A 72,089-nucleotide genomic window follows, 5' to 3' on the forward strand; every position below is an offset into this window, starting at 1 on the left:
CAAGACTTAGTTGTGAGGTGTACTTGTTACATATGGAAGTAAAGAGGGACATAGACTATTATGTTGGTTGAGATGATTGTATGATTCATTTCATGGTTGAGTTGATCCAAGTCTTGATATGACTTATGGCTTTGTAACTTGTACCTTCACTGTTGCTTTATTGGCTTGTATTGATTTACCACGTTTACACTCATTTATGCATTCATACACTTATGCATGATGGAAATGGGTTGGAAGACTTATGGCATGATGCCTTGTGTTTGACATTGATATTGCTGGTTGTTCATAGTCCATACATACTAATGAACTGAAATACATTGAGACATACATTGTGATGTGAAATTGTGCAGAAGTTAATATAATCTTCTTAATGAACTTGTGATACAAATTGATGATAATTGTGGTGAGATGCTAATATGATCTTCTCGATGAAAATAATATACTATTTGATAATTGCTCATTAAGAGGGATGTAACAGTGTTTCTTGTATAATCGAGTGGCTCCGGGTCTGAGACTCTTTCCGGAATTGAGGGTGTATAAGCTCGAGTTCGAGGTAAATTTCGGGCGGAGGGCAATAAATAACTCGAGTCCGAGGAATGTTCCGGAACGAGTGATACATGATGTGGATCCTTGACCGAGGTTCTTTCCAGGGAGGAAGATTTATGGCTTGGGTCCGAGGAGTGTTCCGGAACGAGTGGTACATGGACACCATGGGTCCATTGCAGGTCATGACTACTGAGCTATGACATCAGTAGCATGTGTGTACAGTGTGTAATTGGCCAGGGCATTGCATTGCACATCATCATATTTTGCTTTGCACATCATTATATTTTATTCTTGCATTATTATATGGCTCGTTTAGTTCTGATTTTGGTGTGTTTGCTGAAACGGCTGTTGTAGTATTGATATGATCATTGACTGAGTTAAATTGTGGATTAGTGACTCTATTTACGGAAGGAACTTGGGCTTGTGCTTATCAGGTGAGATTATTGAGACTAGACAGACTTGTGGTTTAGAAGCTTCATCTTAGGTTGTAACTCTGTTATGAGATATTCTGTAACTCGGATTTGAGTATTAAGTGCCTATCTGTTTATCTTATTCATTTTATATTTATATGCGTGAACTAATCTTAGTCGGCCTATGATGCTTACTGGTACATAGTGTTTGTACTGATACTACCTTGTTGTATCCTTTTTTGAGTGCAGATTGTGTTCCAGAGATTTCATCCAGATTACATTTCTAGCTTGAAGCTAGTTTGCTCGATCAGATCCGAGGGTGAGCTTCTATCCATCCATGCCACCTGAAGATCTCTCTTTCCAGATGTCTACTTTCATTTCAGACATTATCTATTATATTTGAGATACATTTCATTCTTTAGACATTGTTAGTTAGAGTCCTTGTACGATAACTTTCAGATCTTGGGGATGTAAGTTAAGACTTCCGCACTTATATTATCTATTAGTTATGAATTATTTTATTTATTTATTCATTCACATGATCATTGATTGTTTAAGCATAAATGATTAAAGAAGTTAAAATTGGCTAATGATTAATGGGTTAACGAGTAAGGGTTCGCCTACTAGTGATAATAAGGTAGGTGCCCGCACGATCGGTAATTAGGGTCGTGACACCTTGTCCATTTTTTGCTAAAAATCAATGGGATTTAGCCCCAAGTTTTGCCAAGTTTGTTGTGAAAGCACTTATTTATCGTTAGTTTTAGAAAATGAAACTTGATTTTGGCTTTGAAAATCCATCCATTTTTCTTAACACACTTGCAATACTCATGACTTTTTGAAATACTTTTTCCGTTTCTGCTTAAAATTTATAACCGTATCAAATAGTTTAATTAGCCCTCTTTTAAGTAATCAAAAATCGTTACGCTAAATCCGGGTTTTTGAAAGGAGTTGTTTGGGGACTTAGAGTCAATCTAGATGGAATAAGTACCGTTGTCCTAAGACTACTAGTTCGCACAATAAGGATTCCACTATGACATGAGTTTGCACAAGTTTTACAAATACATAAAAAAAATTAAAAAAAAAAACTCAAAACAAACGAAGGAGAGGCAATGAGCAAATGATGTAAAGACTAGGGGCGTACTAAGCCCCTAGCCGGCCATTTTCACCCATGGTTGGGCCTTCTGCACGCCAAGCTTTTTACTTCGTCTTTCCGGACTCAATATTTTCGAGGAAAAAATTTTTCTTATTGGGCCTCAGGCTGACCCGACCCAAGTGGCCATGTGGTAAGGGAGGGAAGAAAAGGGGAAACCAGTTAGTTTATAATTTTTGAACTTATCACGACTATACTAAAAAAAAAAAAAAAAAAAAAAAAAAAAAAAAAAAGCAATACAAATCAAACATATACATATTTGTCAAAAACAGACTCAACTATCACGATTATACTAAGAAAAAGAAAAAGAAAAGAAGCCATATACATCAAACATATACATTTATAACATCACAGATTCTACAGGTCGAGGAAGCAAGGCAGCTGTGCCAAGGCTTATGTGTGAATATCACCAGGCCTGTTGGCTGGTCCTTGGCAATGAGGAGGGAGGGTAAGTCGTTGCCCCCGTATTTTTGATGCCACACAAGTTTCAAGGGGTTTCACGAACCCCAGGCATGGCTGGTCACCGGGGAAGGCTAAGACTAGACCTCACCCCAAATTACCTTATCCCATACCAACTCAGCCACAAAAAAACAGGAGCAGATCCCAGAATAAGACACTGCACAACTGCCTAGATCCACTATACAATGTAATTTAAGAAAACAAAGCATATAAATTCATGGACTTGCAGTAGCAAAATATGACCATGCACACACTTATGAGAGAGGCCAAAAACAAACTAAATGAATCAAAGAAATAAAAATAAAAAATAAAACGAAGCCCACCGACATAGGGTGACACAACTGCAGCCTATAAATTTATAAATGGGACAAGGCAAAACAACATAGTCATAGATAAAAATAACACAGTTGTAATATCAAATATGGAAGGATTTGGGAAGATAAATGAAAGTCACACAATCATGAAAAGGGCACACAAGCTGTGACACTCAAAGGGGCAAATCAGTACCAAACATACCACCATGAAGTGAACTAGAGCATCTTTGCCTCTTACCAATGAGAAGAGCATATAGAACCAAACAAGGATATGGCCATGGCAGGGAAGGTGGGCAACTAATGTACTCTCAAGGACAAGTAAACAAAACCAGATAAAGGAAAATGAGCAAGCGAAAATGCACTTCTGCCTAACCTTCCATCTTTTTCTCTATTTTAAACTCATGTGCACAATTATTCTTCATTTGGGTCAAAGCTAAAATCGACCTTACTAGGTCAATGCTAACTCTAAGCTGGGGAGGGGGGTTTCACTAAGCACTACAAAAAAAGGGCCTAATTGCGGGGGTTTAATAGCGGGGGTCAACTCTAACCCCCGCAAATTTCATTAAATAACGGGGGTTTACATAACCGACATTAATAAAAGAAACTAGCGGGGGTTTAAAACCTCCACCATCTGGGAAAAAAAAACTAGCGCGAATTTTTCCCACACTTTTTTCTTTCATTTGGCTCCTTTTCTCTGAAATTAAAGAACATAACCCTCAAACAAAACCCTCAACGCTCCTTTCACTATTTTCCCCCACCCCTCAAGGTACTTTAATTTTCTCAAACTTCAGGCTTCCTTGTACTTTAATTTTCTCAGAATTGAATATTTTGTGTGAACTTTGCCCTCATTTTCTTCGTTTCCCTCATTTAATTTTCTCAGAATTGAATATTTTGTGTCAAAGGCATCGAAATCGACAGGTATCTCTTCGATTACAGTTATCTCTACAAATGGGTTTTTCATCTTCCCTAATTTTGTGTATTTTCATCTTCCCTAATTTTGTGTATTTTCATCTTCCCTGGAGTAATTCTGTTTTCGATGGTTTTTTGGTTACTATATGTTGGATTTGGGTTTTCTTTGTTTTTTTCTAGATTTATTTGAGAATTATGTTGAATCTGGAAATTTGGATAGATTTTCAAAATACTCCAGATGCTAGCTTTGTAGCTTGATGATAGAGCTAGATTGTGTTAAAAACTTGCAAAAATACATTCTGATAAAACTGGCAGAATAAGTTGTTATTCATTGTTCCTCTTTATAAATCTATTCAAAAGCTGTGAGAAAACATTGATCTTTTAGGCTAAAGTTTCTCCTCCTCTAGGTACTTTTTTCAACGGAAAGCAAAGGGCATAAGGGTTTTTTTTTTTGGGTACTAACATAACCTAGAACTATAGTCCTAGAAGACTTTCATTTACAAATAAAAACTAAACATATGGTCAGTGAAATTGCTAAAATCACAAAAAATATCTGAAAGAGCAGTGATTCGATAAATACTGAATTCATGTAATTCTCTCATTTTCTTTGTTTTGCAACATCACTTGAGTAATCAGCTGTTTATTCTGCTTGAGAATTGTAATTCATAAATTTGATGTGATTGTGAATAATGATAACAGAGTTTGTGTTAATTGTTATGACGATTTTTTTGTTTTTTTCCGAAGTTTAAAGGATTAATCTGTGATTTACTTAGTTTTGTTAATTCTGATTTAAACGTACTCGAAGTAGAATTAAGTAACTCTATTTTCATGTTGTAGTTTTGTTTGATAAAAACATAAAATGCATTTCAACTTGTATGTGATTGTTCTACTTCCTGTTATAGATGATGAAAAGTGGCATATTATTCCCACGTATATCTCATAAATATGATCAATATTGGCATGGAAAAAGGGAAAAAGATTGCTCCATGCTAACTTTCCTGCCTGCAACATTGATGTTGCTTATTTTCTTCTGGCACCAGAGTAAATAATCCCTCCTTAATCTTGGTAAACTTAGTACTCTTGAGATCAATTTTAGTTCCACAAGCGACGCGAATATTGAATGACTCAATTGACCTTGTTGCTGTTTTTGGAACTTTTTCACTATGCAGTTGCCACTTCTTTGTACATCTTTCAGCTTCTTCTCCTTCTGCATAGAGAATCAAGTGATTCACATAGTTAAAAAACTAAAGCACTACAAAAGAACCGGATTTAATAAGCCCGGTCAGTAAGAAAATTGAATTATTGAACTTTTTAGGAGAGTTATGGTAGATCAAAGTATTATTAGCATGGACTTTAAAATGCATACAACAAACGTCTTAGTCATATATTAGTCTACAGAGCCATTATTTCTCAAGTCATCATTCTTTGCACCTTCAAGTTGTGTAGAAATCATTATTTGGTTACGTATGTTCTCTGTTACAATTCATTATTATTTTTATTTTTCTATTATGTTCACTTATGCTAATAGACAACTCATTTTCTTTCTCATGAATTCTTATAGGTTATATTATTGCACACTAATTTAATTTTTTTAATGGATAAATCTTGGATTGGAATGCCAAGGAACACACGTAGAGTGTGATTGGTTTGGATCGATTTCGAATTTTGCATTTAACAATGGAGCTATAAGAGATAAAATAAAATGTCCATGTCCTATATGTGGTTCTCGAAAGTGGCAGACCAGAAAAATAGTGTTTAATCATTTGATTGACAAGCCGTTTCCTCAAAATTATGTCACTTGGTTTATGCACGGGGAAACGAATGTATTGCATAATTCTAGAAACAGAGAGGTTGCTCAAGATGAACCACCCATTGAAAATCCTGTAGAATTGTTGATTAATGAAGCATTCGGGGGCTCAAGGCATGAGGATGTTGACATAGGTCCGTCACAAGTGGTGGGAGAAGAAGAAATGTTACATGATATGCCTGCTTCAAATAATAAAGATTTTTTTGAGTTGCTTAGTGATGGACGCCAAGAATTGTATGAAGGGTCGAAGTACTCAAAGTTGGAATTTTTATTAAAGCTTTATCACATAAAGTGTTTGTCTGGGTTAAGCGAAAAGGGAATGACTATGATACTAGATCTACTCAGAGATGCATTTAAATTTGCAAAGATTCCTGATTCTTTTTATGAGGCCAAGAAAACCATCAAGAAGTTGTGTCTTGATTATATCAAGATAGATGCTTGTCCAAATGATTGCATGTTGTACTGGGAAGATGACGTTAATGCAGAAACATGCAAGTATTGTCACGCTTCTAGATGGAAGCCCGAGAAGGAGAGCAATAAAGATCATGCACCTACTACAAGTAAGAAACAAAAGAAGAAAAGGAAGAAGCCTGCAAAAATCTTGCGCTACTTTCCATTAAAACCAAGACTACAAAGATTGTTCATGTGCTCTAAGATTGCGAGCATATGGTGGCATGCGGAGGATGGTAACAAAGATGGAACCATAAGACATCCTAGAGATGGTGAGGCATGGAAGAGGTTTGATACAACTTTTCTGAATTTGCTTCGATCCTCGAAATGTTCGACTAGGCCTAGCTAGTGATGGTTTCAATCCTTTTGGGACAATGAGTACTAATTATAGCATTTGGCACCGTGGTTTTGGTTCCATATAACCTTCCTCCTTGTGCATGAAGCAACCAAATTTCATCCTCTCAATGATCATTCCGGGTCCACGTACGGCGGGGAATAACATAGATGTATACCTACAACCCCTTATTAAGGAGTTAAATGAGTTGTGGAGTGAAGGTGGACACTTTTGATTCATCAAAGGATGAAATGTTTAGAATACGAGCAGCTCTTATGTGGACGATTAGCGATTTTCCACGGACTTGATATCTTATCTGGTTGGAACACACATCTTTGGTCTTGCATGCCCCTCTTGTAATTTTGACACGAACCTTGTCGACTTCGTCATAGTAGAAAGTGGTGTTTTATTGGCCATCGTCGGTTTTTGGGAAGAAATCATAAATTTAGAATGATGAGGCATCGTTTTTAAACAAGTCCAGGAAGGGTGAGGTGCTTGGGATTAGGACCTGTCCCCAGTAAAGTTTTTAAACAAGTAAGACCTCGTTTTGGTGGTACAAGTACTTCAAGCAGTGAAGGTTCGTGTTCGTCCCAATGTCAACAGAACCATAAGCAAATGATGAATGCTCAAGAAAAAATGATGAATGCTTTCAAGGCATATATGATAATGAAAGAAGGGACGATACCAGAACAGTTTACGAGGTTCTTTGCTTCTCCTTCGGTGGTTTCTCCTACAACAGTAAGTAAAGTTCTTCATTTCTTTTTCATTTAATTGGTCTGAAAAGAATTCTGAAATTTTTTGGATTTGATTTCTCTTTGAAAAATGACGAGACTGTTGTTGTTGTTACTGTATGCTGGTTTATTTTGTGTCCGGGAAAATAGTATCGGCATTCAGATGATCCAATTGTAATATGATGTTCCTTTCCTATCCACTGTTGGGATATACCTAAAGCTTCAACTGTGTACAATCCTCAATGCCTAAAGAAATAAATTGAAGCTGGATAAGAAACAAGCAAACAAAGAGTAAAAACAGAGTAGTACATTCTGGTTTGTTGTGTATTAAGATAACAGATAAGTGTTCCTAGTCCTGAGATCACTCACTAGAAGTTAGATGTTAGCAATTTTTTTGACAACTTTGTGTAGACATTTCTTGTAATTATCCAGGGACTAGAAGTGTTTTTTAGGAAGTTCAAAATTTTATTTTTTGGGACTGATTAAAAAGGAAAGAGTGTCGTATAAATTTGGACAGAGGGAGTAGTATTTATATGAAACTGATTGCAGCTAGTGTGTGAGATGAAAAAGAGGTTTAGTTATTTTTTAATGTGATTGATGCTTAATTTTCTACTATGTTTTATTTTCTACTGTATGAGCAGTTGGATAGGAAGTTTAAAACTTTATTTTTTTGGAACTGACTAAAAAGGAAAGAGTGTCGTATAAATTTGGACGGAGGGAGTAGTATATATATGAAACTGATTGTAGCTATTATGTGAGATGAAAAAGAGGTTTAGTTACTTTTGAATGTGATTGATGCTTAATTTTCTACCATGTTTTATTTTCTACTGTATGAGCAGTTGCATTTCCTAATCAAACTTGGACATGATTTGGCCTTTTGTTGTTTGATAGAGTTTTCAGGCTTTACTACACTTACCTCTTGGTAGCCTAGTAGTTAAGATGCAGAAGACTTACCTTCTGGTAGCCTAGTAGTTAAGATGCAGAAGAGTTATACAACAAGGAGGTAAAATAGTTGGATTACTAGTGAACACTAGCTAATTACCACTAAGAATGATGATAAGGTACTTGAAGTGAAGAATGAGGAAGCTAGTATGGTCTCTGTATCCTCAGAGGATTCACCATGACTTGGATATTTATGCTGGCTGTTAACCCTCCGCGTCCCTCCTCCTTTTGAGACCGGCATTGCTATTCACATAGGCACAGTTACTATTTGTCAATAAACAACTCACAATAAAATTAGAAAATCAGCACATGTATCTTGCATATTTGGTTGGATAGGTATGCCAACTATATTTTATGGAGAGTTTTGTGAGACTCAATCAGAAGTGGATGCCAGCAGTAACGAAATTTCTTGCGAGAATGTATGTTTTGCATTTGGATAACAAATTAGTTGCGCGAGAGTCTTTAAACTTGTGGATACTAGAACCGGTCATAAAGATTCTAAGTTTAGGCGGTAAATGATTGCATGGCCACTGTTGATGTTCTCAGTGCATTAGATAATTTGTACTGGCTCTCTGTTGGGCGTAACTTCTCCAGCAATTACTTTTGCTGGTATTTCAATAAAGTTACTTTTTACCCAACCAAAGGGAAAAAAAGAAGATTCTAAATATTTTGGTGGTCTGTGTTGCTATGGTCAACAAACCCCTAGCAACTGGAATACTTACTTTGGGTGGAAATTCCATTTCCACATCTATCTTATGTCTATGTTTAAATTGATATTTTTTTATTCATTTTCTTATGCAGCTTCAATTTTTGTACAATTTTGGTGTTGTAGTATTATTTGATTTGCATTGAGTTCGTTATCTCTATGTTTTGGTTTGCTTCTTTATAGTGCGCTTTATACAAAGCTAGGTTTGGATCTAGTTGTATTTAGAGCTGAAGTTTTAGAACGTGATAAGCTATTTGTTCAATCCTACTCTATTTTTGTGTTTTTATGCACTTTCAAATTATGTACGATTTTGTGTAGCTGTATTATTTTAGTTGCATTGAGTTTGTTATCGCTATTTTTTGGTTTTCTGTGTGGTTAATTGTGCGCTTTGAACAAAGCTAGATGTTCTCCTTAGTTCGAAGTTCGAACTGAGGATCTAGTGAGATTTAGATGAATTAGTGGATTAGAGTTTCTACTTCGAACTAAGGATCTAGTGAGATTTAGATGAATTAGTGGATTAGAGTTTCAGAATTTAATCATATGGATTTTGATCAGCTAATTAAATTTAATTCTAGTAGCTAACACTCTGTTTCTATGTTTTTCATTATGCAGCCAAGTGATGCGGCTAGTGGATCCCTTTCGCCCATGGACGCAAGAAGATCATGCGGTGATAGTAATCCTAGTGACAACCGTTGATTTCATTGTATTGTGTGGTAGGAATGGATGTTAGAATGTTGGAGTGAATGTATTGTGTTTAAATTTAGTTTTTGAGTCTGATGATGCTACTTAAATTTTTAGTTTACCAAACTTATGGTACTTTATGATAACATTTTGTGATTTGACGCTATGTTATCGATATCTCTTAAAGTTGTAAAATATTTTTTTTGCTTTGATTATGATTTACAGCTTAATTAGTGATTTTGTGATCAATAATATATAAATTAAAAAATTCAATGAAATGCAGGGGGTTATGTGACTGCCAGGACCTTTAAATATAAGCTAATTTGGAAAAAAAAAAAAAGTAAAAATTATATTGCGGAGGTTCTAAACCGCCGCAATTCGTAATTAAGAATTATTTCTAAAAGATTAAATTTTAGAATTACGGGGGTCAACTGCCGTAAAATAACCGCCGCTACTTAGTTGTGGCGGTCAACAAAAAACCGCCGCTAATTGATTGCGACAACTGTTATTGTGGGGGTTTTGGGAACCGACACAACAACACATTGCGGGGGTTTCAAACCGCCGCAAACCTTAAAAATAACCCCCGCAATTAGGCCCTTTTTTTGTAGTGAAGCCTAGGGGGGCAGAATCTAGGTTGTTTCCAGAATTCTTGGCAATGAACATCAGCCCCACAAACCACAGAAGTGCCATGGAACCTCTTATCTGAAGGAGAATGTTATGAACCAGGCTGGGCCTGGCTTTCTTCTTCTCCTTTCCCTAAGGCCCCCTTAAAAGGTCTTTCTTAGGTAATGTGGCTTTGGTTCATTTCCAGCCTTCTCCATGATCATATGGAGGTTGTATCTTTCAAGGTTACCTAGCCTAGGACTTAATATAAAAGGGTTCCAAATGCACATGCACCAAATAGACCTATCCATTTATACTAAGTCAAAGCCATTTCTTAGAAAAAAACAGGGCATGTTAAACTAATTCAAGTGATGGCAAGATCAGGTTCAATCAATACAGACTATTCAGGCTCCGTTGGCTTCCCAACCTCATCCTAGATGGGTCTACATTCTTCGTATCAAGTTATGACATAAGTCTCATCCTTGAGAGAAAGGGAATGACCCCTTAGGGGTCGTTTGATATGAGGCAGGGAGTATTATTTACTCCGCCTTGGGCCAGGCCTGGGCGATTGGGACGGGGCTCGGTCCCCTTTTCTAAAAAAAAAAAACAATGGGCCATTGTGTAAGTATACATACATATATATATATATATATATATATATATATATATATATACATGATGTATATTTGTATATACATGGTGTGTATATATATATATATATATATGTATTTTGGGTTGGGGATAAATAATAAAAAATAAAAACCCAATCATTAGCCTATTAAGACTTAATCAATTTTAAAACATGACTTGTTAAAAAATCATTTTGCAGATAATGGTCCTAATAATTTACCAAATTAATTAACCAGATAATTTATCAATTAAACAACTACACAAACACACAGAATCAAGGTTTGAGGGGTAAAATGGTCAATTCTTTTAATTATTTGAATTACCTTGGACAATAAATAGAATAAATCGCCCATTACTCTAATTTTCCTTGATTTAATCAATTAAGTAAATAATTATTCAAAATGGTTTTCGCCCTTGATTAATTCCAAAAACATCCCCTAAATGTCATAAAACCTCAATTAATTTCCACAAAATTTAACATATCCTAAAAATTCTCTTTATCAATTTAAAGGGGTGAAATATTATCCCAAATAATTTTCATAAAAATCATCTAGACTTTTTAGGGTGCACAGCTGATTTTACTTATTGTCCAAGGACTCCAAGTACTTAAAAAAAATTACGGGAGGTCAAAAATTAGGTGTCAACACTGTCTACAACCCTTCATAGTCATTATCGAGGTTAGGTTCCCTACATGGCAAGAAATTTCCCTTTTTCCTCTTGACTCAACCTATTCCACCACATGTGCAATAAATCTGGTGTGTTAATGACCATGTCAAATTGTAAATCTATCGACATCTACAAAATAAGAACAAAGTTAACATCCACCCCCCCCCCCCCCATAAGCAATGGTTCAGCACATAAGTATATTACATGTTTCCATTAAGCACATAAATGAGATGCGGTATTTTTCGGGTCGTAGACCGTCTTTGACACTGGGTAATCTCCTTATCGGGTTTAGATACGTCTCAAATATCCAAACCATTCTAGTTCTCTTTTGGATTTGTTTTAGCTCTACCCTAGACATATGCAAGAGTGGTTTTTTGAAGTGATCTTGGACCCGAGCGGACTACTCGGGGTGAACCGTTGTCGGCTGTTGGGTGACCGCACACCAACTCCGCGTTCAACGTGTTCCAAAGAAGAGGTGTTTCGGGTTTTTTAGTGAAGGCTAGACCACAAGCCCGCGTGTCCCCCTTGAAACCATGCATTTTGCCAGGAGTAGCGGAATTTGTGATATAAATGTATGACAGCATATAAATTGCAAGAAAGTAAACAAATAAGTGAATATTCACAATTAATATCACATTATATTGAAACCCTTATGGTTAGAACCTAGAAAAATCCCGAGCAGAGTCGCCATCTGTTACGGTTCACTTTTACGCGGGTGCATAAAAGCTACTACGAGGTTGTTGGTGCTCTAATTGGATTTTAGTGTTTTAGAGTCGCCACCTAATTTATTAAGAAAAATTAGGAAAACTGGGTAAAAGGGTTTATTCAACAAGAGAAAAAAAAATCTTTTTGTACCAGAGTTCGAGGTAAGTGTTCTGGTGATCCCCTGGGAAGATTTTAAGCACCCTAGTATTAAGGATCCGTAGAATACGGTTGACCTACGAGCTTCAATGTGTGATTTATAGTGATTATTTGCTAAAATGTTTACTTCATTGCTAAACTGTCATGCTAGTCATAAATTCAAAATTTTGGCAGAAAAAAGTCCCCTCCAAAGAAGGGGTTTTGGTTTCAAAAAATTCGTATAAGTGTTCAACCAACTTTATTGCCGGACCAAGACACACTTAGGATTTCTCCCAAGTAGAGTCACTACTATTTTGGTCCTGATAAGATGAGTTTAGTAGGTTTTATCATATATAAGAAAATATGGAGTATATCTCCTTTTTTATAAGTATATATATATATAGGAATTTGAAGGTTTTTACTAAACCCATTTTATTCAATTGAAGCTCAATAAGTCAACTTGTATTCCTACCAAAGCCATCTTATCTCAAAGTGGTCCAAGTATAATTCCTCTTATTTTTGTCCCTCAAGTTTTGGGCTTTAGGCCCAAGAAATATTCCAAGTTCTTTTTGAACAAAATAAAGTCCAACTTTAGTTTTATATAAAGAAAGGGTTCATTTAAGTTGAAGGTAAATCTGAACTTTCTCCAAGTTTGCACAAAATAGTCTAAGTTACAAGATATATCCAGTTATTCAAGCCCAGAATTCTGTCCAAATTTAAAGGAAAATAGTCTGTTTGGTTTTTAAGAAAAAAAAAAGGCTTTACACGGGCTTAGGCCCAAAATTAAATTTATATTTTCTCTTGTCCGTTTTATTTCCAGTTTTCTCTAAAGGGGCGGCAGGCCCAAAAGATTTATTTCAATATTTTCTAGAGAAAATTTCACTTAAAGACTGTTTAAATTATGCAAACAATTTGTACCTAGACCGTTTTGTAGTAAATTCAGGTATACCGGTTTCATGCTTGTGTTAAAGATTAAGTGAGTTTGAAAATTATTTTCTTTGGGGCGTCTTCCTAAATATACTACATGTTTTTTTTCTTAGTTCTAACTCCTATAGGGTTCCAATATACCATTCAGCTGTTTATACAATATATATACATACTATGATAGACATAAATGAAAAGGAAGAAGAGAATGAGATTTTGACTGGTGGACCTACCCAAGCCCACTAGTGACCATTTTCACCCATGGTTGTGTTATGACCCTAATTACCGATCGTGCGGGCACCTACCTTATTATCACTAGTAGGCGAACCCTTACCCGTTAACCCATTAATCATTAGCCAATTTCAACTTCTTTAATCATTAATTAACAATCAATAGATAAGTGAATGAATAAATAAATAAAAAGAAGTCATAATTAATAGATAATATAAGTGCGGAAGTCTAACTATTACACCTCCAAAATCTGTAAGTCATCGTAAAAAGACTCTAACCAACAATGTCTAAAGAATGAAGTATATCTCAAATATAATAACAAATAATGTCTGGAATGGAAGTAGACATCTAGAAAGAGAGATCTTCAGGTGGCATGGCATGGATAGAAGCTCACCTTCGGATCCGATCAAGCTAACTAGCTCAAGCTAGAAATGTGGTCTGTATGGAATCTCTGGAACACAATCTGCACTCAAAAAGAGTGTAGCAAAGTAGTATCAGTACAAACACTATGTACTGGTAAGCATCATAGGCCGACTAAGATTAGTTCACGCATATAAGTATAAAATCAACAGAATAAACAGATAAGCACCTAATACTCAAGTCCAAGTCACAGAACATCCCATAACTGAGTCTCAGCCTAAGATGAAGCTTCTAAACCACAAGTCTGTCAAGTCTCAATAATCTCACCTCATAATCACAAATCCAAGTTCGGACCCTAGGAAGAATCACTAACCCACAATTTCACTCAACCAATGGTCATATCTATATCAGAATAGCCATTCAACAAATCATACCAAAATCAGACCTAAACGAGCATATATTAATGAAGAATAGAATGTAATGATGTGCAATGCAAAATATGATGAAGTGCATGCAATGCACTGGCCAAGTACCTCACTCCTCAGTTACTCATCACTCTTGTACACATATGCTTTGCTCAATAGCCATGACTTGCAGGGGACCCAGGTGTCCATGTACCCCTTGCGGCGTGCAACCCGATCCACTCGTTTCGGAATCACTCCTCGGACCCGAGCCACACTTAAGGCCACATCGTCACCCCTGTCAAATGTGCTTTTTTCATATATAGGTCACATCCTGACCCCCTCAATGATCACTGTCACATCACTCTCAATGATCAATTTATCAAGTACCATGTATCAAATAGTATCACAAGTTCAACAAGAATATTATATTAACTTCTTCACTAATTTCACATCACAATGTATGTCTCAACGTATTCCAGTTCATTAGTATGTATGGACTATGAACAATAGCAATATCAATGTCAAACTCAAGGCATCATGCCACAAGTCTTTCATGAATCGTTTTCGAACCATTTCCATCATGTATGAGTGTATGAGTGTCACTAAAAAAAAAACAGCGAATAGCGACGGATTCTAGCGATGAAATGATTTCCGTCGCTAAATAAACCGAATTAGCTTATGAAACTACAATTTTGTCGCCAAAAAAGGCAAAAACAAAATAGCATCATAGCGACGGATTAACGACGGGATAACAGATCCATTGCTAAATATTAGCGCTAAATTTACGCGCCATAAAGTTAGCTACGGAATTAGGGACAAAATACGTGCTACAAAAATAATTATACATTAGCGACAGAACTAGCGACAAACAATCCGTCTCTGGAGTTATTTTACTACTATATAGAAACATCAGTTTCTATACAGTGGATCGTCGTCGTTCCAAATTAAAAAAAAAAAAAAAAAAAAAAAGGTAGGCCCCATACTAAACACCAAGCAATTAAAAAAAAAAAAGTGGACCCCATATTATTGCTTTTCTTCAAAAGGTTAAGTAGCCAAACCATACAATTTTCTTTCTTTTTTTATATTAGCCTGAGATCTAAACTAGATATTGAACTGTTGTATTTGCTATTTCGCCATGTCATTTATTTGTTATGTTTACTAAAATAAATATATTTCGCCATGTCATTTATTTGTTATGTTTACTAAAAATAAATATACTTAAAATATTTATATTTTAAAATAAGATAGAATTTAATTACTTTTTTTATATTTTAAAATAAAATAGAATTTAATTACTTTTTCATTTTTATTCTTACTCTAATAAATGTGAAAAGAGATTAATGTCGTAAAAGAAAAAATAATATCAAATGGAGATCAAATAATGAATAAGGTAAATTAGTCAAATTATAATTCTAATTGACGTTTCCTTAAAAAATCATGTCTTTTAAAAAGTATTAATAAATTTTTGCAAACTTTGTATTCGTAGCAAACACTAATATAATAAAGTTTTGGATACGGATCACAAACTACAATGTTATATTAATCGTGTTTTGAACATAGTATATATATATATATATATATATATATATATATATATATATATATATATATATATATATATATATATATATATAAAGGTACAAACTAATAATGTCAAAAAAAAAAAGTGCACCCTATATTAAAAGATCAAACAATATTCATGTAATTTTCAAAGTATCCCATTAAGTCAATAGTGATGGATTCATTGTCATACATGCATATCAACCCATTAGTAGGAGCAAATGAAATTATTATGCAGACAAAAAACATGGATCACCATATTGTTGTTTTTCTTCAAAGGTTAAGTAGCCAAACCATACAATTTTCTTTCTTTTTTTATATTAGCCTTGAGATCTAATCTAGATATTAATCATTGTGTTTACTATTCCGCCATGTCATTTATTTTTTATGTTTACTAAAATAAATATACTTAAAATATTTATATTTTAAAATAAGATAGAATTTAATTATTTTTCATTTTTATTCTTACTCTAATAAATGTGAAAAGAGATTAATGTCGTAAAAAAAAATCAAATGGAGATCAAATAATGAATAAGGTAAATTAGTCAAATTATAATTCGAATTGACGTTTCCTTAAAAAATCATGCAAAAGACAACATGACAAGTAAAATGAGCTAAACCGAGAATATTTACTAAAAATTAAAAAATAGTATTTCTTCCTTTAAATAGAAAATCAATTTCTACTTTATTTCGTTTTAAACATGTAAAATTAATTTAATAATTTGAATTAGAATTATCCAAATCAAAATTTGATAAAAAATAATAAGTATTTTACACCTTTAAATTAATCGAATTAAAATTGAAAGCATCAACTGATGCTTAAATATTGCTATTGTTTTATCTCAAAGAGAGGAAAATAGTATCCTTTTAAACAAGTCTTCTCTTTAAAAAAAAAAGTATTAATAAATTTTTGCCGACTTTGTATTCGTAGTAAACACTAATATAATAAAGTTTTAGATACGGAGCATAAACTAGAATGTTATATTAATCGGGTTTATCAAATTTCTACTTTGTTTCGTTTTAAACATGTAAAAATAATTTAACAATTTGAATTAGAATTATCCAAATCAAAATTTGATAAAAAATAATAAGTATTTTACACCTTTAAATTAATCGAATTAAAATTGAAAGTATCGACTGATGCTTAAATATTGCTATTGTTTTATCTCAAAGAGAGGAAAATAGTTTCCTTTTAAACAAGTCTTCTCTTTTAAAAAGTATTAATAAATTTTTGCAGACTTTGTATTCGTAGCAAACACTAATATAATAAAGTTTTAGATACGGAGCACAAACTACAATGTTGTATTAATCGTGTTTTGAACATAGTATATATATATATACACACATATGCATAAAAATAGTGCAAACTAATAATGTCAAAAAAAAAAGTGCACCCCATATTAAAAAATCAAACATTATTCGTGTATTTTCTAAAGTATCCCATTAAGTCAATAATGATGGATTCGTTTGCCACATGCGTATCAACCCATTAGTGGGAGCAAATGAAATTATTGTACAACAAAAAACATGGATCCCATATTATTGCTTTTCTTCAAAACGTTAAGTAGCCAAACCATACAATTTCTTTCTTTTTTTATATTAGCCTGAGATCTAAACTAGATATTGAACTCCAGTATTTGCTATTCCGCCATGTCATTTATTTGTTACGTTTATTAAAATAAATATACTTGAAATATTTATATTTTAAAATAAGATAGAATTTAATTACTTTTTCATTTTTATTCTTACTGCGATAAATGTGAAAAGATATTAATGTCGTAAAAGAAAAAATAATATCAAATAAAGATCAAATGATGAATAAGGTAAATTAGTCAAATTATAATTTTAATTGACGTTTCCTTAAAAAACCATGCAAAAGACAACATGACAAGTAAAATGAGCTAAACCGAAAATATTTACCAAAAATAAAAAAATAGTATTTCTTCGGTTAAATTGAAAATCAAATTTCTACTTTATTTCGTTTTAAACATGTAAAATTAATTTAATAATTTGAATTAGAATTATCCAAATCAAAATTTGATAAAAAATAATAAGTATTTTACACCTTTAAATTAATCGAATTAAAATTTAAAGTATCAACGATGCTTAAATATTGTTATTGTTTTATCTCAAAAAAAGAAAATAGTTTTTTAAACAAGTTTTTTTTAAAAAATATTAATAAATTTTTGCCGACTTTGTATTCATAAAGCAAAAACACTAATATAATAAAGTTTTAGATACGGAGCACAAGCTAAAATGTTATATTAATCGTGTTTTGAGCATAATATATATATATATATATATATATATATATATATATATATATATGTGTGTGTGTGTGTGTGTGTGTATATATATACGCGCGCGCGCGCGCAAAAACATAAACTTATGTATGTTTATTAGCAATATATATATATATATATATATATATATATATATATATATATATATTTACGTATCTAAACACAACTGCATACACATAGATATACTATAATCTAAAGTGTTTGACCCGTATGCAGTACGGGCATACGCCATCTAGTTATTTATCAAAATGTTGTGAGCTTTGCTGCTACGGAAAAATTCGTCGTTATATTTTAAAGGGAATAAAATCATATTTAATTTAGCGACATAATTAGTTCGGTCGCCAATTCTGTCGGTAGGTATTATTTAGGCCAAACCCATCGACAAACACCTGTGATCGTTCACTTTTTCAACTTTCGAAAGCCTTTTAAGTGACCTTTATTCCATTTACACACCTCTGAAATGCGTAATTCTATTCCACAGATACTTTTGCAGTTATCTGAGCAAAACCAACACTAGTCGTCTCCTACGTGGATTAAGTGGCCAATTAAATTGTGATAGCTCATTTAAATTGTGCCAACTCAATTAAATTGTCTTAACTCATTTTAATTGTAAATTCACTAATTTGTAAATTAGTGAGTTTTGACCATTAAAAATTAGGGCTTTTGAAATTGCCGATTGGATGTGCAATGAATGAAACGCCCCTTTGGTGTTGATTTTGTCCGATAACTGTCAAGCAAAAGTGTTTTAAGTGGAATAGGAATGGCCCGCACAAGTGTGTAAATGGAATAAAGGATCCACTTTAGGTCTTCAGTGAAAGACCACGTCGATGGATTTGGCCTATTATTTAAGTTATTCCAATGAGATATTATTTGGTAATGTCGGCACTCAGATTTGGATGAAAACTATCGACCATCGATGGTGGTTCCTAGGGCAGAAATCTAGCGGCAGAAATAGGTCGTTCGTGGCGCCTCTCCAATGAACACTCATTGATATCCGACAGTTCGCCGGGGTAATCTTTCTATTTAGGGTAAAGTAAATCTCTTTGTTGAGCATTTTTTGTTTCTTCACTGTGTGGATTCGACTTTTGACTAATTTTTGGTTGTCTCTTTACATTCTTCAAGTTTTTTTTGGTGGGAGTGACAGATTGGACTTTGAAGTTTATTGTTTTGCTAGCCATCTGTATACCTTCTTCAAGATTTCCTTAATAGATTCGAAATTTTTACTTGCTCGTTCTCGACTAATTTAGTTCTTTTCAGAAAATCCTAGCATCGAGTTTTCTAGGTCATGTTTGAGTTTGTTTAAGGTAATAGGTGTTTCATGATTTCTGGGTTTTGGGTATTGTGTGCTGAGGCTATAGTTTGCTGTGATTTCAGTTGATATTCTTAAAGAAAGATGTAATTTTCAGTATTCATTGGGTAATTGGGGTTTGATTATTTCAAGGGTTTGGGCGTTTGTGTGCTGTGGCTGCTGGTTTGCTGGGATTTTCAATTGAAATCCTTATAAGACATTGAATTTGAGCTATTTTTCTCTTGTTAGATTTTTCTTGGTTTTGAGTATTCGTGCCTCTTTGTTAGCTGTGATTTTCAATTGAACTAAACAAAAGAAATTTACACAAGTCAAACAAGGTATTAAAATGAATGAATAGTTATTAGAAAGAAGTATGTGAAGCGGAATATAAGCTGAGTAGTCACCTTTGTTGATTGAATGTTTGTAATCCAAACTATTTGGTCTCTGTATGTGCTTTTGGTTCTTATTTCTGTATTACTTGTGACAATGTCATCTCAATTGTTGCAAATTGCCTATTGTAGTTTGATGTATAGCTGATTCATTTGACGTTCCACTAGTAAACCTCATTTTAATAACAAGAGAAAGTCCAAATACATTCTCTGTTTCTCCCTACGTCATTGTGTTGGGGGTGAAAATGAATACAAAGCTATGGCTTTGGGTGCCTTCTGTAGATTGAAATAATATACAGTAATTAGGTTAACCCAGGATCCGAGATTTTTATATTGTGCTTATCTTTGCTCACTAGCTGCATGGATTGGCTCAACATATCCGACTTCACTTACACTCCTAATAGTGTGAGGAAAGTTAAAAGACTCTATTGCTTTTGAAGATTAAATCAGTTGAATAAAGCTAAAGCTAAGGAGCAAGTTTGTTGCAGGGGAACCAGTCTCATGTTAGTAAATTTGTTGTTCTGGAAAGCAAGAATCCCATAAGTCAAACAGGGTTAACCGTAGAGTATTTTGCTTGCAAGTTTATGTTCTAATTTGATTGTGGATCAAATACTTAGAAAAATGTTTGTTTTATTGATAGGATGATAGATGATTCATGCTATTGGGACTGCTTGTCCTCCATAAAATATGTAATCAGTTTTTTATTTCTTTGTTTAACTTCTTTTTGGCTTTTTCAGCCACCGAAGATGTTAGTCATCTGCTAGTCACCGTGCAGAAAGATAGACTGCATGGTGGACTTCTTCCTTCTGACGAGTCATCTCATATCATAAAGAACTATCAGGCTCTTCATAAGCAATGTGGACCTCATAATTATTTTGTGTAAGCCTACCCTTGATTGAAGAGCATTTTTCTTTCAGTTAAATTTGAGTAAGAGGGTGTTTGGATTGGCTTTTAAACGTAGCTTATAAGCTAAAAGCTAAAAGCCATAAGTTGGGATACCCAACTTTTGGGTTTTAGCTTATTTTTGTATTTTTTTTTTTTGCCTAAAGGTAAGTGCTTAAAACACTTTTATCTTACCCAAACACTACAAAAGTACTTAAAAGCTAGTTTGGCAGAAAAAACACTTAAATTAAGTCAATCCAAACACCCTCTAAGAGCTGAAAGTTGTGACTTGAATTTGAAAGCTTAAAATAAATAGGGTGCAGTTTTTTAATAGAAATGTCGTGAGACCTTCCTTAAGCTCGATAATTGATGTTTTGGTTGGAATAGCTTTCATAAATGATCTTGTTTGGTTAGAAAACGTCTCTTGATAATTATTTACTCTGAAAAATAGTGCCATTTTCTGCTCTTTTCTCTATTATTCTATCTTTGTGTGTTGTGGGGGGCTCTTCTGTTGCAGTTCTCCACGAATATAATACTAGGTACTATCGATCTCGTGAAAATATTTTTATGCATCTCTTTCTCTGTGTCGTTACTTTTTATTTTACTTACAAAAAATGGTATTTTTGTCTTTAGAAAGAATATCCTTGAACCTATAGAGAGTAGTGCCATTAGGAGATTAATGAAAATTGGTATTGATTGACGAGGACGTCTTAGAACTTGAGAACTTAGTATATTTCTTTAACCGTATGCTTCACAACAATCTGATGCTTTTCTAAGAGCTACATTTTCTTTTTGATGCTACTTCTGAAGTATGTGTTTGGCGGGGGGTGTTGGCAGCAGCAAAGAATAATAGAAAATATCATTCTTTTCTGAATTGGTTGTCAAGGTTGAGTAATCTACTGTTAAGTAAACAAAATAATATAAAGACAGAGTAAGCTTGGCACATATTTGCTGTAGACTAGTGAAATAAATGGTCAAAAAAGGAGATAGCTGCATCTCCTTTTAGTTTATCTAGCTTTTGCCTAACTGCTGGAATCATTCATTTCTTGCTATAGAGGTATCTCTGATATTTTTTTTGGTATAGGCTTTTGAAAAGGGTCTAGATCCAACACCAAATGAGATACATTTTGCACGTCCATACACAAGTCAAAATCTTTTGTTGATGAGCATGCCCGAATTGTCCATGTAAGTCCAAACTTTTGTAACTTTATTGACATTATATTTGACATTCATGTCTCTTTTTATTTGCTAAAATTGAATGGTTGGTATTCTTGATTGCTTTAATTTCACTACTTTTTACAGGAAATTTGGACGAGTTAGTGATGCAATTGATTCCTACACTGACTGATCACATGCTTCATGTATTTATTAAGCGGGCACGTGGACTGATTTCTTCACCGTCACATTAGCCAAATACTCCTATCAACAACCCATCAGTTGTGACACTTATGGTGCATGCTACTACTATAGCTAACATCGACGAGATTGATCTTTTAGTTTCAGATGATGACTGTAGTACTTACCCGCCCATTAGTTGTTTATGGTTTTTTTTTTTTTTTTTTTTTTTTTTGGGAAGGACAAAATTATGTAGTAACAATACTTGATGGGTTCTTTTCAGTAGTTGATAGATGTTTGGTGTTGTGAATGTTTTGGACTTAATTATACATTTTGGATTTTGCTATCTGTTTTGAACCTTTTATAAATATTATTTTATTTTTAAGGGTCTTTAATAATTTACATTTAATATGTTTCAACAGGGAGTATTTAAAATAAATTAAAAAAAATTCTTGTGACAGATTTTGGTCATTGCTAAAGAAAAAATGTTGGCGACGGATTACGACAAACAATTTTTTGGCCCCAAAAGCAGGGCATAAACGACTCATAATATGTTGCGACAAATTAGCGATCATAATTTCCGTCGCTAATTTATTAACACAGCGGAATGAATTGTGAAATTAGCAATAGACTATAAAAATAGCGACGGAATATTCCGTCGCTAGCATTTTGCTACGGATCTCATGCGTCGCTGGGACGTCGCTAATCTTGCTACGGAATCCATTTTTCCGTTGTTAAGAGGTTAGCTACGAACAAAATAGTAACGGTCAATATTCCGTCGCAAATCCGTTGCAAATCCTATTTAGCGACGGATATATGCTGATTAGCGACGGATTTCGTCCGTCGCTAAACGCTATTTTTTTAGTAGTATAAACATGATAAATAAATCAATGCAAATAAACTAACGATGAAGGTACAAGTCACAAAGCCACAAGTCATATCAAGACATAGATCAACTCAACCATAAAATGAATCATACAAATCGTCTCAACCAACATAAGAGTCTATGTTCCTTTTTACTTCCACATATAGCGAGTACGTCTCACAACTAGGCCTTGTATCACCAAGATGCTCCATTTTCTCATATGTCATCATCAACACCAAGTCATAATTCAACATTTAATATGCGTATGAATGAGAATGTATGCCATGCACGATATCATTATCAACAGTAAATCATAATCAAGATTTCACTTGTGTACTATCATAAGTCTATATCACGATTTAGTTCTAAACTCATTATCCTTACTTTCTCCGAAGATATGTGTCACAATAAGAGAGAGTTGACTACAACACGTATCACAATAACAGGAATCAAGGTAACGTACCTAATCATACTAACAGGGCAACAAGCCACAATCAACATCACGAATATACATTATCTCCTTTCTTCCCATATCACCACAAGTACACCTCCTATTCAATCTATAAAGTAATGGCGATAAACTCGCATAATCAAAAGTCATACCAACCTAGATAATATCCAACCAAACACCATGTCTGAAGACCTAATCATGCTTTGTCCCATCAATTCTACACAATATATACATTTCGCTAATCAAAGTTTAACTAAAGTAAACCGTAACCTACCAGGAGTGCCTAGCAACAGTCTCGAATCATCAAACCTTAGCCTTTCCTTCCTCTTTGGACAACCTCAAAATGATTAACGTCTATCAAATATGAATTTTATGTCAGAATATGAATCTAAGGATACCCATATTGCCATAGTTTTACCCAAAATCCAAAAATGGACCCAAAATAGCCAAACCCGAGCCACAAGGGCAAAACTATAATTTTATAGAAAATTCAGATACAATATAGTTAAAATAGTACTCTACGAGTCTAAACGAGTCCAACGATACCCATATTGCTATATTTTTAGAAAAATACCTAAAATACCCCTACAATGTGAATCCGGGTTCATGAGGGTAAAACGGGAAACTTAGTGCACAATTATGTTACCCATCATCTAGTTAACCTTCAATCTTAATTTCATGAAATTCCATTCATCACAAGATATCCAAATTCATCTTTTCTATTTTTAGCCCTATGATTCTTAACCCATTAGTTCTTCACAATTAGTGTGTAGGATGACTATGAGATGATGATAATCGACAATAAATAATGAATACTAGGTTAGAATCTTACCCCACAGTGCTTGTGAATGCTTTTTCATTGCTATCTCCCCAACCTTCAACTATTGAAGGTCTCATCAATTCTTGGGTTCTAATCTTCCACCCACCATTAATGGAGCTTAAGCTTGTCATGGGATTTGAAGAAGGGAAGATAATGAATCACGTAAGGGTTTGCACTTACCTTTAAGAAAGAACTCCACCCTAGCCTTAGGAAAATAGCTCCTCACTTTCTAGGGAAGTGTTTTTGGGTTTATGAGGGGAAAGACTTGAAAATAGCACTTAAAAACGGACATTCTGCATAAAAACGGACATTCTGCCCCAGATTTTTGCTGCAGCGGGTGTACCCTTCGCTATAGCGGGTGCCCAAAATTTTGAAATGTTCAAAACTTCGTTTTAGCCCCCGAAACTCATCCGGAACTTCTCGAACACAAACCATATATGCATTTTGATTGTAAACCACGTTACGGACTCAACCGTGACCTCGAAATTCCCAAAAGAGATCATTTTAACCCGGTGTTGACCAACTCAACCCCAACACTATGAAACTAAGCATTCATTTGAGACTCAAAACATCCCTGAACGCCTTGGGACCCAAACCAATGACCTCACTAAGTCATAGGTCGTACTAACGGGACTCGGGGTCAACAAGGTTAAATGGGTCAAAATACTATAACGATGAAATGGATCGTTACAGCTTGGGCCTTCAATATATTAGCTTCCCTTATTATTTTTTTTACGGACTCGATCAATGAATAGGTGTTGGGCTTTCTGCCCAACAAGTTTGGTGGATAGGAATGGCCCAAGTGGCCCGCAACATTTCACATGCAAACACAAAAAGGGGCAAAAGGAATTTATGGTTTGAAAGTATTTAAAACCTCTTATGGAATTAACAAGAATTTTAAAACCAAGTGAATATTTGAAACAAACATATATGCACAGATACATGTATACAGTGTATATAGTCCTAACAAGTTTAAAAAAAAAAAAACAATGGGTACAACTCTTCCAAGCCCAAAGGGAACAAGTGTGGCTAGGCCCAAATAATCAAGAACTGAGATCAGATTATAACAATTCAAAGCAGACCCAACAGAGTAAACACTAAAAAGGGCAGATTTGACCCAAACACTTTATCTACAATGCATAGCAAAACAGGTTCCAAAATTTTCTCATGCGGTATACAAAATATACTTCTTGTATACACCATGATGCATACGAGTCATGTATAATATTTATACATTCAGTACATAGCACGTATACGAGCAACAATACAATGGAAAAAAGAGGGGGGATTCTTCATGGTAATTAACTCAGCCAGGGCAGAACCTAATAATTTCAAACAAGTAACACACTCCTTTTGTTGAAAAGAAAAAAGCCCAGAATTCATAACACTTTTGAAATGAGATTTTTAACTTTAAAGATCACTTCAAATCCTACTTTATTTGCTCAAGTGTAGACAGACTTTGGCTATGTACAAACTAGGTGTAAGTATTTCAACAATAGGTTTTCAAAGACTCAAAACATTTAAGTAAGAGGGGCATGGACACTTTTAATAGACCACAAGTGAAGGTAACCAAGAACGTCAACACCAGCACTTAACAAAGGAAAACGAAGTATCAATTTGTTCTTAGACAGACCAGATTCCAAGGGGAAATAATGCACTGCCGGTTCATATAATGTAATCAGGGTATTTATCCATTCTTAAAGGGGAAAGACACCAGCTAAATAACTAAGACACCAGCTAAATAACTCACGATTAATAAGCTACAGGTTTGAAACATGTAAGGCATCTTTCAAGCAAAAGTCCAGACTCAAACTAGTGAACATGTTACTAACCCACAAACCATACTCAATCAGTCACAACCTATAGTTTATCAAACTTGAATGGAACAAACATGGATAGGCAACCAGTTAAGTACAAGCATGCTTAACAGTTTAAGCAACTAGTCCTAAAACAGTTTAAGCAATTAGACATGACCAACAAGTTATGAATTAACTAATCTTAGAACAGGTGAGTATTTATGCATGATCAACAGATTACTAATCGACTAATCTAAAAAACAAGCAAGTATTTAGACATGATCAACAAAAACTATGAACTCTTAATCCTAGCTAAGTACATAGATAGGATTAATAAAATTATAGACATCAAATCCTAGTTAAGCATATAGACAGGGTTAATAAACTACTAATCTAGACTAGAAATAATGTAAATCTAACATAAGCAAACATGATTAATAACCACAGAAATAAAGCAAATCTAAGCTAAGATTAACTAAGCCTAACTACACAAAAACAGAAACTAAATAAATTCACATAAGGCAGTTTAAAGCAATAAAAATTAACTAAAAGAAAATAGGTTACCTTTTTTGAGCGCAGCCTTGATTGAGATTGAACCTTTGGAGACCCCTTCGCTCCTCAACCTCACAACTTAGCCACACAACAAAAGAAAAAGTATTTAAAATTTTAACTTAACCCAAATTTCAAAGTTTCAAAGCAAATTTTGCCAAAACTTAAGAGAAATTGAGTTTTTGGTGAATATGTGTAATATTCGATCTCCAGCTCTCCTAGAAATGTGAATTGGGGGTTCTATACTTAGACCCCTAATTTTCCCAAACCCTAGATTGGAACAGATGTGGGACAAAGCCAATTTCTCAAAATTGTTTGTCTTAGAACCAATTGACGGTTGAGATTGAAAACAAATAAGCAATGAAAGGCCAGATTCGACCCCAAAAGATCGATCCATTTGGTTCATCTCGAACCAATAGCAATCGTGGATTTCAAACGCAATATAACAAAATCCATTAAGGATTTTCAGACATACAACCGTTATAAAGCAAAAAAAAAAAAAAAACAAAGGAATGGGGATTATTTTACCTTGTTTGGTTGTGCTATGGTGGAGAAAGGGTAACGCAATTAATGCTTTACCCCATTTGATTGAGCATCCGCTGCGTAAAGCAAAGGCGAATTCAACCTTTGCCATTTTTAGGCCGATGACGAGGAGAGAGGTGAGGAGGTTGGGGGCGGCTAGGGTTTTCAAGGGGAAAGGAGAGGAAAGGGGTGTGTTTGGTTGAAGAGTGAGAGAAATGGGGGGTATTACCCCCTTTATCGCGGAGTTGGGCCGGGTTAGGTCCTTATTGGACCGGACATAAAAAAAAATGAAATAGGCAGCCCAAGTGCTTATGCCCCATATACATGATATACGCGGATATACGCGTATATTCGTGTACATTCATGTGTATAGAAGCGGCAAATATACATCTTTACTAAAACAGCCAAAATCAGAAATGCTTTGTCAAATGATGATTTCAATTATAACCAAAATTAACTAATTAATTGATTAATTTAACTTAAAGGAAGTGGCTAATATTGTAATGAGGAGTTTGCAAAATTAGCCTTAATCAAGCAAAGCCATGGAATTGGCTATCCGTTGATTACTTCAATTATAGCCTCAATTAAGTACATAGTAAACAATTTTCAAATAAATCCAAAGTTAAGAATTGAGAGATAAAAATGATTAATTTATTTAATTAATCAGATTCTTTGAATTAAACGGAGTAAAATGCTTGCTCATTGGTTTTATTGTAATTTTATCAATTAAATAAAAATAATTGTTTTAAATAATCCTCTTGATTAAATTTTAGCAAATATTCCATATTAACTACAAAAATGTACAAATTAATTCCTAAATGATTCATAATCATTACTGAAGTTATTTTGCCAAATAAAATGGCAGAATATTGTCGGAATAATTTTATAAAAATCGTTTTGACCTGTAAAAATATACATTTTGCTCCGTTTGATATTCAAGTACTGTGGATAATAAAAATAAATTATGGGAGGTCAAAAATTAGGTGTCAACACTCAATTTTGTGTTGTTCTTGAGTGATCACCATCTAAGGTTCCTTGGAAAAGAAACTTCTTTTGAGTAATCCTTTCCTTGATGCCGAGAGGTGAGGAATGACTTCAAATTCCCAAACCTAGAAAAAAAATGCCAGCAAAAATCAGAATAGTGATTGAAATACTAAAAATAGAAAGATAAAACATTGAAGAAAGTTTACCATGAAAGCCCAAGGAAAGCCATATATGTTGACCGTCTTCACATTTGGACTTCAAATCTTCAATAAACTTCTTTTCTTTGTAGTTCTTTCCCACTAAATCCACCAAATCAACATCATTCTTACATTTTCCATCCTTTGCTTTCTTGGCTGGCTTGGTTGTCCGGGCTGGCTTCGTTAATGTAATGGTAGGAAGATGCTCATAAGGATGACATCTCAGGCCGGTAACTATAGCAAACTCCTTCATGCCAAAGCAAACCGGCATGCCATAGAAATTTATCATAACCTCATCCTTTGTGGTACAAAGAATCCTATGTTTCAGAAGTCCATACACCAATGGTCAGTTGAAACCGTGCACCGGTTTCTTCAGGCAAATCTCAATAAAACCCAAAACAACTAGCCCTAAAGAAATTCTCCAACTCTTGAAGTATGAGCCTAAACTTATCGAAGCTCCTGCCTATGCCTGATTTGACCACAATATCATCGGTCAAATCATTGTATACATCCAACAACATCCTCAACCCGTACTTTTCAATACAAAATTTTACATCATCGGTGGAAGGTCTGTTAGGATCTGTACCAATACTAGAACACTTAACAATATTGGCATTCACTTTGTCTTACTTCACCTATGGTCGTTGACCTTTCGTTTGTATTTTCTTCTTTATCTTCTTCATTATCCTTTCATTTTCATCATCTTCTTCATCTTCATCTTCTTCATCTACTTTATTTCCATCATCATTTTATTCATCTTCTTGATCTTCTTCACTTTCTTGATTTTTATCTCTGCTTTTTGGCCATCTTCAGGCTGTTCATCATGGTCATCTCTAGGAACTTCTACTTCATAGGTTTCCTAGGACTCTGAGCCCTCCTCTCTATCTAAAGATTGTTTATCAGTTTGACTATCACTTGGATCTACATTTGCTGATTCAGAAATAGCATTTGCTTGTTCAGCACGCTCTTCTAATGATGTTTGCCCCTTGTGTCTTTTATATCTCTAGATACCTCAATTGATTTCTCTCATTTTCTTTTGCTTGGAGCAATTTTATCTACACACAAGAGATAAATAGAAATAGTTTCAATTGATTTGAGCATCATTCAAAGTAAACAGGGAAAAAGAACTACAGCAGTTGATCAAACAAATACAACAAGTGATGGATTTTTCCAGCAACTTGTTAATCTGTTGCAACAACTGATAAAGCTATTGCAATAGGTGCATAAGTTGTTGCAGCAGCTAAGGAAGTTACTGCAGCAGATTCTTCCGCTGTTGAAAAAAAATAAAACAGTTGCAACATCTTCCTCAGGTAAAAAGAACTGCATCAGTTGATCAAACAAATACAACAAGTAATGAATTTTTCCAACAGCTTAGTAATATGTTGCAACAACTAATGAAGTTGTTGCAACAGGTGCATAAGTTGTTGTAGCAGATTCTTCAGCTGTTGAAAAAAATCAGAACAGTTGCAACGGATTCCTCAGGAACTGTTTTGATTTTTTCCAACAACCTGTGAATCTATTGCAATAACTGAAGCAACTGTTTTGATTTTTACCAACAGATGAGGAATCTGTTGCAACAACTGATGAAGTTGTTGGATAAAATCAAAACAAAGGCAAGGCCCTTTTTCATAAACCTTACAAGGACAATAAGAACAACAACAATAACAATAACAACAACAACAACAAAAACATCTATTTCACTACCGATGTACAATAGTTACAAACACGCAACCATCACAAGTTAAACAAAATACACCAAATAAGGGTTTTTAAGCATGCAACCTCAACGGATGTTTGCTTTTGTCAGACAAGTGCTAAAGCTGTTGCAAAAACCACTACAGCTGTTGAAAAAATCAACCAAAGTGCAAGACCTATTTTCGTAACCCTAGAGAAGAACAAGAATAAAAATACCAGCAAAAATCATAATTTCACAACCACCTACACTATTTACAAACACACAACAACAACAACAACAACAAGTGAAACAAATACCCTAAATCAGGGTTTCTCAAGCATGAAACTACAAAATAAACAACATTGAAGAGGAATCCATCTTCTTCTTCTTCTTCTTCTTCTTCTTCTTCTTCTTCTTCTTCTTCTTCTTTAACCAAAATCATCATTTGCAGTCATTAATTTCAAAACCCTAATGTTTTTCCTTGAGTCATTGAAGGGTAATAGGGAAAAAGAAAGGAGAAAATTGTTACCTGAGAAGTTGGAGAAGACTTCGAGCAGCAGCAGCAGCAACACCACCAACAACAACGGAGGAAGAAGAGCAAATCGCTGATTGAGAGGAGGGAGAAGAGAGGAGAGGTTCGAAGATTTCTTTTTTAAAATAAGTGGGATCGTGGGGGTTGGGTTGGGGGTTAAAAAGTGGGTTGTTTGTATTTTGCAAAAGTTTAATAAGTTTTAAAAATTATAATTCAGACACCATTTAGCTTAATCAACCTTTTAAGTAGATTTTGACCTTGACTAGTCAAACCTATCAACTTTTCTAATTTAGAGACTTGAACCATTAGTTTAATTTTCTCCTAAAACCAGGAAGCAGTGAGTCAAACTCCTTGGTTATCTGAATGGCACAGATCTGGTTTATCTGAGAATAAACTCCTTAGTTATGGGTTTGCAGCACCGGTGAGAGCTTATGGGTGTGATGATATGCTAATCCATATCGAAAAATCAGATGTTGAACCATAGAGGAGCTGTAACGATTTTGCTCCGCCAAAGTCACCATTCAAGAACTATCCTAATTGATATGAGACAAGGAAGTGGATGTCGGCTGTTTGAGTACTTTGTTGTTTTTATTTGGGCTAGGTCCGTTTGACCTGGCTCATTTTTTTTCCTTTTCCTTTGTGTTGTTGGATTATTAATTATATTAATAAATATCCCTCTACTAAGTATTACTTAGTGGTTTCCAAAAAAAAAAAAGGAAGTGAGTTAAACGAGGAAACAAATCAACTTAGAGATGTCCTTGTACATTTTTAAACCAAACATTTACATAAATGCATATTACTTGTACAATTAAACCTCTCTATAATTGCCATTCATTATAACAACATTTCACTATAACAACCTGTTTTCTCTGGAGCCGATTTTCATGTGTAACGACTCGTTTGGTCGTTATGTGCATTTTTCCCTTTTTACTCCTGTGACCCTTCCTCTATCCCGGTTAGAGTGCTTTTGACCCGTGGGGATAGGCGACACGGTTTTCAAGGTCATCGGGCGAGTTTTGATAGGATTTGGGGAAGTTAGAACCTTAAAGTGAAAAATATTTGACCAATAGTTGACTTTTGGATAAACGGACCTTTTTGGGAATTTCGTCGACTCCATGAGGTCCGGAGGGTCGATTATGATTTGGTGGGATGTTTGGTTCGGTTCTCGAGGTTTTCAGTTGTACCATTGGTTGGAAACTTGATTTTGGCCGTTTAGGGGTTGACCGGGTCAAGGTTACCTCCGTTGGGAATTTTGAGGCTACGGTTGAGTTCGTACATATTTTTACATGTGTCTGCATGCTTGGTTTGTATCTGAATGGTCTCGGATGGATGTCGGGATTTTGGATGAAACTTGGTGATCTGGTGTCCCGACACGTGGAGTGTCTCCCGCCTCGTGGGTCGACCCGCGCGGGCTTTGCCCCGCCGAACACGAGAAATAAGTCATTAAATGAGATCTGCCTCAGCAGATGATTATCCGTCAAGGCAGGATCGCGTAGGCGGGTCCTGCACTGCGTAAGCAGGGACGGTTGAACAGAATTCCCTTATATTTCCCAATTCGAACCATTCTACTCCCATTCACCAAATTGAAACTTAAAGAGTTCTAGAGGCGATTTGAAGAGCATTTAGAGTTGAATCATCTTTGAGTAAGTTCCCTTGACCCTAATTTATGTTTATTTATTGTCTAAGTTGGAATCTATGATGAAATTAAAGGGGTTAGTTGGAAAGTAAGTTGCAAACTCTAAGTTGTCATCTTGCAATCTTATGCTATAAAATTGGGTTTTGTTGATAAATCTTGTTTAACCTAGTCATGAATTCTTGGATTGAGTAGTTACTAAGTTGAATCATTCTTAATTTCATGGTTTATGATTATGGAAAGTTAGGGTTTCTTTCTAAATTGGGTTTTTATTTTTTATTTTTTATTAAAGGTTGGAATTGATGATTAATTGAGCTTAATTAGCAATTGAGGGATAGTGTTGGACTTCCTAAGTATGGATTAACCGAATTTTATCTAAAATTCCTATTTTGCCCTTATGGGCCCATTTTCCTCTTTTAAAGGGTTGTTTTCGATTCAATTAGTATTATAGCTTTTTTCGTATCGTTAGTCTCCATTTATTATAGAGAATACGTTATTGAATAGACTTCAAACGTTCGAAAGCTCTCCGGAAGGGCAAGGCTCATGTTGGATAGTTCGTGGCACCTGCTCGGCATCGAGGTAGGTTATGGTTTACCTTTCGGTTAGACTCTAATTAGTGAAGCATATGTAGGAGTTAGATATTGACGGGGAAAGCATGCTAGGCCTTCGGGTATGGAGTTGGGATGGAATTCTATTAGTTTGGTTGTTGTTGTTTGTGGGCTTATCGCCTTGTTGTTGCGATTGGGCTTGTCGCTTTATTTGTTATGTTGTGATTGAGTATGCATTTATCTCTTTCTTGTTATGTTACTTATCATCGAAAAAAGGAAGAATCGTGAGATTAGGCTTATATTATGATGTGTGCTTACGATAAGACACAGATGAGATTTTGATTATGATATTTTGCATGACATACACTCTCATTTCATATGATGCATTGATATGAAACGTTACTTGGTACTGATGATGATAAGTAAGACAAAGGAACATCCGAGGTTTCTGCCGGATTGGGTAAAGAGAGATCAGAGTCCGTGATCCAAGGTTGTTACCGGAGCAGATTGTGTTATACTCGCTGCTCGAGGTTTCTTGCCGAGACGAGGGGTACATGGACTTCGCGGGTCCCCCATGGGTCATGACTATTGAGAGGTGGAGGTTTCCATCCGTAGCATGTGTGTACAGGTGTAAGGTATTGGTCAGTGCATTGCATTGCATGTGCATTCAGTTTTACATCCATTCTTCATTGTTGATTTATACATGGCATTGATATTGACTTGATCTCATTGTTGATTTGTTTCGTGAACGTGCTTGATTTCTTACATGTCTACTTGTTGATTCTTTCTTCATATATGTGAACTAATTGTTATCGGTCTATGATACGTACCAGTACATAGTGTTTGTACTGATACTACTTGCTTTGTACTCTTTTTACGAGTGCGAGTTTGCTCTAGGATCCACGTTAGCACCTCGCGAGTGATTCACCAGGCTTCTAGTACGAGTTTCCGGGGTGAGCCATGTTCCCGGATCATGACTTGAAAACTCTTCTTTTTGATATTTGTCCATCTATTTCGAGATAGTATTTTAGACTCTTATGTATTGTTACATTCAGACTTATGTAGTTTACGGTGGCTCTTGTACTGTACTTAGAACATATTTTGGGTATTTGTATTAGTATTCCGCACTTAATAGTTATTTATATAATGAGACTGCTTGTATGATTCTATTTCCTTTTAGTATGCTTGCAATGAATGTTGGAGAAAGGAAGGGTTCGCCCACCAGGAGGGTTGGTGTGGGTGCCCGCTCGATCCACGAGTTGGGTCATGACATCATGTTATGTTTTACTTCATTATAACAACATTCTACCTATAACAGTAGTGGTATTCATTATAGCGGTACACTCTTTGTAAAATTATCTCTATAACGGCCATACTAAAATATTGTGTGATAAGATTTTGTTAGAAATTATGTATAAAAATAAATATCAAAATATTTATGGTAATCATCATTAATGTCATGCCCATAGTAAATTTCAAGAACAAATATCTAAAAGGAAAACAATATATTCCTCTGAGTAATCTGATTTAGTCTTGAAAATTTTCAAAATCACTTATATCATATCTACCGATTTTGTATAAATTTGATACTTATTTCCCTGATTTTGGTAGCTGCAATTAATCTATTTTAAGTGAAAAATTTTGAAGGAACAAATCAGATTACTATGAGAAATCTGATTTTTTTTCTTTCAATTGATGAGATATGAAAATCAATTTAGATTTTAAAATTAACAAGTATTGTTTTCGTTCAAAACATAAAAAGTACAGAAAAATAATTATTTGCATACTTTTGTTTATAATAGTTAAATGAGATCTAAACATCAAATGTCAGTATATATACATAACAACACCTCATTATAGCATGCATGAAATTTTCGGACACACTGTTATTATAGAGAGGTTTGACTGTACTCAAACGTTGCAGATTGCTCAGAGATGTTCTTGTAAAAAATATATATGGAGTATTAGATTCAGGGGCGGATCCACCCTAAAGGGTGGGGGTGGCATGGCACCCCCTAGATTAATAATTTTTTTTTTATATATACTTATGTTAAAATTTGCTTAAATTAGGTTAAATATTTGATCCTGCCTCCCCCAGTCTTAAATTAGACAAAGGTGCCATGGTTGGTAGACACAAGTTTGAATCTATCTTGAACATTTTCCGACTCCCGTTTTTCTTTGTGCTTTTTACTTACTTTGTACCAAAGAATTCCCTTTTCGGCTCCCCTAATTTTCTATTTTTTTAAATTATTTATATTGTCTTTCCTCTTTTCTATTATTTTATCTGTGATCTCTAGCGAGAACACACAAATAGAAAGTTCAAAATCCCTTAAATTAAGCATTTCTCTTAATCTCAAATATGTGAGTATTTAAATCGAAAAACTTGGGTCTCAATGGGAATTTTGGATTGAGATCAAAATTCATTTTTTTTTATAATTTCTTTTGTTTATTCTCCCTCCGTCCATGTTTACTTGTCTATATTTGACTTGGACACTCTTAATAAGCAACAAAAAAAAATGAGAAATGAATTGGAGTACTTAATAATAAGGGTAAAATAGGTATAAAATGGCAAATTATGTCTTGGTTTTTTAAACTATATAACTTACAAGTAAATGTAGACATATATTTTTAGTATAATGGACAAATAAAAATGGATGGAGGGAGTGTATTATAAAAATTTATGCTATTGTATAATTGTTAAATTCAATTTAAATCACTTTACTAGTTAAATTGTGATGGAAATTTCGTAAGCACTGCTTAGGAAAACATGAAATTTATGATTTATTTTTTAGAACTTGTAGTTTACCTAATTCTATATTTACTTATGGGGTGTATTTACCTATTGAAGAGTTTTTCTATTATTTTTTTTATTTTGATTGGTGTAATTCCCTTATTGAAGATGTTATTTTACTTGTGCAAATTCATTTTTTAATATATATAAGAGATGCAAGTCCCTTGGTGAAAATGTTGATTTTACTTTTGTTGTTAATGGGTGTGATTCCTTGTTTAAGATGCTAATTATGATCGTTTCTTGATTTGACCCAAATAAACTAAAAAGAGATGAACCTGACCCGAATACACGTTCCTACGAAGATGTACATTGAAGAAAATTGTGGCACCCGCCACCTTCAAATCCTAGATCCGCCTCTGATTAGATTTCTCTTGAATAAGGAGGTATTCTTTTTCTAGCTTTTCCCTTTAAAAAGAATTTAGTATTCATCTGACAGAAGGTTGGCAAGGGCGAGGGGAATAGGAATTAGTGGAAACTCAGTGACCCGGCCTAGTTTTCCTTCCTTTCCCACCTACAATTCAATAGCATAATACCTAATTAAGCCGGCAAACATATGTTATTACTACAGAGGGCATCATATGTTTTTAAAAAAAAAAAAAAAAAAAAAAAGTGGGCATTATATGAGTTGTTGTTCTTTAAAAATAATTAATCAGGTCACCCTTCTAATGAGCCGCTTTAAGCCTTTCAATCAGATTGGGTCGCTATTATCATGAATTAGTGATTTCGCACCTCAAATTTAATTCTTCATTCAGTACTTGGGGGATAATTTGTGAGTTATGGTCTTTAATTTCAAGGTTGCAGCTTCACTTGCATTAGAGAGAGTGAAAATTCTCATTCCCACATGAGAGATGGGAATATAAAAAAAAATTCTTACATTATATCATTAAAGGTCCGTCACATAAATTGAAGCAGAAAGAGTATGTTTTTATAATTTTTGACATTGTGTTATATATATATAATTTTTTTTTTTTTTTTTTTTTTTTGGGTAAGCTATGTGCTTTCATCATTTGGGGGAAGAAAAGTAAACTATAAAACAATTGGTACGCATTAATTGAAAGGATATTATTTTGTAGTTTCTCTTTCTTTTTGGAATGAGAAAGAGAGTCAAATGATTCAGTATGTTCTCACTTTACCGCTACACCATCTGGTGCATTGATATCTTTTCATCTTCACAAATTAATCCTACAATTGCTTCATAACTGTCCATTTTTCATCTTCTCCCTCACGTTAAAATGATTTAACTCTATTGATGTTTGCCGTTTTTTCCTTTGACTAATAATTAAATTATTGTTTTCTGAAATATACAGGAAGATAGAAAGAATGAAGAGATAATGTTGTTTGCCTCAAATGTATCATAGGCCATATCTGATTCTCATAAATGTGTACAACGGCAAACGGCATAATATACTAAATTTAAATCTATAGAAAAAATGACTTAAGCTTGTGTCACCGACCATAAATAAATTCCACATTTACTACCCTTAATTAATTCATAATGGAATGTGCAACCGAAGAACAATGTATTAATTTCGAGAATTTATCTCATTTAAGAGGTACCGCTGCAAATACTATTTGGAAAATTGTAATTTGGTCCTTACTGGCTAATTCTAGTAAGAGCACATATAACCTTCAATCGGTAGAGAAGTATGCTTTTAGTCACTTCACTCACAAATTTATAAGTTTTTTTTGCAGAAAATAAGAAGCGAAAGTACCATGATTATTTTCTTTAACATAACAAACAACTGTTCACATGATTTTATATGTAAAAGAATTATCAAAATTTAGAAATGCGAGCCCGTGGATTCGGAAGCACCAAAAAGCGCATAAGTTTTAATTGAAGGTTAAAAAATCGAGTATAACAAGGACTAAAATGCTAATAATTAAGGGATCAGACGCAATTATCCCAAATTATTTATTAATGGGGCTAAAAATCCATTACATCGGGCCCTACAGGTGTAAACATCTTGAACAGACTGCCTTAATTGACTGCCTTTAATATTTAATATCAATTTTCAAAGTCAATTCTCATCTAATTCTGCCCAACGTGTAGGAATTAATTGTCAATTGTCACAAAAGCGAAAAACTTCAAAAGTCTTGGATTACTTTTTGTGTTCGGTACGTCTATTTTTTTTCTTTCCCGGTACGTCTTTTTAGACTTCCTACATTACTCCGTAAGGCTGGACTATATTTATTATTTTATCAGGCACAAGCTGCAACAACCATAAATCTCTTATTTAATCTTGAAACTTAGATATGCCACCCAATAGGCTGTTAAATGGATGACATCCACCACTTTTAACCACAAGTTTCAGATTGAGCTGTGAGAATAAAGAATTTTTTCCGTGAGAAGTGTTGTACCTCCTTAATGAGCTAATTTAATGTGTATTCAAATTAATCAGATCAGTGAATTTTGGATACCAAAAGCCTAAAGAAAAATAAGTTGAAGAAAATTACATACTTGATTCATGAATGGACCGATATGGTACTCATTCATGGACAAATGTACTTTCAATATTCCGTTTCCCCAAAGCTTTCAACATTGAATTTTCAAGAATCTCTTAAACTGCATGAACAAAAAAGCATTTACGAACCGATTTTTTGTTAGTGTAATTTAACATATTATATTAGGTTATTCATAATTTATTTTTGATATTTACAAATAAGTGTTACTTAATAGAACTACAATTATAGTTAAAATTAATCAGAAGGCATAAGTATATTTGACACTGTCAATGCTCAAAACTTAAACTATTACGTTATATATGTTCATTTTTTTCTCTTGTATGTGATGATAGCCAAATCAAAATTTTCACTTTGAGTTTGGATCTCAACATCGGATAATTCACCACTTTATTCTTTGTTCTCTTCTTCCTAATTATTTTTTAAAATTCACTATTCTTTTTGTCTGAAATGATTAATTTGTTGTTTAGAACGCAATTTTTTTTAGTGTACAAATTTTATAAAATAAATTTAAGGGCCTCTTAATATGATTTCGCCTTAGGCCACGAGATTCGTTGAGCCACCCAGCATATCCTACCCTTAACAAACAGATTAAAAAAAAAAAAAAAAGTACGCAAATAATTTAGAAATAAAGACTTAATCTTCTGGAGGAAAAGAATTTCATGTAGAACTTGTTCGGCCGTTAGCAGTTTACAAAATCACAAGATATCATGTTAGAATGAACCATCTATTCTTTACACTAGTAACAAAATAATCACAGAAATTAGCCAATGAAAAGAAGCTAATAAAGGAAAATAAAAAAGAATCAGGGTGTGTGGTAAGTGGAATTATCAATCAATCTGATACAAAGGAAATAGGACCACTAGAGATGCTGCCATGGCTATCATCAAATGCAGCCAAAGCTCTCTCTAAGTTAGAAACAATGTCAGATATGGTAGGTCTATCTCTCCCTTCCAAATGCACAGAATGCATTGCAGTATAGGCCACCAATTCCACTGCTTCTACTTCATTTGCCTCTGGTGGCCCTACTCTCTTATCCAAAATCTTTGTCAATTCTCCAGCCATAATTGCCGGTATTGCATAGTCCACCACACTCATTGGCGCACCTCCATTCTCTTCACTCTTGAATATGGCTCTCTTTCCTGTCAAAAGTTCTAACAACACCACGCCAAGTCCATACACATCACTCTTTGCTGTCAACACATTTAGACCATAGTACTCTGGATCAATGTACCCAACTGTACCAGCAGCCTTCATTGGCCTACTGCTGTAATCGCGATTAGACTCTGGCCCCATTAAAGATAATCCAAAATCAGACACTCTTGCAATCCAATTTGCATCAATCAAGATATTGGATGACTTAATGTCCCTGTGAATTATAGGCGGGACTGCATAATTGTGAAGGTATTCGATGCCTCGTGCAGCATCTAATGCAATCTTGATCCTCATTTTCCAAGAATTCACTATACTACTGCTCTTCTCCACATTGTTCTTATCGTGTAAATGATCAAAAAGCGCTCCATTCTTCATGTACTCGTAAACCAAAAGCCTTTCATCCCTTTCTTCACAATAACCAACAAGTCTAACTAAATGTTTGTGGTGTAGTCGAGACAAGAAAGCCAATTCTGAGTCAAATGCACTTTCTTTCTCCTGAAATTTCTTTGTTCTTGGACCCGTTTCTCCACGTTTGATTGCGACCTCACGACCATCCGGTAGTTTGCCCTTGTAAACAACCCCAAAACTACCAGCACCAATCTTGTTCTCTAGAGAAAAATTGTTAGTAGCTGCAGCAAGGTCTGTAAACAGGAATTCCTCTGCCCTGTCTGCGTGTTTAGAAGAAGTTCCACTCCTTTGACGCCTCATCAACCGCGAGCCTTGACGCCTAAGAGTTGATGATCTTGAAACAGGACTACTACTCGATAATTGCCCTCCATTAGTAGTAGTAATAGTAGGTTGAACTGAATTATGAACTTTCTTCTTTCCAAAACAACCACCAACCCACAGAAAATAAATTATACTGCAAATCCCTGCAAAAGTACCCACCGATCCAACAATGGCAAAAGCTAATAAACCCCTTCTTAGCCTTCTAGAAGGCGACGAAGGTGCCACCGGTGGAGGTGGTGGCGGCGGCGTTTGTGGTGATAAGGACGGTGGTGCTAACATTGAGAAATCACAAGGCCTACAAATATTACCATTTCCAAAACAGAGACTTTGGGACTGAGTATATATACCACAAGTACAATTAATTTGTACACATGGACCTGGAAGAATCATTGGTAAAGGAAGGGCAGCCCCTTGAGGATACAGATTACTAGTCCAATTTGGTCCCCAACAGATCACTGAAAAATTGCTTGTTGTCAATCCGCACGTAAAATCTAACCCAGCTACAACAGATTCAAAAGAAACACTTTCTGTAATATTACTTGAAAATGAACCATTTCCACCCCAACAAACCACTGTATGATTCACAGTCCTAATTCCACAAGTATGATTCATTCCCAAAGCTAATCCAAAATACTGGTAAGACAAATTAGAAGGAACATCCAATTGACCATTATTGTTATCACCTTTACAAATTAAAAATCCAGCAGTGTTCACCCCACAAGCGTGCCTTCCACCAGCATATATATTCACCATCGTTTCATTAACGAACCCAGATTGGATTCTTGAAGCAATATCACTGTTTCCCCAACACACAACCCTGTTTGAACTTTCCAAGATTCCACAAGAAAATCCAGACCCAGATGAGATTGAACTAAATCGTGATGACCCATTTGGCTGTTGACTCGTATAAGAATTTCCTCTCCAACAGGTAGCATTTTGGGTACTATTTATTATGGCGCAAATTTGGTTATCACCCATTGTAACGGTTGTTAACAAGTTTGAGTAACTGAAATAAATCCGTTTGGGGATGAAACTTGTGTTCCAATAAAGGAGTGAAAATCCACCAGAACGGATGGCGGTGAAGCCGTCAAGGCCGCCGGCGATGACGTCAAAGGAGACGTGAGGTGAAATAGGTGTGGCTGTTGATTGACCGTCAGTCCAACATTGGATTCGTTGGATTGGTTGGTTAGCAACTATGCCGCAGATAGTGGTGGCTCCGCCGTACACGACGGCAAGAGTTGTGGCGGACCCACCGAGGGCGACGGCAACAGTGAAGATGTTTATTAGGGTGACGACGATGATGACGACGGTGGTGGAGGGCGTCGTCATTTAAGAATTTTTGATAATTTCTCTGTTGTCATCTGTTTAGAGACAGAGAAAAACACAAAGAAAGAGAGAAAAGGTTTTGCAATTTTTGCTGCTGCTGCTGTTGTTGTTGTTGAAAAAGGCCTAAAGGTAGAAACAGTGAACAGAGCTAAAAGAGGTGGTACTCGCTGGATTCTATATGACACGTGCCTTTCTGGGTCCCTTTGACCAGAATTTTATGAAACACGACAATTCAGAGTACCCACCTAGGCACATGTGAGTATTTTTTTTCTTTTATTTTTTTTATTTTCGAGATTCAAACAACATTTAAGTAAGTCATGCACCATTTTAATTTATGATCAAAAGACTCAAAAATATCTTTTTATTTTTAAAATTTTGTGCCTAGTTAAATTAAGACATTTAAATTGGAGCGGAGGAAGTGGTAATTTTTAATTAGGTTTAGAGGGGTTTGGCAAACATTGACCGAAGGCTGAGTAAATTTTGTGGTTCTACTAAAATAAATCTGTTATAAATATTATTATAATATTGTGATGTCTATCTTCAGGAGGGATTTTAGGGTTTGTGACTTTGGCACCAAGTCAATTCTCTCTTATAAATAAAGATGTTCTCTTCATTGTATTTTATCCCTCATAAGAAATAAGAACTCTCTTCTCTCTTGTTCTACATATATTCTTGCTTTAGTTTATTATTTTATAACACGTTATCAGCACGAGTCTCTAATCTTCTCATTGAAGTTTAGTCCGCCTCAATACTGCCTTCTATGGGAACTTAGAGAAATTAAACTGATGCTGTCGTGGGCGGAGATCTGCCATATTAACATATTACTCCAGAAAGGAGAACGTATGTTTTCCAGTGTATGTGTTTAAGTGTGTTTACACGTCATGAGGTAAGTATCTTTAATAAATTATATTGTACAGTGACTCGAAGGAGTGGTACTCCTTTCTAGCATAATGTTTCCTTTCCATGTTAATAAAGTATGATGATTCCATTATATAATTGATCGAAACTAAGCAAAGGATTAAAGGATCCTAATGTTTGCACTTTCATATATTTTCAACACTAATTATTTGGTTGAGTTGAGCAAATGAAAGTCTGTAGCCATAAACTAAATTGAATTGCCATCATTATATTGAATGTCTTTGTCTTTCGCAATTAATGATATCCACTTAGTTGGATTCTTCGGATCTGAGAAAACCTAATGGCTCTAGATCATTTATATCTCAAATTTGTTCCCGAAGAACAATATTATCAAGAGAGATTATGATGTCCCTTAATGGTTAAGAATGAGAGTTTGCAAAATACATGGTCACCAAAATTGACAATATTTCCTATGCCTTGTTGAGGTTAAATTCAATTACGTCTATAATCACTAGAAGTGGTCTGGCATATTGTGATTACAATTGAAGATATGTTAGAGAAACATACTCTACATATGGATGCCTTGATTTGCTCCTGAAGTAGCAACATCTTAAAAGAGGTTCTAAGTTATCATAATGTTATATGGTATGCGTAGCAGTACTGTAGCACGCGTTTCTGTTCTGTCAGTCGAACTTGTAACGTCCATAATTCTCTACTCCGATATCCAATCAATGAGCGGTTTATTGCGTTGGAAATTAGACTCAACGAACTTCATTTTAGGCTTTCGTTTCACCTCAAAACTCCTCATACTCTAAAAGATATTCCTTCCCCAAGTCGGACCGTAATTATCATACGAAACCTGCCCATCTTTTTTTCTCCAAAGTCATACTACTCAACTTCCCTACTCATTTCCTTATAGATCTTTATTCATATATACGTCCTTTACTCATAAATATACTTAATAATGCTTCGGGCTTCATATATTCCAAAGTTATTTTACTTAGCCATAGCTCGACATACTTATGCTTAAATTTAACAAGGGCTTCTTCAGAAGTACGGGGTGTAACACGAACAGACCCCTCGCAACGGGATCCGAACCTGATATGCGAGTACCACAGAACTCACGGACCCCGAACCGATGATTGTAAAGGATAAGGGATGAAGTGGCACAACTACTAAAGAATGGTCATCTTCGAGAGTTCCTGAGTGAGCGAGCAAAGAATCATTTCAAGAATCGAGAACCTAGCAAAAAGAACGAACCAGAGCAACCTCAACATGTGATCAACATGATCATTAGGGGAGTGGAAATACCCCGAGGTCCGATGATGAAGAAGACTAAGTTCTCAATCACTCAGAGAAAAGAGAACCAGGGACTATGTACCAAATGGATTTATCTCCTTCAGTGATGAAGACGCGGAGGGCATCATTCAACCCCACAATGATGCTTTGGTAATTTCTATCCTTATAAATAAAACTCATATGAAATGTATTTTGATTGATCCAGGTAGCTCGACTAACATTATCCGATGGAAGGTAGTGGAGCAGATGAGACTGTTAGATCAGATCGTACCAGTGACCCATGTTCTAAACGGATTTATTATGGCATGCGAAACTACAAAGGCGACATTGCATTACCGGTGAACGCAACCGGTATAATCTAACACACAAAGTTCTATGTCATTGACGAAAAAATGAGATATAACGCCTTGCTCGGAAGACCGTGGTTACTCATTGTTGACACCTAATTTTCACCTCATAAGCTGCGTATTTTAAGTTTCAAATTTCTCAAGTCAAAGACGGAGTAAAGATACTTCTTTTCAATTTTAAAATTTCAAAAATCCCGAGAAAATTGCAAAAATTGACATTTTTATTATTATTTCACTAAAATTGACGACTACAAGAAAGTTACGAGTTATTTACTTTCACAAATATGATTTGAAAAAAAATATGTATCTCGCTCCGTCTAATTCGGCAAAATTGTTAATTAAAAGGCGACGTACGAATTACGTCTCATTTAAGCACCTTATTTACACATTTGAAACATTAGGCAAAACCATGTCAATATTGGACTCGTTTTAAAGCTCGCATTTCAAAAATGTGTATTATAAATCTTATTCTTGTCAAAAGTTATTTCACGAGGTATTTTTAAACCAATACATGATCTTTTTTTTTTCTTTTTTTTAAAAAGGAGTATATAATTTTTTTTTTAAATGGGTATAATATTTTTAAAAAAGGGGGTGTGTATGTTTTATTAAAAAAAAGAGAGGGGGGGGGGGGGTAATATTACCCCCCCTCCCCCCCCAAATTTATGTTCACGCGTCATTTTACCTTGCCCTAAATATTGTTCTTTCTCTCTCTTTGAGAGAATGCAGCGGCGACGCTAGGGTTCCACCGTGCACCACTGTCCTACCACCATTCCTCCATCATTTTTTAGCCTTGGTTGGGTATTTCCCCACCATATCTCATGGTGTGGGATGCCCTAGGCGGAGCCAAGAGCTCTTAGCCACCCGGTGCCACGCGCACGCGTGAGAGGGTGGTGTTGTGGCGGTTTTCTGACACATGCATGTGTTTGTGAAATTCATCCTTTGTCTTGGTTTCGAGGACATGTATTATCCTTTGTGACCAACGTTCCAATTGTTTCATTGGTTTGGTACGATTTCGATTTTTTCGATGTTTGTACTATTTGTGATTCATTATCTTTCTTGTCCTTTTGTACTATTTTACGCGAATTAAGGGGATTTTAGTGTTGTATGAGTACAAATTAGGGATTTCTATTGTCTTTACTTGATTTATTTGAATTAATTGGATGAGGTTTGTTGACATTGGGGGGGAAAAAATTCGATTACCTCGGGTTAGTTTTTCATAGGGTTGAAACTTTCACTCTATAAATTGAAAAGGTTTGTCACATTTTTAGGGGTCTGAATTTTTTTCTAAAAATAGAAGGGTTTGGATAATTACACTGATTTTTCCAAATTCTGCTATTATATACTATATAATATACAATACTATCATTAACATATTTATTATTACTTCAAAAATATAATACTATCAAGAACAAAGAGGCTGTTTTGAGGATTTTTGAGTGTTGGTGCCTGAGGTGGTGATCCATTTCTTCCATTTTGATCTTTAGGTTTCCATATAAAAAGGTAATGCTCCATTTTAGTTCATTTTATTCATATCTCTAGCTTATCCTATGTATTAACTCATGTATGGTTGTTTAAAAGTTGCTTTAATGTCATTATTGTATGACTCTAGTTGGTATATATATGTTGATGTTGTTTATCTTGGTATAAAGGCAGTTTGTTTGCTGTTTCATTGAACTTATCATGTTATTGTGTTATAATACTAGCATAATGAAACTTAAAAGATTTTTATCATTAGTTACTATGTATTAAACTAAAAATAAAAATCAAAAGAAGTAGATGTTTTTTTTTTTGGTTTTGTTTACTGTTTCATTGGAGTTTTAAAGGCCGTCATGCTACAATAACGGTATAATGAAGTTTAAGAGGATTCTAAGTGTTAGTTGTTAGGTATTAAGGTTAAAACAAGTTAAAAATGAAGTAGGTGTTTGACTTTGGTTCTTGATTACTGAGTTTAAGATACTAGAGCTTCCTTCTTCCATTTTGTGACTATTTAGTTATGTTTCTGTGGTTTTTTGAGCACCTCTAGTCCTACTGTGACAGCTTTGGTTCATTTTTTAGTTTGTTAAATGGTTTTAAGCAAGTTATGGACTATGTGATCTGATTTACAGTTAAATGTTAATGTTTACTGTCTAAAGCTGTGTAGAATCTTTAAAAAAATAAGCTTATGTTCTTATGTTCATAATTGAAACCTAGTCTACATGATGTCTTGAAATGATCCTAAAAATGGCTAAATAATCTTAAAATAAGAGCTACTCCTGAAAAAATGAATTTAAGTTTTTACACACCCCCCCCCCCCACCTTTTAAAGTGGTATGTTTTGAGTATACTTACAAGATTTTGAGATCTGTCACCTATTTTAGATTTATATGGTCCTCTAGGATCAATTTAGACTTAAAATGACCTTGAAATCCTGAAATGTAGTGCTTGTGTTGTGTTGTTTACATATATTTGAACTAGAAGGAGTTTAAATCTCTGATTATTTGCTGTATTTGTATTTGAACTAATCCTTCCCCTTAAAAGTTGATTCTTTCAATATGTTTGTAACAAATTTTTAAATTAAGTGACATATTAAAAACTATAACTAGGATTCTATATGCCTCCTTTGCCTTTTATGTATACATTTTGCCATTCTTGTATAAGTATTTGATCCTGATCTTTTTTGAAATGGTTAAATGTGGATTAAAGCCTCTAAAATTGGAGTATTTGTTAAAAAATGACTCATGTCTAGTTCATTCGTCGTATAACTTAAGCCTTTTATGTATTGTGTATTTTTGCCATTAGATAACTCCTGTTTGCCAAACCATGTAGAAGCTAATGAATATCCTTAACATAGGACCCTGAAACTAATTATGGTGATAGATGAATGATTTTCCTTCTTTATTTTCTTACGATAGACCCTATGACTTGCATATGCTACTCCTTGAACAACATTTTGTACGTGATGCTTTGAACACACCACCTTGTGACCTAAGACTATCCCGAGATATGAAGTAGAGACTTTTGTATATTGTAAAGGCTTAAGTTGTGTATGGTTTTATTGGCACGGAAATGTTAAGGAAATATTTGGGGTTAAGTTCCATTTTTGGAAAGTATTCTATTTTTGGAAAGTTGAAAATTCAACAAAAAAAAAAAAAAGAAAAGGAAAAATAAGGGGCCATGTGGCCGGCCACCTTGGGTGGGCCATGGCCACATGGTTGGCTAATATTTGCAAATAAAAGATGACTTAAGGGATCATTTTCATCATCTTCATCATATAGAATTTTCAAGAAGCTTGGAGAAAACAAAAGAAGAGAGAAAGAGAGGGAGAAATTCGGCCAAGACAAGCAAAAATCAAGACCAAGATTTGGCCATCAAAAAAATTATTTCTTCAAGCAAACTTGCTAATTGAAGGGTGCTTAATAACGTGGAGTCGTTGTTTCGGGCAATAGCTTACTCGTTTTCTTCATCCACCACTTTAGGCGAGTTGAGAAGTTGAAGAAGAAAGGTGAGTTCTAGTCTTGTTTTATGTGTTATGAATGGTTTATATGTGTTGTAGTATGATAAAAAGGAAGAAATTCATGATAGAAGTTGAGTTGAAGTTGGGCCGTGTGGATATGGGGTATAGCCGTGTGTGTGTGTTGTTCTAAGAGTAGTGGATTAATCCTAATTAGCATGTTTTGATTGTTGTAGAGTGAAGAAAAGAATGAAAATCATCTTTGTGTGTGGGTATGGTGTTGGCCGTATGGTCCCCTTTTGTGTAGTTGTGAATGAACAAATCGTCGTTAGTATTTTCGTTATCGTTGTTATGGATTTCATGGGGAAAAATGCAAGTTTAATGACTCAAAATAATGTTATGTTAGTTATGGGATGATTTGGAAATTTATGCGAATTTTATGTGATTTTTGTATTTATGAGGATTGCATTGTTAATGTGTGGATTATTAGTGTAATTCATGAATTTGGAAGGAAAGAATGTAGATCATGTTGTTCTCGGGTTTGGGGGAGAATTCGGGTGAGTTGGAGGATTGTTTGGGTTGTTCGGAAAATTGTGTGAATTATTTAAGACGTTCTTGAATATTGTGTGGAAGGTTTTGGATTAGTAATCGAATGTATAAACGGATATTAGATTGAACGTAAGTGGTTGAAATGAGTATATTATGAATGTTGTTGTTGTTGGAATATTATGAATGTTGTTGAAGTCATGTAGAAAGAACTATTAATGTTGGAATGCATTGTGAATTGATTATTGATGTTGTAGTTTGGTTGTTGGTTTGGTTGTTGTTGAAATTGGCCGAGTTGAAATCTCGGGGTTGGTGTATTTACAGAGGAAATGCTGCCCAAATTTCTGTAGAATTTGGTGTTCGTTTGGAATTGAATGCCTAATTGCTTATAGCTAATGTTCGATATATTGGTGTTATGTAGATCTTGGAGTGCCCGAGACTGGAGGCTTGACTTAGTTTGAGAGCGGGCGAGGTATGTGAAGCCTAACTTTTCTTCTTTTGGCATGTCCTAGTGTTAATTAGGTTGTGATACGAGCCTCGGGGTGACTCCACTCTCGAGATCCGAGCTCATATACGCATCTTATTAGCTTCCAAAAATTTACTCCTTAATGTAACCTAACTAAAGTCCTTATGTTTTCATTTGGTTGAAGTTCAAAAGTTTTGTAAAGAATTTTGCCTTTAAAAGACTCCGAAACTACGAACGCTCATAACTTTTGTAGACGAGCTCGGATCGCCCCGAAACTTTCGTAGAGGATTCCATAAGGTATAACATCCCCTAATCCCCATAAGCGGGCTCGGATGGGGTTGGCACCCGTCCGTGGGTCCCGCGACTTTTCTATGGTTGTCCTTAGTGACTTTTGGGAAAGACTTAGTACTACTTCTACCTTAACTCCCGAGTATGGATTTCTTATTTATTTAATGAGTTTATGATTATGATTTTTATGCATATGATTGCTCACGACTCTGCTCGTGCATTCCGTTGTATCCTTCGCCGAGTCCCGGGCCGGTTATGTTCGTGCGCACTTTGATATATTCCGGAGTATGATGTGTTCCGGTACGCCGTGTCCCCTTTGGCCGGGTACCGTGTATATTTGGCGTTAGGGGGTGTTACGGCATTATGATGTGATATGATATGTCGGGTGTCGGAGATCTGAAATCTTCTGGAGTATGATGTGGTATGGCGCCATCGACGGGCGGGCGACCATCGTTCTAAGAGCCTATGCATGATTTATGTTTTTAAACTAAATGTTTTAACATTTTGCATATTGTACTTATTTTTTGTATCTTCTGTTCGATTATGATCCGGTTATTATATTTTCTTGCTTCGCATACTCAGTACATATTCCGTACTGACCCCCTTTCTTCGGGGGCTGCGTTTCATGCCCGCAGGTACAGACGCTCAGCTTGGTGATCCACCCGCCTAGGACACCCATTCTGCTTTCTGGGAGTGCTCCTTCGTCCGGAGCCTATATTTTGGTATATATACTTTTCTGTTGCATATGTATATATTCGTTCAGGGGTACGGCGGGGCCCTGTCCCGTCATATGTTTTTGTTGCTCTGTTTAGAGGTCTGTAGACATGTATGTGGGTTATGGTTGTGTTTGTACAGTTATGTATGTGTGTGATATATGTTTTGGGCGGTCCACCCGCCGCGGCAGCCTAGTCGGCTAGCCTCTGTACATATTTTGGGATTCTGTACATTATGACAGCCTCGACGGCTTTTGTGACACCTATTGATTATTATGCGCTAATCTGAGGCTATATGTGATTATCTATGATTAAGCGAGTTAGTATGCTAGTTCCGAGTGTCAGGTACGTATGAGTGTCCAATTCGGACACAAGTCACGGCCTACGGGGTTGGGTCGTGACAAAAGTGGTATCAGAGCGGTTCGTCCTCGGAATGTCTACAGACCGTGTCTAGTAGAGTCCCGTTTATCGGTGTGTTGTGCACCACATCTATAAACGGAGGCTACGAGACATTTAGGATGCTTGTCTTTCTTTCTGATCTTAGTTCGTGCGATAGAGCTGTATTATTAGGATAATTCTGTTCTGACGAATTGTTATGTTTTTAGCGATGCCTCCGAGAAAGGCGACAGCCGCCCAGAAGGGCAAGTCTCTTGCTTCGGTAGGAGAGAGACCGTCGGGCCCGAGAGTTACTAGGGCCCGTGCTCGGGGTCGAGCCGGAGATTGTGCCTCGATCGGCCGGTTCTGCCACGCCACCCCATCACCATCGAGAGGGGCATAGAGCGACGCGAGGCGGGGACGGAGGCGGCTCCACCGCCCGCCCGAGGTTCGAGTGCCCGAGCCTCCGGCTCCACGGCCGGGGGAGGACGGGGCTATGAGGGACGGAGTTGTTCGGCTATTGACCGGAGGCGGTAGCGCGGGGGCGAGGTCCGGAGGCACGGAGCGAGAGGATGATCATGTGGGCGGACGTGACAGTCAGAGGGATCGCTATTTCTTGACTTGTAATCCGCCAGAGTTCTTCGGGTCAAAGCCCGAGGAGGATCCTCAAGAGTTCATCAGACAGATGCGGCGTACGCTGCGGCTTGTCAGGGCTTCCGAGACCGAGTCGGTAGAGTTGGCGTCGTATCGGCTGCACGACATAGCAGCCAATTGGTATGAGTCATGGGAGCTGTCCAGAGGTGAGGGTGCTCCGCCAGCTATCTGGGATGAGTTCGTGGAAGCTTTTATCAGCCATTTCCTACCCCAGAGACGAGACGAGCCAGGATTCATAGATTTTTACATTTGAGGCAGGGCGGGGAGGGTCGGGAGTACGGCCGGAGTTTGATTCTTTGGCCGGATACGCTCCTCATATTGTATGCAGACATGGGCGATAGAGTACACCGATTGTTATGGGGGCCGGATAGTTACCCGATTGACAAACTATATGGTGATGGTTTCCGACCGGGGCAGATATTGCACGGGTACAGGCGTATGCCCAGGGTATGGAGGAGCGGCACAGGGGGCGCCAGCCCGACAGGAGTTATGACAGGAGCCAGCCCAAGAGGGCTAGGTCAGCCGGGTATTCTGGGGATTCTCGAGGCGGGCAGCCTCAAAGGCGGCAACGGCGGATATTCCTCCCGGCCCGGCCGGAGTACACCCCCACAGCCTACAGGCAGGAGACCCGATAGTGCTGGATATTCAGGAGCGGGTCAGAGCTCCAGGGCTTCAGGCTCACAGACGGGCAGAGGTTCCGACCAGTCGAGGCCACCCATACCTCGATGCACTTATTGTGGGAGACAGCACCCTGGCGAGTGTTACCGAGCCACCGGTGCCTGTTTTACCTGCGGCCGTCAGGGCCACGTGATGAGAGATTGCCCGCTCAGGGGCAGTGCAGGGGGTACGGCTCAGCCTACAGGTTCAGGTGTCGGTTCATCTTCTTCAGTAGCTATGCGCCCTACGGGGCAAGGTATGCCGGCACCAGCGGGCCGTGGTAGAGGTCGCGGCGGAGCCTCCAGTTCCAGCGGTCCATCGAACCGCCTATACGCGCTAGCCAGTAGACAGGACCAGGAGGCATTACCAGATACGGCTACAGGTACATGAATCCTTACTAGAATTTATATTCTCATATGTGTGTATCTGTGGTATAATTGCTACTTAACAGCGGCAGGGGGAAATCCGAGGGTTGATAATCAAGTATTTATAAATAATGGTGATTGAGGCGTGTTCATTATTATTACGGATCTGGGAGTCTAGGATGGGAAGTAGTAATATCCCTAGGTGACAAGTGAATATGGAGAATCGAGAGAGGGGCAAAATAGTAATTGTGTTACGAGGGCGTCCGGAAACCCGTCAAGACTTTACTTTACTTCAAATTACGTGACGAAGGTCATGTGGTAAGGTGAACGCGATTTTACTAATGTTAGAGCATCGTATTCCATCAGAGTTCCGAGGTTAAGCGTGCTAGAGTGAGGGAAATTTTAGGATGGGTGACCCCCCTGGGAAGTTTTTGAAAGTCTTACAACCTCAGCCAAAAGAAGCAAATGGGGAGCTAGAGTAGTCTAAAGGGACCTAGAATATACTAGGCAGGCGGAAACCTTAAGAGGCCGCGTAGGCCGGAGTGGACTAAATCGGGTACAACAAAAGAAGGTGCGTCACGGCGCTAGAATCAGGGCCAGTTTGAATAGTATTTGGGGGATCTTTTGTGAGGGAGGTGCTGGCAATTATATATGTGTATAGGTATAGGTTAGCGTGTGATACCTTGTGCATGACTATATTAGTGGATATACATATTCCGGCAACTAATGCGACGGTATAAGGAAGGCATTAATTGGACAGGACGACGAAATTCAAGCGAATAATAATAAGTGGCAGGAATGCCATGAGGCAAGCCGATATCGTTTTCTTTTACTATAGGGTAGACTTGAGAAGTACTGACATAATGCTGTTGGGAAGAGGAAGGAAGTGAGCAGATAAATAGTAAGGGGAAGTCGGAATGTTGAAACAAAAATGCAGTCTGACCGAGAGTAAGAAATGCAGACGTAAGGCGAATATAATCAGGTAATAAAATAAGTGCACCCCTTAAAGGGGGGAAGCGGATGCGAGGAATGTAAATACCAGATAGAGGCAATCAACACCACAAAATGTTTGATACGGATGCTCAAGCTACAGGCAGGATTCCTTGCCGAGACCAGTTAGCAAACGAACCAAAGAGTTAACAAAAAAAAAAAAAGGGGGGGGTGACCCGAGATAATGTACCTATAACATTGCTAGCTGAGCAAGGAGGATCATCAGAAGGTTTAAGCAAGTTGATTAGGGCTAATCGGTTACTAAAGGAAGGGTGTGACAAGATTCGGTAAGAAGGGGGAACCATAACCCGAGATATAGGGGACCTTATTACATGTTCGCAAGGCAAGAAGGGTGCGTGCTAAAGATGTGGTCTTCTTAAAGTATCGACGGAAAGGAGACAACTTGGGACGCTGGAGAGGAGTTAAAGAAGAAATACGATTGGCAGATGACGTTGCCCACTATGGCAATAAAAGGAACCCCCGAGATCCTTATCCGCCTTTACAAGACTAGTTGAACATTCGAGGACGAATGTTCTAAAGGGGGGAAGGATGTTATATCCCGTATTTTGTACGTCGGGATAATCCGGGTTAACTACGATAAGTTGGGGACAAGACTATCCCGAGATATGAAGTAGAGACTTTTGTATATTGTAAAGGCTTAAGTTGTGTATGGTTTTATTGGCACGGAAATGTTAAGGAAATATTTGGGGTTAAGTTCCATTTTTGGAAAGTATTCTATTTTTGGAAAGTTGAAAATTCAACAAAAAAAAAAAAAAAAAAGGAAAAATAAGGGGCCATGTGGCCGGCCACCTTGGGGTGGGCCATGGCCACATGGTTGGCTAATATTTGCAAATAAAAGATGACTTAAGGGATCATTTTCATCATCTTCATCATATAGAATTTTCAAGAAGCTTGGAGAAAACAAAAGAAGAGAGAAAGAGAGGGAGAAATTCGGCCAAGACAAGCAAAAATCAAGACCAAGATTTGGCCATCAAAAAAATTATTTCTTCAAGCAAACTTGCTAATTGAAGGGTGCTTAATAACGTGGAGTCGTTGTTTCGGGCAATAGCTTACTCGTTTTCTTCATCCACCACTTTAGGCGAGTTGAGAAGTTGAAGAAGAAAGGTGAGTTCTAGTCTTGTTTTATGTGTTATGAATGGTTTATATGTGTTGTAGTATGATAAAAAGGAAGAAATTCATGATAGAAGTTGAGTTGAAGTTGGGCCGTGCATGTGTGTGTTGTTCTAAGAGTAGTGGATTAATCCTAATTAGCATGTTTTGATTGTTGTAGAGTGAAGAAAAGAATGAAAATCATCTTTGTGTGTGGGTATGGTGTTGGCCGTATGGTCCCCTTTTGTGTAGTTGTGAATGAACAAATCGTCGTTAGTATTTTCGTTATCGTCGTTATGGATTTCATGAGGAAAAATGCAAGTTTAATGACTCAAAATAATGTTATGTTAGTTATGGGATGATTTGGAAATTTATGCGAATTTTATGTGATTTTTGTATTTATGAGGATTGCATTGTTAATGTGTGGATTATTAGTGTAATTCATGAATTTGGAAGGAAAGAATGTAGATCATGTTGTTCTCGGGTTTGGGGGAGAATTCGGGTGAGTTGGAGGATTGTTTGGGTTGTTCGGAAAATTGTGTGAATTATTTAAGACGTTCTTGAATATTGTGTGGAAGGTTTTGGATTAGTAATCGAATGTATAAACGCGGATATTAGATTGAACGTAAGTAGTTGAAATGAGTATATTATGAATGTTGTTGGAATATTATGAATGTTGTTGAAGTCATGTAGAAAGAACTATTAATGTTGGAATGCATTGTGAATTGATTATTGATGTTGTAGTTTGGTTGTTGGTTTGGTTGTTGTTGAAATTGGCCGAGTTGAAATCTCGGGGTTGGTGTATTTACAGAGGAAATCTTTTAAATTTCGTAGAATTTGGTGTTCGTTTGGAATTGAATGCCTAATTGCTTATAGCTAATGTTCGATATATTGGCGTTATGTAGATCTTGGGGTGCCCGAGATTGGAGGCTTGACTTAGTTTGAGAGCGGCGAGGTATGTGAAGCCTAACTTTTCTTCTTTTGGCATGTCCTAGTGTTAATTAGGTTGTGATACGAGCCTCGGGGTGACTCCACTCTCGAGATCCGAGCTCATATACGCATCTTATTCGCTTCCAAAAATTTACTCCCTTAATGTAACCTAACTAAAGTCCTTATGTTTTCATTTGGTTGAAGTTCAAAAGTTTTGTAAAGAATTTTGCCTTTAAAAGACTCCGAAACTACGAACGCTCATAACTTTTGTAGACGAGCTCGGATCGCCCCGAAACTTTCGTAGAGGATTCCATAAGGTATAACATCCCCTAATCCCCATAAGCGGGCTCGGATGGGGTTGGCACCCGTCCGTGGGTCCCGCGACTTTTCTATGGTTGTCCTTAGTGACTTTTGGGAAAGACTTAGTACTACTTCTACCTTAACTCCCGAGTATGGATTTCTTATTTATTTAATGAGTTTATGATTATGATTTTTATGCATATGATTGCTCACGACTCTGCTCGTGCATTCCGTTGTATCCTTCGCCGAGTCCCGGGCCGGTTATGTTCGTGCGCACTTTGATATATTCCGGAGTATGATGTGTTCCGGTACGCCGTGTCCCCTTTGGCCGGGTACCGTGTATATTTGGCGTTACGGGGGGTACGGTATTATGATGTGATATGATATGTCGGGTGTCGGAGATCTGAAATCTTCTGGAGTATGATGTGGTATGGCGCCATCGACGGGCGGGCGACCATCGTTCTAAGAGCCTATGCATGATTTATGTTTTTAAACTAAATGTTTTAACATTTTGCATATTGTACTTATTTTCTGTATCTTCTGTTCGATTATGATCCGGTTATTATATTTTCTTGCTTCGCATACTCAGTACATATTCCGTACTGACCCCCTTTTTTCGGGGGCTGTGTTTCATGCCCGCAGGTACGGACGCTCAGCTTGGTGATCCACCCGCCTAGGACACCCATTCTGCTTTTACGGGAGTGCTCTTCGTCCGAGAGCCTATATTTTGGTATATATACTTTCTGTTGCATATGTATGTATTCGTTCGGGGGGTACGGCGGGGCCCCGTCCCGTCATATGTTTCGTTGCTTTCGTTTAGAGGTCTGTAGACATGTATGTGGGTTATGGTTGTGTTTGTACAGTTATGTATGTGGGTGATATACGTTTTGGGCGGTCCGCACCGCCGCGGCCTAGTCGGCTTAGCCTGTACATATTTTGGGATTCTGTACATTATGACAGCCTCGACGGCTTTTGTGACACCTATTGATTATTATGCGCTAATCTGAGGCTATATGTGATTATCTATGATTAAGCGAGTTAGTATGCTAGTTCCGAGTGTCAGGTACGTATGAGTGTCCAATTCGGACACAAGTCACGGCCTACGGGGTTGGGTCGTGACAGAACCTTTCTTGACTACCCTTTTGAACATTGAGCTATTTTTGTGCATTGTCCTTGACTAATATGAAAAATGACTTTGGATTTTGAAGCCTGTTTCTGTACCCCCTTGATCTGTAATAGGTAGTTTAAAGATGATTTTCTAGCATTTGTTTAAGCTCTCCATTAACTGAAATGAACTCTTGATGGGATGATTTAATCATTGTCTCTTTTAGCTATCGATTCCCTCTAAAATTTAAGAACTAGAACTCTAAGTGTGAGGGTCATGGCCTTTACTTTGTTCCTTTTCCTTCCTTTCTCCTTTACCTCTTAATCTTGTGCTACCTTACTCTTTTATACCCCATTGTTGATGTTGCCTATTTTATCACCTAAAGAGTGTTATGTCCCCTTTGGTTATGCCATGGCTGTTTCTGAGATTGATGCTTGATAGACCCTGCATTACCAACGTCTCTACTGCCTAAGCTGCTTGATACCATAGCTTTTGCATCAGTTGAACTTTCCTGTGACTTTCCTTTCTGAATTGTATTGATAATTGGTTTTGAAGTTGCACATTATAGAACTTTTGTTTGCTTGTTTAGCCTGGATTGGCAGTTGAATACTTAACTTTGAGATACTGGGGATCTCTGGGGGAAAACTTGAAGCTTTTATGTCATTTGTGTGTGGTGTTTTAGAGTCAATGTCAAATGAGTATATGGTATATAGCAAGTGTATATGGAGGGTATGCCCTTCAAAGGGTTTTGCTCTTCATCTTAGAAAGTATACCAGTGGTATGTCATATATACCACAGCTTTGACACTTAGATAATTCGAGAAGAAAATTGAGTAGTATACTAACAGTATATCATGCATATCACACTTTGACCCTTAGAAAAATTTGAAGAAAAGAATAGCTTGGGCTTATTACTTGGGCCTATCATTTGCAATTTCACATCCGAGCTGCCATTACTATTTTGGGCTTATTTCACCTCTGGGAAATCTCGTTATCTGCTGATAGTTATAATATAGGGGCCTCGCCCAATGAAGTTGTAACTCATTTTTTGGCATTGCAATAATTATTATAGCCCTTCAATTTTGTACTTACTTTAATTTGTGAAGGTATACTAATGTTATGTATACCCGTTTGTTTTCTTGTCCACCCAAACCCGTTGGTGGGTCTCAACGAGGCCCATCAACATATCTAGATCGATTCAACCCAAATTTGGAGCTAAATGGAGCATACGTTGGATTTAAGGCGAACCCGGTTGCATAAATACTTTCCTTTTGGGCTTGGTCGGCCCAAACTATCTATGTCCATTAATTATGTACTTTAAATTATTATTTGCGCAATTATTATATCAATTGGAACCCTTATAAGGTTATCACGTATTTTAAAGTCGCTAAAAAATGAATTTTCTACAAAAATTAAGGACTAAATTGGACATTTATGAAACCTGTGGACTTGTCACATATGGACTAATTCGGACCGATGTTCATAACTTGTGGGACTGATTGCGACTATTTAGACTTAGACTAAAAATAAAACTTGACAAAAAATAGAATAAAAATGGACTATATATGTAGAGTACGATTAATATACAGACTATAATAGTATGCCTAAAACTATTTTCCTAAAAACTACTTTCCATACTTAAATTTTTTTTTTTTAAAACTATTTTGGGTGGACTTACGTAGAGTCCTACTTAGGTTAAGAGCCTTCGAGTATTAGCCTAAGTGTTCTAGTCCTACACCCAAACGCCTAATTTTTGGGCAAAACTCTACAACTTTCGTTTTCTTGAAATGTGATATATTTTGCATGAATGACTAACTCTTTGTTGCGGAAATATAAACCAAAAACAGTTTTTTTTTCACTATAAAGAATTTATATCTACAAAAGCATACTATTATAACCGGTAGGTCAACCGTATTTTACGGATCTTTAATACCGGGGTGCCTAACACCTTCCCCGAGGGATCACTAGAACCCTTACCCGAACTTTGGTTAGATTAGGATTCTTTTAAAATCTAACCGTCTTGAATGAACCCTTTTCGAACTAGTTTTCCTAATTTCCTAAAAATTAGGTGGCGACTCTAAAATACAGTCCATTTAGAGCACCATCACGTAGAAGTATATTTTTCCTTTTTTCCGGTACGACTGATAATCGTACTTCACCGGGACAGTTTCCTTTTTAAATGAGGCAAGTGCAAATACGAATCGGAAAAATTATCGACTCGCTACAGTGTTCCTACACTACACTTTGGGGTTGAAGATTTGAAGATTTGGTTGAGCACTTTCTTGAACCTTTACTTCACTTCTTTAATCTCTTGCTTTGTAATGAACATCTAAGTGTGTAGCATTTATTATCTTCACTTGAACCTTGTTTATGGGAATATTCATGAGTAAAGTTTAGACTTAAACTCTTGTTTTGCTTATGTATTGAATGATTTATTCTTAATAAACTGAGTTAATGTTGTTTTAGTTATTCTTGTTCTTCAATGTTTCTTAAGGGAATAGCTAAGCCTAGGACTCACCCATTTACTTCGGTTTAAACTTAGAAGAGGCAAACTCGGAGTTGGGAAATATTAATTAACAAGAATTTGGCGCATTAACCCTCATCTAATGGAAATCGACCTAGGGATAGGCGACACCACTTGTAGCCATATTCGGGTGTTCTTAATGCTCCTAATTGCTTTAGGGATATTCAATTAGGTAGTCTAGTTAGTCTTCAGAAGAAGCTAATTTAGAGTCATTATCCGAGGCTAAGTAACATAAACTCGCCATTATTTGAAAATCGTGAAATACATTGGATCGTTACTTAAGCGTAGTTTCCTTTGTATCCATTCTTGTGGCCATTGATCGTTTTACTTGCTTTCTACGTTAGTTTACATTTTCGCAATTAGTTATAGTCTTCTCTCTAAACAACCTTTAAGTGTTTGGCCTAGCTGTTGTTGGTGATAATTCCTACTTTGCCTAACCGCCAACATATTGTTCTTTGTGGGATCGACCCCAACTCATAGTTGGGTAAATTATATTGCATACGACCGTGTACATTCTAATTAATAGAGTGGATTTGAACGTTACCAATTCTGGCACCGTTGCCGGGGAACAAGTTGGCGTATTTAGGCTAGTTTAGGAAATAAACTAACTTGCTTTGGTCCAAACTTGTGAATATTTGTGTAATTATTTTCTTTGTTTATTTTATTTTACTTTTATGTGTTTAAATGAAATCATTCAATGAAAATGAGTCGGATGGTAGTTGTTCATACTTTGATGACCCATGTCCTTATTGTGGAGGACCCCACTCTTGACAAACTTGTTTAACGTCTCCCGGGGGAGGATTGTGTGCACAATGTTGAACCCATGAGTGGAGCATATGTGATAGATGTGGCGATCAAAATGGTCATTTGGTTAATTGTGCTTATATGTCCTTCCATTTCCCGAACCCCCACTATGACGATTCTACTTTTTTTTGGGACAATGATAGGGAAATGGAAGTAGGAGAAGTTGAGAATGGTCAAAATGGTAAATTCAAGCTCATGATGGAATGCCAACTTGATCGAGGAAATGAAAAACAAAAAGCTTTGGAGGAGTACTTGGAAACCAGTCTCCAAATTGGCTTGATGAGCGAAGACAAAGATCCTCCATGTGCATTTGACCAAAATCAAGAAGAATTCTCAAATGTTCAATATGAACTCCACATAACCGAATCCCTTCTCATTGGAGATGCCAAAGAAGAAAAGAAATTAGAGTCAACCGTTGTCTTGAGAAAAATGGTGGAAGTTGACTCTAGTTTGGGGGAGAATGAGAATGTCAAAATCCGAAAAAATTTGCAAATCGGAAGGTTGAAGTCTCAGTTCAAGCCTTTTTCAACATTTGATTTGTGTGGTGATATGGGAATTCCACATACATTCATGTTGGATGGTGAAGAAGAAAGACAAGTGCCTTACATCTTGCAATTTGAAAGACCGAGAAGGCAAAATGACATTTTTCATTTGAAAGCCAAGAAGTGTAAAATGAAGAAATTGATGTTTGACTTGTTCATCTACTTACTACCCCCAGCCTCTCATGGTCACAAACTTGAGTCCAAGTTGGGTGCCCAATTCATAAGTTCCAAATGGCGAGAAAAGCGGTAAAGTTGGTAACCGTCGTGCCGCGACGTTAAATTAAGCGCCTGGTGGGAGGCAACCCATCGTTTTCAAAATTTTAACTAGTTTTTTAAATTTTATTTTTTGGAATAGTTTATTTTACTGATTTTGACTAATCTGCAAAGTTTCAGATTTTTTGGAGCTAAATTGCACATATTTGGGGATCGGATGGCTTAAAAAAAAGAATGCAGAAAACTGCTTCAGTTACAAAGTGCTGCCAGCAATTATTTTTGGTACACATGTTGATGTTAGTTTTGGGTCCAGCTCACACACGCACATAAACACAGCTACGGAGTAAAACACGCACAAAGCACACACGCACAAACACAGAGCATCAGTGTACATAACGCTACTGATCAGTAGAAGCGTGCACTCCCAGCAGCTTAAGCCTGCCATTTTTAATTTTCTTTTCTCTCGTTCTAGTCCTCTTCTCCAGAGGCTCAGGTATGCTTTCCCTCTGTTCCTCTGTTCTTCCCTTTCTTTCATCTCCCTCAGATTCAATCACTGTCACTCTTCTTTTTTTGGTGAAAAATTCATGGAATAGAATGTGCCACACTTGGTTCTGATTTCATTATCTCATGAAACTGTTGATTGTGAACTGTAATTCCCAATTTTGGGAGGGTAATTCTACTAAATCATTGGTAGGAAGAGCTTGGTAAAAGTGATGCCTGCAACCTATTCGACAAATTGTCTGAGAGAAAAATTTATTTGCCGGTGAAGTCTGAGTAACTAAGAAATATAAAGCAATGTTTATAAGTGTATGCGGGGGTAGTTTGAGTTGCTTTTTAATGTATCTTGTTAATAATGGTCGAGTTGTTCATTGAACTATGTGATATTTCTGCGCCAAACTGTTAACAAGTCTTGAGAAGGAATTTTTCTTTCTCACTGCTTAACTGAGTTTACTTAGGCACCTACCTAGAATTGAAATATGAAGAAAACTGGATGAATTAAGAGTTGGATGTCAATGCTAGCCTAGATGATAATTTGAAGATGTTGTCTGAGAAAAGTGTATGCTATAGTGACAAATCTGTGGTCTGTTTGAGAGGCTCTAAACCCGTTTCAAGAAACAAAGAATGGAGTTGAACAAGAAAATATTGCACTGAAAGTTTAACATGTTGCTGTTTTGGGAAGCTCGACATTTCTTGAAGATTCAAATTGAAGCGGATCAAGTCATGGAGGACGAGGTTTCTGATACCATATTTAACATGGAGGCCCTCCTAACTTCGTCTTGTCCAGTAGTACCAACTCAGAGTGAAGCACAATTCAACAATGATTAGCCTTTCCCGTCGTTTTCTAGTCTGATGCAGACTTCAGGGAGTACTCAAACTATTTTATGTTTTGTTTTGATATTGTGTAGTGACGACATTGCAATGTTTTTAGTTGGGGGTGGCATATGGTAGCATATTGTATTTCTTTGTGTTGACTTGTGCCCTTATCGGGCTCTTAGTTTATGTATGGATTTTGTGTGCTCTTGCAGGGCTTATTTTACATTTACAAATGATCATGTGCCCTTGTCAGGCTTATTTTTGTGATTGTTGGTGTCATTTTGGATTAGTCACTTTTATTGTTTTATTTTCTTTATCACCAATTAGTCTTGTAGCTTAGTTGTGGATTCTCTTTCGAGCAAAAATGTGGAAACTTGTGGCTTGTTTGGTACTAATAGAGTTAGCCTCTTGCATGTGAAGCGTTTAATTGAGCATACCTCTCCAAAATTGTTATAAGTGAAATGAAAAGCAAGATGCATAGAAATAATGATCTTGGTGACAACTTTTTAGCTCATTTTGTGACTCTTTACCTACTAGTTGGGTTTACTTTAGATTATGAGATATTGCTCTAGTTGTTCTTGCTTAGGAAGTGAAATTGATCCGTCTTGACTAGTTCATATGCCATGTGTGGTAAGTGTTTGTTAAATAATTCTTATGCTTACTTTTATCATCTAGAACTTGCTCGGTTAGTCTTTCAATGCTAATTTTGATTATGTTGGTTGGCGAGATGAACTTGGGCTATCTTTGTGATTTTGAAAAGAACATCTTTAGCATTTCTAGCCTACCATTATATAAATATTATCACTAGTAACCCCATTTAAGCCTATGACCTTTTTCTTTGATTGCCACATTACAAGCCTTTACCCTTGTTGATAAAATTTTCTCTTTTGAACCTTTCCCTCCTTCAACATTAAAATTGTGAATATGAGGCCAAAAGCCTGAGTTGGGAGTTGGTGTTGTTTGACAACGGGTGAAGAATTGTGTTAGAGATTTTGTGAATAAATGCCTAATGAAAAAGTCCAAAGAAATGAAGAAAATTTGAAAAATACAAAAAGGTTGCAAACTTTTTGTGCAAAAAAAATAAAAAATTGTATCTTTGTGAAAAAGGAATTGGAAAAGAACAAAAACATTAGAAATCAAGAAAATGGTGCACAAAAATAAGTTGGAATAATTGGGGAAACTAGTATGCGAAGGAAAGAGTGATGTTTTGAAATAAAGAGGAAAGTGGACAAAGGGTTAAATGAAAAATGTTGTGTAGTGTTCAAGGAGGGCGTAGTCAATTGTATCCCAAATACTTATCCTACCTGTCCCTAAGCCTACTATACAAGCTTGAAAAATTCCTTAAGTGATCTCCAACCGAATGTTCTTGAGTTATGGATGAATGAAAATAAGGGCAAGCATATGGTATGATACTTGTAGCACTTGAACTTCTTTGTTGAGTGTGAGGACTTTGTGTCTATGCCCCTTGTGTAGTTTTTGTGAATATAGTGATTTTGGGACTTTCTTTCTTGTGAGGGCATATGGATTATGATAGATTGGTGATGTTGAAAAATTCCAAAATTGAGTCAAATGAGCATATCTAGTAAGCTTGTGGTTTTGTGTCACTTCTTGAGGTTTGATTGTTACTTTAATCTCATGAAAGTCCATTGCAAACTTGGAAATGTATTTTGAAATGAGGGGGTTGTATGGTTGAGATTCACATGCTTGTAGCCTAATTATTAGTACCAACCAAAGTCACTAGTATTGTGCTTGATTGAGGCATGTGATTTGGGAATGATAGTGATACTACTTGAGATATAAATAGTTGAACCTCATTGTGTTTTTAGTTTTGATTTACTTGAGGACAAGCAAAGAGTTAAGTTGGGGGTGTTGATAAGTGGTGATTTTACCATTTATTCGAGTCTCTTTACTTTGATTTTTGTAAGTTTAATTGAAGATATAAGGTAATTTATTGCGTGTATTGCTATATTTTTAGGTGGTTATAGCTGTAAATGGTTAAAAGGTGCAAAGTAGTCTTAAAGGGACAAAACCTGACATCAAAACAAATATTTGTCTCGTTGTTTCCACATCCAGTAGGTGCACCAAATTGTCAAGAATCTTAAGCAAGGCTCAGCAATTTCCCCATAATATTGGCCAATCTTACGTGGCAACCTAAAGTCACACAAGACTTAAAGGCAAATCTCAAGCAGCCCTCTATATTTTTTCCACGCAAGCCTTGGAAAATTACACACCCCAGACCACGCAATGATGCCAACAAAGGGCAATTTTGTAAAAATTTGATAAAAAAATAGAAATCTTGTATAAGTGGGTAGTGAAACCTTACGACACTATACACTTCAATCTCAATGCTATTTTTAGAGCATCTTTGGCAGAAAAACAAGTCATGGAGGCTAGGGTTCCTACACCACACTTTGGGGTTGAAGATTTGGTTGAGCACTTTCTTGAACCTTTACTTCACTTCTTTAATCTCTTGCTTTGTAATGAACATCTAAGTGTTTAGCATTTATTATCTTCACTTGAACCTTGTTTATGGGAATATTCATAAGTAAAGTTTAGATTGAAACTCTTGTTTTGCTTATGTATTGAACGATTTATTCTTAATAAACTGAGTTAATGTTGTTTTAATTATTCTTGTTCTTCAGTGTTTCTTAAGGGAATAGCTAAGCCTAGGACTCACCCATTTACTTTGGTTTAAACTCAGAAGAGGCAAACTCTGGGTTGGGAAATATTAATTAACAAGAATTTGGCGCGTTAACCCTCATCTAATGGAAATCAACCTAGGGATAGGCGACACCACTTGTAGCTATATTCGGGTGTTCTTAATGCTCCTAATTGCTTTAGGGATATTCAATTAGGTAGTCTAGTTAGTCTTTGGAAGAAGCTAACTTAGAGTCATTATCCGAGGCTAAGTAACATAAATTCGCCATTATTCGTAAAGCATGAAATACATTGGATCGTTACTTGAGCGTAGTTCCCTTTGTATCCATTCTTGTGGCCATTGATCGTTTTACTTGCTTTCTAGGTTAGTTTACATTTTCGCAATTAGTTATAATCTTCTCTCTAAACAACCTTTAAGTGTTTGGCCTAGCTGTTGTTGGTGATAATTCCTACTTTGCCTAACCGCCTACATATTGTTCTATGTGGGATCGACCCCAACTCACAGTTGGGTAAATTATATTGCATACAACCATGTACATTCTAATTAATAGAGTGGATTTGAACGTTATCAAGTGGCAATTGGATGTGTGTAGTGCAAAGATTCAATCTTCAACCATCTTGAATAGCCTTCAATATGTCATGTGCTTATGTAATGTGTTATATATCACATGTGGCACATGAACTATAGGATATGAATTAAATCTTCCATCTTTTGGCATCATTAAAAAGCAAGTGTATCAACAAACCAAGTGCATTCTATCAATATAAATCTCCTAGACACTCGGGCTGCACTATCATGAACGTAATACAAGAGTTCTAACAACTTAATCAAGTTAAAACCTAGACCTAAACCAAAGGATTTCTACATATCACTCTAATAATGTCCGGAAAGATATTGGTTTTGACTGTGAGGGGACCAGGTTCTCTATTTTTTAGCTCAATAGGTTTATGTAAGTCCCTGTAGCTTATTTTAAGTTGAGTATAGATATCCCCTGTATTGTGTACTCCCAATGTTACACCCCGTATCTTACAACAAAGGTTAGACTCACATCGTTAGAGTTTCAGTGGAAATTTGAAGGTTTGAATGTTTTACGAAAGTGGCCGAGGGGCCTACTTCGGGCAACCATAACCCCTTAATTCGTTGAGAATTTGAAATGGTTCCTAATGAAAGTTGTAGTACGTAGAAGTGCCTTTCCAAAAATATGTAAGGATCAGGCCAATTGGATATCAGAGCAAGGAGATATGATCATCGCAAGGTGGCTAATAGTAAGCCGCTTAAGATTCGATAGAATCGGCTAAGTTTACGGCAGTCTGTCTTCCAACCTGATTTTGTGAAAATCCGTTGAGAATTGGAGAAAACGCAAAACATGAAAGTTGTAGACCATTGAAATACCTTTCCATCCATATAAGGCCCACGTTAAACGGAGTTCTGTACAAAAATTTATGGCCGATTTACTGAGGACGTGTAAAATGGAAATCCCGATTCTTGTGGAATTAAGTTTTAAAGCCAAGCCTTTATGATAACCTATAAATACTACCCTAAAACGATTTATGTAAGGATTTTCGACCAGAGCTGCTACCAAACACCTAAGGTGAGTTCTTATTCAAATCCCTATGTCAATTATATTAAGTTAACACAAGATTAACGCCGAATAATTATTTGGAATCGCTAGATTTTGGAAAAAAAAAATCCATTCAAGGTCGAATTTGGAATGAAGCTTTGGGATTTCTTCAAAAAGGTAAGCCCCTCAATCATAAATGGATTATATGGAGTTCTTATTCTGTTTTAGACATTTAATGGTTGGTACAATGATGAAATAGGATTGCTTTAGACGCACTCTATCAAACGCAAAACCTTAGTAATTCTGCTGTAGATTTCCCTCCGACCAACCAGCTTCCTTTGTTGTGTCCCGCTAATTTAACCGTTGGATCAAGCTCAAATTTTAACTGAGTGATCACAACATATAGGTATTAAATGTGAATGGTGAAGATCGGATTTGGTATTCCGGAGCAATGTTGTTTGAGCTATGAACTGTAGCTATGAAAATCAGTGAAAACTCTTCTCAAGGTTTCAAGTTCTAAGCTTTGGGTTTCTTCTTCAAAAGTTCAGACCTTTTCTTCAAGTTTTGGAGCGTTTCAGTTATGTGAGGCTAACTATCTATGTTAGGGAACGTTTATGAATCTCCCTACGCCTAATTCTACATGCTGATCAGTAATTTGACTCAGAATACAATTTAACCCTAGTTTCTTGAATAGTTATAGAACTGCTATCTTTTAGGGTTATAGTTTCATAATTCGTTCATGGTGATCATTTAAATAGCATGAACTCAGTGCATAATAATTATAGACTTGTGTATTGACATCACATGAGTCTCAGTCAGTGTATAATCTGTTATTTGCTTAAGTTCCATAATCAGAAACTATTATCATGCTATCAGCTATAGGTAGTCTTAGTCTTGTAAATTGTTTAATGTTGAACACCTGTATCTGTATTTTTGGGCCTTAGGCCACATTTTATGCATACGTATTGCTTGGGCCGAGGCCAAGCTTTGTACATTTATTTGGGCCCTAGGCCGCGCTTATATTTACGTTATACGGTGTGATTCTTCATTCGTAACAAGGAGTATTTCGCATCCTTGTCTTCCCGTTTAGTTCGCCGCCGCGCACTTATATTTCTTCTTTCAGTTGCTTTACATACCAGTACAATTCAAATGTGCTGATGTCCCTTTTATTGCTTGGGGCCTGCAACTCGCGATGCGGGTAACGACTTATAGGTTGACGATCCAGCTAGCTAGGACTGCTCGTATCAACTGTTTATTGAGCCCCAGTTCCTCCGGGACGTTATCCTTCTTTCAGTCTTTCCAGTTTTAGACAGTTATCTTTTCAGTATTCGTAGAGGCTTTATAGACATAGTTTAGTCAGTCATTATTAGCAGACTTTGATGTGTTAACCTTGTTGGCATTGATTTCTGATGTTTTAGACTTAAACAGTATTTTCGCATTTTATATATTTTAGCTAGACTTTTTAGTAGATCAGCATGTGTTAGTCTTATTTCTTTATTTTAGCATGTTTTGATATCACATGTTGATTCAGCCAGCCTACGGGTTCGCTCGGTCATATGCAGTTAGGCACCGAGTACCGTGTTATGCCTAGGCTATGGTTCGGGGCATGACAAAGCTTAGTATCAGAGTACTAGGGAGTCTATGAAGCCGTGTCTAGTGGGGTCACTTTTATATGTGTGTGGCGCCTACACATATAAACAGTTGACCACCAAGACATTCAGGATTGTCTCATTTCTTTCTACTCTAGATCATGTCATGAAGCTTAGAGTAATAAGTAATCTTCTCTTCCTATCGAATTACATACGTTTCGAATGCGCAAGCGACGAGCATGGAATTTAAGGTCCAACTAAGGATGATTACCCATAGGGGTACAATTGTGAAGTACTTGCTAGTAACGAATGAGACTTGAGGTGATATTAAAAGTGGAATAAAGTGTACGTCGCCCGAGAAGGGGTGTAGTATAATAAATTTGGGAGTTGAATAATAACGATGCACTTGAAAAAGGAGAACGAGAGACGACATGAAGAGAATAACAGAGAAATCAGCAAAGGGGCTAAGTCTGCAGGAAACGTAAATCATGGAGGATCTCAGAGAGGTGGAGGCAGACAGTTTGCTATAGGAGGTCATCAGGACCCACTCCATCTGCAGCCAGTGCACTAGTCCCGAGGTCTAGCTATGATAAAAAAAACTCAGTTCAGCCAGAAATAGAGTTAAGATCACTAGCCTCTCAGTGACAGACTAGTGTGAGCCACGTAAGTTTTTAGAATCTTATGTGCAAAAAGTGTGATAGGAGACATCAAAGGGTGTATCGTTTGAGCCTTGATGTGTGTTTCGGCGGCTCTTTTTAATTCTCAAGCCCATTCAGGTCGTAATACAGCTAAGTCTAGTAATACAGGCCTCAGTTAGGACCGCTTGTATGCTTTAGCAGGTCGTCAGGACATAGAGGCATCCCCAGTTATCACCACATATGAAATTTTTGTACGAACTATGCCCGTGAATAAAAGAGATGGTGTACGAAATGAAAACCATGAGCGGACGATATTAAATTTTCAGGAATAGTTTTAGTTTGCTTAAGTTTAGTCAGATCAGAGTTAGAGAGTACGACGGTAGTAAGTTACTATAAGAAGTAAATATTATTATGAGATAAGAAGATGTGACAGTTCCCTCTTAAGTTATGTGAGTAAGTGTTTATCCCAGATGAGTATAGTCTGATATGATTTTGAAGTGTATAGAAAGTTTGGGGTTAGTTGTTCCAATTTTTCATATAAGATAGATGAAAGTTTCTTAAGTGTGATCCATGTCTATAGTTCAGAAAAGAGAGTATACGACCATAGAATAGCGTCAGATGATGAGGGATTTAGAAATAACCTTATGCTTCACTTTAGTATTCAGAGCAGAATAAGAAAATATGAAGCTAGCAGGTGGTTAACAGAAAAATAGTAAGTAAGTTTTGAGTAGATACAATGCATTAGCAATTTCAGCAGAACTAGTAGCGGTATGATTTGATTTCCTTAGTCAGATGAACACCTTAAGTGGGTGACAGTTCAAATACATCCGAATGTGTGTTAGAAATCATGGGCTTAAGTTAAATTAAGAGTATAGTGATTAGTGGAAGAACAAATCAGCTAAGCCGTAAGAGAGCAAACAACAGAAGAATAGCCTTTAAGAGTTGTCGAAAAGGGGTTTCCCTAAGATTTACAGTTTGAGCAGAGTTAAGTCGTTAAGACAGAGTATGCCAGTTATGAATACAGTAGCAACCTGTTCATGTAAGTAATTTAGTTTTTCCCAAAGAAGGAAGATTTGCTCGTGTTGAGTCAAAAAAAAAAGGAGTTATCAGTGTTGTAGAGTACAAAGGAATTATAGAAGATAAGGAAAGTTAATTGGATCCCAACAAAGGAGAAGAATTCACAAGTATAAGATGTTAGCACGTGTGCTAAGGGGGAGATGCGTAAATAGTTAGTAAGTCCAAAGGTATATCTGAAAATCGAAAGGGTTAGCGTGAGATATAAAGAACCTCAGTTTAGTTAGGATGGCATAATGAGATAGTCTCCATAAGGAATATGCCTCGCATGTAGAAGAAACCCGAAGGGAGTAGAAGGATCGTTGATCGACTTACATCCAGAAATAATATCATGCCCAGTTATGTGTCACAATGGTAGTGCCATTTCACGAAACTCTAATCTTCAGGGTGCTAGTCAAAGACTTAGCTCACAACAATACTATAAGTGTTTTCAGGAAGTACCTCAAACAGAAATCGAGTATGGGAAGTATAGCTCATAATTGAGGCAAACAAGAGAACTATGGTGAAAGAAGTTCACCACTTAGACAAACTAGGAGTTCGAGTTTTGGACTCCGAAAATGGTAGAGTTATTATCCAAACTAGGGTTTATTCCTCTTTAGTAGCTGAAGTGCAGAAGAGCAGTTTGATGATCCCTACTTGTTGTATCTGAGAGAGGGGATCCACGAGCATAAGACTATGGCTTTTGCACAAGGGGGAGATGATGGTACTTTGAGGTACAAAAGCAAACTTTGTGTTCTATATGTGGATGGACTTAGAGGGGGAGGATTATGTTAAAAGCCATAATTTTAGGTATTTTATCCACCTAGGTTCCACAAAGATGTATCACAATCTTAAGAAGATTAATTGGTGGTACGACAAAAAAAAAAAAAAAAGGGAATGTCCCAGACATTGTGGCCAAGTGTCTGAATTGTCAGGAAGTGAAAGTCGAGCACCAGGGGCCTGGTGGATTGGCTCAGAGCATAGACATTCCTATTTGGAAATGAGGGATGATAAATATAGATTTCATAACAGTAAAAACTACATATTCAACAGAAGATCAAGCCAAGTTATATATCCACAACATTGTCAGATTGCATGGGAATTTGGTGTCCATCATGTCAGGTGATGGTGCTCAGTTCATGGAGAAGTCATGGAAATCCTTTCATAAAGGACTAGGCACAAGGGCAAACCTCAGAACGGTTCTTTATCCATAGATAGATGGTCAGACAGATACGCTATTCAGATCTCATGTTGTATATTCATGTCAGTTCAACACTTATATATTCATGTCATCTTAGTACTCGTATGTCGGCCCGCACTCACTTAATTGTGCCCGTAAAGCATTCGAATAATCCAAAAGATTCACCACCAATATTCGCCACTTAAAGTATTCGCCCGCCCCGAGACATTTAGTTTAGTATCTCAGCAGTTCGATAATCATGTATTCATTCAGTTTAGTAAGCATGTGTTTATGTTATTTCAGTGATCACGTGTCTCAGCTAGTCAGTTTTAGGTATCTAAGTTACAAAGTAAACTCTGTCGAAGTTTCCGTAGAGTCTCCAAATTAGTCGCAATTATAGCCAAGACAATCATTCGAGGAAGAATGATCCCCAGGGGGAGATAATGTTACACCCCGTATCTTACAACAAAGGTTAGACGCGTATCGTTAGAGTTTCAATGGAAATTTGAAGGTTTGAACGTTTTATGAAAGTGGTCGAGGGGCCTATTTCGGGCAACCATAACCCCTTAATTAGTTTAGAATTTTGAAATGGTCCCTCAATAAAAGTTGTAGTACGTAGAAGTACCTTTCCAGGCATATAAGGATCAGGCCAATCGGAGATGGTAGCAACGAGATATGATCATCGCAAGGTGGCTAATAGTAAGCCGCTTAAGATTCGATAGAATCGGCTAAGTTTACGGCAGGTCTATCTTCCAGCCTGATTTCGTTAAAATCCGTTGATAATGGGAGAAAACTTAAAACATGAAAGTTGTAGTACATTGAAACACCTTTCCATCCATATAAGGCCCATGTCAAACGGAGTTCTGTAAAAAAGGTTATGGCTGATTTACTAAGGACGTGTAAAATGGAAATCCCTATTCTTGTAGGATTAGGTTTTAAAGCTCAAGCCTTTATGATAACCTATAAATACAACCCTAAAATGTTTTATGTAAGGATTTTCGACCAGAGCTGCTACCAAACATCTAAGGTGAGTTCTTATTCAAATCCCTATATCAATTATATTAAGTTAAAACTAGATTAATACCAAATAATTATTTGGAATCTATAGATTTTGGAAAAAAATCCATTCAAGGTCGAATTTGGAATGAAGCTTTGGGATTTTTTCAAAAAGTTAAGCCCCGCAATCATTAATGGATTATATGGAGTTATTATTATGTTTTAGAAATTTAATGGTTGGTACATTCATGAAATAGGATTGATTTAGATGCACTCCATCAAACGCAAAACCTTAGTAATTCTGCTGTAGATTTTCCTCCGACCAGCCAGCTTCCTTTGGCATTTTCCGCTAATTTAACCGTTGGATCGAGCTCAAATTTTAACTGAGTAATAAAAACATATAGGTCGCAAATGTGAACGGTGGAGATCGGATTTGGAAGTCCGCAGAAGTGTGATTTGAGCTATGAACAGTAAAGTACGAAAATCGATGAAAACTCTTCGTGGTTTCAAGTTCTAAGCTTTGGATTTCTTCTTCAAAAGTTCAGACCTTTTCTTCAAATTTTAGAGCGTTACAGGTATGTGAGGCTAACTATCTACGTTAGGGAACGTTTAGGAATCTCCCTACGCCTCATTCTACGTGCTTATCAGTAATTTGACTCAGAATACAATTTAGCCCTAGTTTCTTGAATAGTTATAGAACTACTATCTTTTAAGGTTATAGTTTCATAATTTGTTCATGGTGATCATTTTGAATATCATGAACTCAGTACATAATCATTATAGACTTGTGTATTGACATCACATGAGTCTCAAACAAGATATAATCGCTATTTGCTTAAGTTCCACAATCGAAACAAGCATATCATGCTATCAAATGATAGCGTCACTTTGTAATTGTTTAATGTTGAACACCTGTATCTGTATTTTTGGGCCCTAGGCCACAGTTTATGCATACGTATTTCTTGGACCTGAGGCCACAATTTTGTGAACATTTATTTGGGTCCTAAGCCACAATTTATATTTACGAGTACAGTGTGATTCTTTATTCCGTAATTGTGAGCATTTCGCATCCTTGCCTTCCCCCGTTTAGTTCGCTCGCCCGCCGCTCGTACTTATATTTCATCTTTCGCCTTTACATACCCGTACAATTCAAATGTGTCGATGTCCCTTTATTACTTAGGGCTCGCATCTCGCGACGGCAGTAACGACTTGCAAAGCCGACGATCCAATGACAGCAGACCGCTCGTATCACCGTTTGGTGAGCCCTAATTCCTCCGGGGCGTTATCCTGCTTTCAGTCTTTCCAGTTTTAGACAGTTATCTTTTCAGTATTCATAAAGGCTTCATAGACATTGTAGTTAGTCATTATTAGCAGACTTTGATGTGTTAGCCTTGTTGGCATTGATTTCAGATGTTTTAGACTTAAACAGTATTTTCGCATTTTATATATTTCATCCCGTACTTTTTAGTAGATCAAATGTTAGTCTTATTTCTTTATTTTAGCATGTTTTGATATCACATGTTGATTCACTGCACTTACGGGTTTGCTCGGTCACATGCAGTTAGGCACCGAGTGCATTACGCCTAGGCCATGGTTCGGGGCGTGACACCCAACCTTCAACATTATGTGTTACCCCTCTCAACCATCCTTGCATGCTTCTTTCTTCATACCTACTGACTTTAGTTGGAGTCAGCCTTG

At 36.4% G+C, this 72,089-nt stretch overlaps 1 protein-coding gene and 3 long non-coding RNA genes across 5 annotated transcripts; 2 read left to right on the forward strand and 2 right to left on the reverse strand.

The window, feature by feature from the left end:
• Positions 1-6,865: 6,865 nt before the first annotated feature.
• Positions 6,866-9,587, forward strand: LOC132036835 (uncharacterized). Its single transcript, XR_009409688.1, has 2 exons — positions 6,866-7,117; positions 9,371-9,587. It is a non-coding gene; the product is annotated as an uncharacterized LOC132036835 (long non-coding RNA).
• A 9,218-nt stretch (positions 9,588-18,805) lies between these two features.
• Positions 18,806-22,239, forward strand: LOC132037896 (uncharacterized). 2 transcript variants are annotated; one of them, XR_009410086.1, is made up of 4 exons: positions 18,806-18,988; positions 20,375-20,516; positions 21,604-21,704; positions 21,822-22,239. It is a non-coding gene; the product is annotated as an uncharacterized LOC132037896 (long non-coding RNA). The 2 variants fall into 2 exon arrangements; XR_009410085.1 differs by having other exon boundaries at positions 18,806-18,970.
• Positions 22,240-24,975: 2,736 nt separating this feature from the next.
• Positions 24,976-27,046, reverse strand: LOC132037897 (uncharacterized). The gene is made up of 2 exons (XR_009410087.1): positions 26,864-27,046; positions 24,976-26,416 (listed from the first exon to the last, which is right to left on the reverse strand). It is a non-coding gene; the product is annotated as an uncharacterized LOC132037897 (long non-coding RNA).
• An 11,273-nt stretch (positions 27,047-38,319) lies between these two features.
• Positions 38,320-41,013, reverse strand: LOC132037898 (putative serine/threonine-protein kinase-like protein CCR3). The gene has a single exon (XM_059428535.1). It carries the CDS (start codon positions 40,888-40,890, stop codon positions 38,512-38,514), a length of 2,379 nt encoding a protein of 792 aa, XP_059284518.1. The 5' UTR covers positions 40,891-41,013; the 3' UTR covers positions 38,320-38,511.
• Positions 41,014-72,089: the final 31,076 nt, after the last annotated feature.

Source organism: Lycium ferocissimum, chromosome 11 (genome assembly GCF_029784015.1).
Source record: "Lycium ferocissimum isolate CSIRO_LF1 chromosome 11, AGI_CSIRO_Lferr_CH_V1, whole genome shotgun sequence".
In the NCBI taxonomy this organism is placed as follows: domain Eukaryota; kingdom Viridiplantae; phylum Streptophyta; class Magnoliopsida; order Solanales; family Solanaceae; genus Lycium; species Lycium ferocissimum.

Bases quoted from the DNA above. Each gene is read 5' to 3' on its own strand.
- LOC132037898 (XM_059428535.1), bottom strand. From the start codon at position 40,890: ATGACGACGCCCTCCACCACCGTCGTCATCATCGTCGTCACCCTAATA.